Source organism: Pyrus communis, chromosome 16 (assembly GCF_041283825.1).
Source record: "Pyrus communis isolate YQ-2024b chromosome 16, ASM4128382v1, whole genome shotgun sequence".
NCBI lineage: Eukaryota > Viridiplantae > Streptophyta > Magnoliopsida > Rosales > Rosaceae > Pyrus > Pyrus communis.
This window is the reverse complement of record NC_142580.1, coordinates 17,476,277-17,548,365: the sequence shown is the minus strand read 5'-3', so window position 1 is coordinate 17,548,365 and position 72,089 is coordinate 17,476,277. Positions and strand designations below refer to the sequence as shown.

General features: G+C 41.5%; 1 protein-coding gene, 1 non-coding gene and 1 pseudogene across 2 annotated transcripts; 2 read left to right on the top strand and 1 right to left on the bottom strand.

The window, feature by feature from the left end:
* The first annotated feature begins 6,864 nt into the window (after window positions 1-6,864).
* Window positions 6,865-7,650, top strand: LOC148690077 (uncharacterized). The gene has a single exon (XM_088687175.1). It carries the CDS (start codon window positions 6,865-6,867, stop codon window positions 7,648-7,650), a length of 786 nt encoding a protein of 261 aa, XP_088543301.1.
* Window positions 7,651-37,203: 29,553 nt separating this feature from the next.
* Window positions 37,204-67,201, top strand: LOC148690076 (cation transporter HKT1;3-like; annotated as a pseudogene).
* Window positions 67,202-70,176: 2,975 nt separating this feature from the next.
* Window positions 70,177-70,279, bottom strand: LOC148690075 (U6 spliceosomal RNA). Its single transcript, XR_015958096.1, has one exon. It is a non-coding gene; the product is annotated as a U6 spliceosomal RNA (small nuclear RNA).
* Between the last annotated feature and the right edge of the window lie 1,810 nt (window positions 70,280-72,089).

Here is a 72,089-nt window from a genome sequence, read left to right as displayed (position 1 = left end):
TCACCTCCTAGCTCCCTAGATCTTCCTTGTGATTTTCTTCCCTTTTGATACTCCTTTGCTCCTTGAGGATGTGAGGAAAGGAACTCCAAAAGTACCAAAGGTTTGGTACCTCTAAGTCTCCACACCAAGGATGATGATGTGAAGATGAAATGGATTACCTAGAGGAAGTTAGATTCTAGTAAACTCCCCTAGGAAGGCCCGCCTCTATAGAGAAAAAGGAGAAAAAGTCTCTCTTCTTTGCCTCAAGAAAACCCTAGTGAGATAATGGCTATAAAAATGCCTTTATACAACCTCACATGTGAGTGGCAAACTTGCAATTAACCTAAATTTGATACCACTCACCCTATGGCCAGTTTTGACTTTGTATTTGGGTTAATTTCCATTTAGTTTTAGTTGTCACACAACCTAAACTCATTGGGCCTTGTAGATCAAAACGCTTTTTGGGCCCCAAGACCTAAAACTAACTTGAAAGCCCAATACGAACCTTTTGTATAATTAATTAATCTTGGCCATTCTCAATTAAACCATTTAATTGCTTATCCATCTCATTTATATTTCTTCACTTTCATCCTTACTCGGTGTACGATCCATTAGGTTCCAATTAGCGAGGCAGTGGGCGATTGTTACTCTTATCGATCGATTGTGAATTGAATCTACATTTCAATTCTCCCTTTGATGAAGATTAGTGTTTGCTAATCTTCAGGGCTTCCACAAACCATGAGTGACACCTAGCAGTATGTCATGGCTACCCAAGCTAAATAGAAGTGGTTGGAGATCCTATCTAGTTACAATTACAATGCAATACGGTCGTTCTTTAATACAATACTCTTAATCACACTGTTTGAGTGATAGTTTATTTCATGTCTACTATCCAATGTGATACTTCTCTATATGATTCAATTGAAAATGATTTGGAACAAACTTCCTAAATCATATTCGTATGCTTTGGCCAAAGACTCTCGAATCATATCTCAGAGTATTCTCCCTCCACCATGGAAGGTTAGAAATCTCTTGTTGTGCATTCATATGCCTACATGACTAGATAGCTTGACCCCAACAATGTTGTGGACACTCTCGATGGAATGCCTTTGACACGATCAAAGATCAAGGACCTAACCATTAGACATTTATGATGCCTCAGGTCAAAGGACTACTTTGCATATTGCAACTTATGAGTTCTTACATGACATGTATGTTCGAACTCTCTTTTGATCGTTGTTTAGAGTACTCGATTACCCTTCAAGCACCTATGTGTTTGTCTTAATGTCCAACACTAAATGACTTGAGACTAGTCATACTCATGCTTGAGTTAACATAACACATACTATCCTTAATGGATTGTCAATGCCCAATTGGCAGTCTTATGGCTAGGAACGTATTAGGAATGAACATAAGAGAAAGGTCTTGTTAATCTAACTTACTTAGATCACTTCTCTCTTAGATTAAATACATCCCTTGGATTCCCTTATTGCTTAAACACATAATACAATAAATAGTAACTAACAATAAGTTTTGCCCTTCATTAGACCTATAATCGTTTATCACAATAAGTATTCCAAAAGATATTACATCAAATGAGTGGCTTTGTGGGCATACTTCCAACACAAGCATATTGTGTCTACATCAACATGAGCATCAGAAAATTGAAGTCAAGGTATGTGATCCCAGACAACTTTGTCGACCTCTACATGAAGTCACTACTGAAGTCTACCTTTCAGAAGCTTGTTTGAGGATTTGTATGCGTAACTTTCTCATTTACGATGCCTGTAGTTTCATTTGGAAGTTTTGTCAAACTCAAGAGGCAAGTATCCTGAAGTATACTTACTTGACCTTCATGTATTCCTTTTCCCTACGATAGGAGCTTTTTCCCCACTGGGTTTTTGCTACCTAACTAGTTTTAACAAGGCACCCATCATGGGTTGGTTATGCCCTAGTGAGCATTCTGCTTGCTCCCCGAAGGCGTTTAGTTTTGACTTGATGCCACTTCTCAGGTTTCTTCTTAGACTACGTGTTTTTATCCCATCTTGATTTTACCATAGCGAGGTTTTGTTAATTTTACCACCTATGCGTTCTTCCTTTTGTTTTGAGACTCACATTTGCTACTTGTGCCAACTTGATAAGACGAATTTATCAACTGCTTTTACATTTGCCTTAAGATTTGATACGCCATCTACTTGAGTATTTACACACTCAAGGGGGAGTGTTGTGATATACATTCTAATACATGTGTATTATGTAATCCTAATTAGAGATAAATTAGGAATCCTTTGGGACCTAGAAGATCTTTCTTATTAAACTTTGTATTATTTGAAGAACAAGTTACTCTCATCCTTATTATTATAAATAAAGGCACAAGGCATGGGAAAAAATTCCAAATACTCAATTGTGGACACGGCTTGAACGCGGAAGAATATTGGGATGACTTATATGTTCAAATTAATCTGAATTATTTGAGAAGATAGGTTATTCTTTTAGAATAAACAGCTAATTATATGAGGATTGCAATCATTTAATTGTCGCTACATGGACCTGACAGACAACAGACCAGTAATTAACAAGACTTCACTATATTTCCAAGATCTCTTATACATATAAACTTCTTTAATCACTAATGTCATGTCAGCAATTATTGTTATTCTCCATTTTTCTATATAAACTTGGATGTATCATGTCATGTGGTTTTACAATTATGCGCATTACTTAATACTCCATTGATGCACAAAGTTTGATTATATATTGGTATTGCCCCAACAATAATCGACATTTGTTTACATATACGTCATATGACAACCATGCATGAGCCCATGACTATATGCCATACTTATTGAGTTTTCCTAGTTACACCTCAACACACATCTAAGTTCACCTCGATGTGTGTATAAAACCAATTAAATTTTTGTTTTGGATTCGATTTCTGACTGGTAAATCACATGATTATAGTCAGAGAAAAATTGAACTACTTCTGTGAATGACCTATGAAATAATGGGCAACCCATGCACTGGTTTGTTTTTTAAGGTTCAAAATAAATAAATAAAACAAAACAAAACCTCTTCCCTTATCACCACGCTGATATCCCCCACCAATTGATGTTTATCAAATTATGTGGCTCCTTTACCCCATATCATCCCATCTACCCATGTATAAATTTTGTTGGCGGATTGTTCATTTTTGAGTTATGCATGTGTATGGATGTGCATTTCATAATTTAATGAGGATTTTTTGCTCCTATTCACAAATGTTTCTCACATCTTATGCTAATTTCGAAGTTTACCAATTTCAAGTTTTGAAATTGAAGGGGGGAGGAAGAAGGGCAGAGTGAGGGGTTCTTCAATTTGGCTTTTAAGTTGAAGGGTGGGAGGTCGTTGGGAACGGAGAGAGGTGCTAGGGTTTATGGCCCTGCGCGATTTGTTTTATATTTTTCACGGGTTTTGCTTTTTAATATTTTTATTAACGGTAAAATTGAGTATAAAGATTAAAATAAAATAATAGGGTGAACTTAGACAAGAGAAGCTATTTAAATAGAAAAGGTCTAGTTATTAACAATATTTGACAAAAAAAATTAATAAAAAGACTATAATGCCATAGTTATTGGTAACCTCAATCTGATCGTTCGTGAATATTAATTAAATATTGAAATGTGAAATGTTGAACAAGAAATACATGTAAAAGTCGCTACCCCATAAAACTTATGATGTCGTGCTCTGATAGCGATGTTATAGTTTAATAGGATAATGAAAAATGAAAATTAAAAATAAAAATTTAATGAAGAAAATATAGTGGATAATGTGATCGTTGGAGATGGAAATGATACCAAAAAGGAAAAGGATATGATACTTGATCAATATCGTTTTGCCATCCTGATCTGTTCTAGAATGACTCCTTGCGAATAGAAATATTTTCAGGCAAACATATGTATTAACATTTGCTGACTGACTAGGTAGTTTAAGATTCAAGTTGAAACGAACTAATTACGGACGTTGACTTGTATTTTTTTATGCCACGTACCATTCAATTAATCTTAATCAAAGGGCATAATCATTGATTGTTTCAATGATCTCTCCAACCAACGATGTCTTAACTAAACTAAAGCGGAGAAGATTCGCACAAATAACTGAAGAAATCACACAGCCCAAAAGAACCAAAACCCAAAATCGTAACTATCACTACGAATCGAATATGTGCCACCACAGAAACCACCACATCTAGCCAGAAGAATTTGTAGAACAAAAGGAGGCTTTAAGAATGGATCAATCTCCACTAATCCAGCTGCGCATAATAGCATAATAAAGTCGCATAATAGCGACTAGGAATTGTCATCAGACAAAGTTGGCAAAAAAATAAATGGGCAAATCACAACGAACTCCTTCAAAACGGGGCTAGAATTAAAGTCAGAGAAAACAGAAAAATTTCGAGAAAGTTTCCGTGTAGAAGGTTTGGAGACTGGAGTGAGGGATGAGCAAATAAGAGGTGATTGGGTACTAAACATTCAGCATAGCTATGACTACATCAATAGACATTATTTGCTACAATGAAAATAAGAAACTGTGACCTCCTCTCTCTTAAGGCTGTAGTTTTTTCTCCAGGGTTTTCTCTACAAGGGGAAGACTTTCAGGAATGACAATTCAATTTTTTTCCCTTTTAGGAATTTTACTTATTTATTTAGAAGATGTGATTAGTGTTGACAGATGAAACAAGACATATTTAAGATGATATCTCTTGGTGTATACTTTTCGTAGATGACACAGTGCAGAGGAAAGTAAATACGAAGCTTAACCTTTGGCAGGAAGAGTTGGAATTAGCGGTATTCGCCTAGCAACAAGTGTTGGAATTTAAAGGTATTCGCCTAAGTAGGTTAAAGACAGAGTATAAGGAGTGCAAGTTTAGTGAAATGGTAGTTCAAATGAGATAGGGGTAATGATTGGAGATCAGGAAGTACCAAAAGGAGAACATTTTTGTTCTCTTGAATTTCTCTTGCAAAATAACGGAGAATTAGATAGAGATCTCAACCATATAATACAAGCTAAATGAATGAAGTGGAAGAGTGCATCAGATGTGTTGTGCGATCGTCATATGCTTTAAGCTCAATAGAATATTTTATAGGATGGCAATATGACATGCCCGACCCTGATATCCTTCAAACACTAGGGTAGGCACGTGCTGGCTGACACCCGAGGGTGATGAAGCCATACTAACATGCATAAGAGCTATGAAGAAAGACCGAACGTAAATAAAACACGTATAGTGAAGATTATCCAGACCGCATAGTGAAGACTGGCACCACTTTGTCCCCACCCATTCGGTTGGCATTGATCTCTTTTTTGCAAGAGAACACTGAAGTCTTTGCCTGGTTATACGAAGACATGCCAGGCATTTCTCTTGATATCATCTGTCATCGCTTGAGTATTGATCCCAAGACCAAGCTGGTGATACAGAAGCGAAGATCTTATGATGCTAAACGATACGAGGGAATGAAGGCAGAAGTTGAAAAACTCAAAAGCATAGGCTTCGTTCGTGAAGTCAATTATCTAACGTGGGTAGCAAATATGGTCCTTGTTAAGAAAAATCCGACCAAGGAAAGTCTTTTGCTTCAAAATATCTTGTGGAGAATGTGTGTCGACTACACCGACTTAAAAAAAGGGTGCCTGAAGGATAGCTTTCCTCTTCCTCTCATTGATAGACTTATAGACTCTACAATAGGGTGTGAACTCTTGAACTTCATGGATACTTACTCAGGGTACAACCAAATCCTTATGAACCCTTTGGACAAAGGACACACGACCTTCACTACTGACAGAGGACTATATTGCTATAAAGTCATGGCATCCGGCCTAAAGAATGCAAGGGCGACTTATCAAAGATTATTCAATTTAATGTTTGCTGAATAGATTGGGAAAAGCATGGAAGTTTATATTGATGATATGTTAGTCAAAAGTAAACATGCTGACCAACACATCGCCAACCTGTCTGAAACCTTCTCTATCCTAAAGAAGTATTGAATGAGGTTGAACCCTAACAAATGCGCTGTCAGCGTGGGCTTTGGAAAATTCTTGGGCTTCATGAATAGCCAACGAGGCATTAAAGCTAACCCTGAGAAGATCAAAGCAATCATGGACATGAAAGAACCAGTAACCTCGAAAGACATCCAGAGCCTTACTGGCAAGATGGCAGCCTTGACCAAGTTCATCTCTAAGGCCACAGACAAATGCGCTCCTTTTTTCAAAGCACTTAAAGGAAGTAAGAAGTACATTACGTGGGCTGATGAATATGCCGAAGTATTTAAGAACCTCAAGGAGTACATGAGTAAAGCCCCTCTGCTTTCCAAACCTGAAGTTGGCAACACCCTAATTGTTTATCTGTTTATCTCGGCTTCAGCAGTTAATTCCGTTCTCATTCGTAGGGATGGTAATATCGAACGACTTGTGTATTACGCTAGCAAGGCTCTACAAGATGCAGAGACATGATACTCAAACATTGAGAAATTAGCTCTAGCATTAGTCATGTCTGCTCGGAAACTTCGCCCCTATTTCCAAGCACACTCCATCATCGTGCTTACCAATCACCCCCTTCGACAAATACTTAAGAGTCCTGACACTTCGAGGTGAATAATCAAATCGACGATAACACTGGGAGAGTTTGACATCTCCTACCACCCAAAACCAGCTGAGAAGGGCCAAGTAGTTGTAAATTTCATCGCCGAATTCACTTATCCTGTTGACATTTCTCCTACACTTGAGGTAGTGGCTTTATCACCCCCGAAAACCCGGAAGGTAGAACCAACACTCCCAGTATGGACTCTATATGTTGATGGCTTATCCAACCAACAAGGTTGTGGAGTAGGACTAGTCCTGACTAGCCCCGATAAAATGGCAATGAAGTATGCTCTTCGCTTCAAATTCAAGGCGTCAAATAATGAGGCCGAGTATGAGGCCTTTTTAGCAGGCTTACGTTTGGCCAAACACCTTAGAGTTAAACAAATTAATATCTTCAGTGACTCCCAATTGGTGGTTAACCAGGTCACGAACAACTTTGACGCTAAGGATAACTCCATGGTAGCGTATCTTGCGCAAACACAGCTTTTGCTCAAGCACTTCCACTACCAGATCACCCAAGTCCCTCAAACAGCAAACAGTCATGTAGACATTTTGGCTCACCTCACCTCAGCAGTGGAAGACAAGATTGGGAGAAAAATTCACGTCGAATTGTTGGCAGTACCAAGTACCATGGTCGCAGAAGTGTGCAACTTGCAACAAGAGGATAACTTGATCACCCTAAATTACAAATTCCTTACTCATGGCACCCTCTCAAACGATAAAGTCCAAGCTAAGCAGATTCGATACAAGTGTACCCACTACCTGATCATTAATGACCAACTTTACAAGCGAGGTTTTAACCTACCATACTTACGGTGCCTCACACCTGCGGAAGCGGAAATTGTCATTCGAGAAATACATGAAGGAGTCTGCGGAGATCATGCTGGATCTCGATCCCTAGTACACAAGGCTTTTCGCCAAGGATATTACTGGCCAACAATCTACCAAGATGTCATCAGAATATCCCGCTCATGTGATAAGTGTCAACGCTATGCAACTATTCTTCACTCCCCTCCTGAGCCCTTCACTTCTATGATCAGCCCTTGGCCCTTGGCCTAGTGGGGACTTGATTTAATCAGCCTAATGCCTGCAGGGAAGGGCAAGGTCCATTATGTAATCATTGCAGTTGACTTCTACACAAAGTGAGCCGAAGTAGAACCCTTGGCAACCATTACCGATGCAAAAATAGAAGACTTCGTATGGAAGAACATCTTTTGCAGATTTGGCATTCCCAATGCGATTGTCACGGATAATGGGCAATAGTTCGACAACAAGAAGTTCTGGATGTTCTGTTCTAAGTTCAACATCAACTTATATTTTGCCTCCCCAACTCATCCCCAGTCTAGCGGACAATTTGAGACCATCAACAAAATAATCAAGCGCACTCTGAAAACCAACTTCGACAAGGCTAAAGGTTGTTGGCCAGAATTCGTACCCTAATTTCTTTGGTCATACGGCACTTCATATCGGACTTCAACAGGAGAAACTTCATTCTCACTTGTCTTTGGTGCAGAGGTAGTTGTCCCAGTTAAGCTTGAGCAAGCAACGTTCCGAGTCCACAACTACATGCAAAGTGAAAATGTCAAACAACTCACCCTCAACTTGGATCTAGTCGAGGAACACAGAAACCAGGCTCACTTGAGGAATGTCACCTACAAGCAGCGTATCTCTAACTACTATACCTCAAGATTCAAACCTCGTTCTTTCAAATTGGGGGACTGGGTATTGAAGAAAAGACTACTCTGCGACGAGTCTCAGGCGAAGGCACGCTTAGCCCAAATTGGGATGGACCGTTTGAAGTTATTGACATCAGTCGCATTGGTTCCCACAAGCTTAGGAGCTCCGATTGCAAGACCCTTGGCCATCCATGAAATGCTGATCACTTGAACTACTAATACAAGTAGACTCACACAGTACAAGTGGTGAACTACGACCATTCGACATCCTATGTAATAAAGGCCATTTGGCATCAATTCAATAAAGAGGTGATTTAGACAACTTGGTTCTAACTCTTTTACATCCCTATCACTGAAACGCTCAGGTTTGAAGCTTCAACACGAATGCTTACAACATAAAATAAAGTCTAAGTATATGTCAACATAACTTATATCCAAATAAGGGATCTATTCAAACATAGCCAAACATTCATCAATGATAGTACAAATACTTGGCAATTAACATCAAACCGCATAATACAAGGTCACAAACATACATAAACAAAAAACCCTCAGGCTTACAACATGACACATGCCACACAAACAATAAACTAGTAAATTCAGAGTACACGCAGAAAAATAGGGCACTATGAATCATCCTCATCTGATGCCGAACCCCTGATAATATCACTATACGTTTCAAACCCATCGCCATCATCACCATCCTCGGCATCTCCAGAACCATCATCACTCTCCCAAGATTGCTCACCGACACTAGCCTTATTATCAGAGTTATCCTCACTACTAGGATCAACTGCGAGGACGAAGGCTTCACCTCTCTTTCAGCACTCATCCATCTAATCACAGTACTTTCGGATAATGCTTCCATTATCTTAACGCTCAAGGACGGCCATCTATTTCCTTTTCTCAAAATTAGCCACCCAGATGCAGTGAGGTCTAAAGGCATTGTGAAAGGCCTGGGAACCTAAGAACTCTTGCACGGCAGCGTCCCTCTCAGTTGGGATACAACTGTTTAGCTCAGAAACTTCAACCAAGGAATTATCCAACTCCCCTTTAACCTTGGAAACTTCGAGGATAGTTGTCTCCAACTGTTTCCCAGTCCCTTCCAGTTGTTTCTTGAGCCTCACTTTCTCACCATTTTGCCTCTTCAAACTCTCAAAGTGTTGATCTTTGAGGCGGATGGCCTCAGCCAAAGCTATGCTCATTTTTCTGGCATCATTCATAAGCTGGTTATTCTCTTTCAACTTTGCCTTATACCGCTCGACTTTTCGTAATTTGTCGTCGTACTTAGTCATGACCTACATGACAAGATGTCGTCACTACCAAGAAAAAAAAGGAATAAAATAAAGAAATGACATAATAACACTTACATAAGAAGATAGCCTCATCATCAGGTCATGATTTGATTCGTTCTCATCTAGCAGCTCGCCAAGCTCGTTAATAGTGGATCGACGTCCTGCCAGGCAATTATTTACATACCTAAAACTACTTGGCTGGATGGCAACCTTCAAATCCTTTCAATGGATGCTGCCAACCTCTTCCTTATACTTCCTCTTACGGCTGGAGCTAGGGTCACCTTTTTGGTCAGTGGACTCCATGGTTGGAGGAAAGATGAGATCGATGGTAGGAAAAGCAGGCAATAGTCGTCTGTCTTCCCCTGCAACTATGGCAGCAGCACACCCAATAGCCTCAGCTTTAGCTTTCTTTGAGGCAGTAATCTTGAGAACCTCCTCTTGCGACTTAGGTCTAGGGGCTGGCATCACCCGGTGTTTACGAGCTCCCTTGTGAAACAAAATGTCGTCTATAGGAACTAACATGGGTGTTTTCCCTTTCTTGGTGTTAGTCCCCCCTTTCTTGCTCACTATCTCCACTGAACAAGAAAAATCAAGGTAAAGAATGCAACTTTGTAAAAGAAAGAGGGCTGGAAATCGTACTTTCGAAACAAAGGTCGTAGTTTGCCCAAATGTCTATCCTCTTTAGGCACCCTTAACACCTTCTCTACATCAGCTAGTTCTCGTCCGGACAATTTGATGTTGCCTCGCATCACTGCATGAAGAAAATGTTAGACACAAGAAGAAATCACAACAAATAGCAAACAATACAAACAATGGATACATTACAACCTACAGTCTGGAAGTGAGTAAGAACACGTCGCTCGGGCGTGATACCCCCAACATGCTCCCAATCATTATAAAGAAAGCACCAACGATTTTTCCAAGTGCAGTACGACTTTTTCTTACCAAAGACAATACGCCATCTCACATTCCGACATGCACACTCGGCATACCTAGGGCACGCTTTCACCGGGCGCATCTTATAGCATTAGCACCACTGATGGAAGGAAGGCTCACCTAACCCACATTCCATCCAAATAATATAAAACCCGATCAAGGTATCCCAAAAACCAGGATTAAGCTGCCCAGGCGCATGTCCAATGAAAGATAGCATCCGTTGCAACCACGGGTGCAAAGGCAGCTTCACCCCTAAGGTTAATAATATTTGGGTATAGAACATAACATGACTCGTGGGAGGCTCAAAGGGCAATTCTTCATGATATACCAAACGCATTCCTGCACTGCAGGGGATACTACATGACTGCCTTAGGGCCTCAAGCCATTTTTTGCTATTTAACAAGTTTTTCTCTAAATGGTCCACTGTAAACTCAGAGCGAAATATGGGTATGGCGTCAAAAATAACCCCCTCACCCACTGACATGAAAGAGGAAGAACCAATATTGACTAAGTTTGACAATTACGAAGATCATCCAATGCTTCTTTTGTACAAGACTCCAACAAAGGCCCTGAAGACTCCAACATTGCAAGCTTAAACCTAGAGCTAGAGCTAAGAGAGCTCTCATTACTAAGACTTCCAGACTCTGACATCTACAACAAACAGAAACAAACTCTATCACCACATGAAAGATCGCAACATAAGGAAGTTCCTATGGCATGAAGAAAAGCTCAACCAGTTCATTATGTTCTCAACCAAATACATGAACACTAAAACAATTCAACAGGAATGAAAGCATACGATCTAGTGGAGAAGACTACCGACCTGAAGATGGTGCAAAGCAATGTCAGAATACCTCTCAACTACAGAACACTCTGTCTTCCAAAATTACTACAAAATGAGCAAATGAAGGCAAGGTAAAGAGTGGAAACTTATCCTTCTTATATAAGTTCAACAGGACTAAAGAAATTCAAAATTCAAATTCAAACCATGAGAAAGGACAACATGGAAAGTCTTCAAACTTCCATACAAGCTAGGGAGTTTCAAACTTCAAATTTTCAATTCCCCCACTTCGAAAAAAAAAATCGAAAAAAAAAAAAAAAAAAAAAAGGAGGGGGAACACAGCAACTAAGCAAAACCAATTTATGGTGCCAACAAAAGCTTCAACAAATGAAGGGCAACAACAATTCTCAAAAGCTTCACACACTCTTAATCAAGATAGTGTGAAGCAAAATCAATTTATGGTGACCAACACAAAGCTTCACCTACAAAACTTCATCAATGGAAAGTAACTACAATTCTCAAAAGCTTCACATACTCTTGATCAAGATAGTGTGAAGCAAAATCAATTTACGGTGATCAAAACAAAGCTTCACCTACAAAGCTTCAACCACAAAGCTTCACCTACAAAGCTAACCTTCAACCACAAAGCCTTAACTACAAAGTTTTACCTACAAAGCTTCAACCACAAAGCTTCAACTTTCAACCACAAAGCCTCAACTGCAAAGCTTCAACTTTCAACCACAAAGCCTCAACTGCAAAGCTTCAACCACAAACCTTCACCTACAAAACTTCACCAAATGGAGAGCAACTACAAATGTCGAAAGCTTCACACACTCTTGATCAAGATAGTGTGAAGCAAAATCAAATTCTTATGTCCCAAAAATAGCTTCAACTATTCAAGCTATATACCCAAACACAAAACCTTGCTACAAAAACTGTAAACCCACACCCAGCAAATCCAAGAACAGTTTTTTGCAACAACCCACTTCTTTGAACCTTCATTCAAATCTGCGGGTCCTAGAAGTAGAAGCTGCAGCCTATAAGCTTCACTTACCTTGAAGCCAAAACTACAAATACTGACCAATTGTAGCAGTTCTTCACTCGACCTCTACAACTCGTACTCACGGCGGAAATCACAAAGTTTCTTGAAGTCACAAAATTCATGGTCTCCAAACTCAGGTCAATACCTTAATAACCCCTTATCCTCCAAATTTCTTGAAACTTATATCTTGGATTGAAATAAAAAAGCAACCAAGTTCAAGATTTTGATTTTTGGGGAAGAGACTCGATTTGATGCAAGCAATGGGAACACCAAAATGTTCATGTATGGTCGAGAGATCACAAAGATTGAGATGACTGCAAAACAAAAGTTAGTAAAGCAAAGAAGGTGGGAAATGATGGAGAAACATGGTCTTGTCTGTCAGCAGCATGCGGCATCAAGTTTCGGTAGACACGGGTCAATCAAACACGTGGTGAACTACAATGCCAACGGGGAAGCTCCCCTACTTGGGCTCAAAACAAAATAAATAAATAAATAAATAACTTCAAAACAGCAGCCCAAAAAGGGCACTGATCATGGGCTCCATGACAAAGGAAGTTTGGGTCCTCGGGCCAATTATCAAATGGGGGCTGACCTTGCCTATTCTCAAACTAGGCCTCGGGCCAAAAAAAAAATATATATATATATATATTAATTTGGAAACTTGACTACTAGCAAGACACCTCCTTCGTCAACTCCTTCGACCAGAGACTTGGGGGACTCCTACCATATGCTACTACACCTCGGTACTCGGAAGTTTCGCGACTACTCAGTTACTTGGATTTTACAAGTCCCCAACCGAGAAGTTTTGCTCATTCGGGAAATTAAGGGAGCACTACTTCAACCTACAGGGTCCACCCATGAAGCTTCAACATGCAAACTTCAACAAAATAAAAAATTCAAAGAACTCAGTAAAGGATGCCTTAGTGTATTTAACACAACACGTTGAACAAAGTAAAGCTTATTTATTGATATCTTCGATAAATTACAAATACGGGCATACACATGAATCAAAACAAACAAACAGGAGGGCGCATTCACAAAGGTTGCTTAGGAGAAGTCTCAGCACTCTGCAAAGCCCCAAAAATAGGAGGCATCAAAGGGTAATTATCTTGAGCCTCAATACTGGATAGAACCCTAGAAATAGGAGGCACCAAAAGTTGATCATTTAGAGCTTCAATTAGTGGTACAGCCCCAGAGGATGAAGGCAATAAATGTCTTTCGAATAAACTCACAAACCTCTGATGATCATTTAAAATCTGACCCTCGGATTCCTGTAACTGGTCAAGCTTTCTCTTCATGGTTGTAGCATAGCTATGTGCGAGCCTGTGCAACTGTTTATTCTTGTGCTTAAGCCTTTTGATCTCCTGTTTGAGAATTATCACTTCAGCAGCCAACGATTCAACTTGGCGAGTTCAAGCAAATAGGCGGTGGGCCATATTAGACACAGAACCCGCACATTGAACACTGAGAGCCAGAAAATCCTTGACAGCCAATTCATCAGACCGTTTGGAAAGTAGTCTGTTATCTTTAGAAGTGAGAAGATTCTTGGCCACCACCGCAGCAGTCATATCATTCTTCATCATAGAGTCCCCAATAATAAGGGGACCAGTAGGAGATAAGAAGGATGGGCGCCATATGTTATCCTAAGGAGACATGGCTACCTTTTCCACAACATTCAAGTCCAAATGACAGTCGGACGAGCCAGACATTCTCAGAAAAAATGAGTTACAGTAAGTCTTAGAAGTACGAAAATAAGGGAATAATTCCTACAAGCAGTGACTCTCTGAACGTACTTCTTGAACACAATTGGTGCCGCTATAAAAGAAGGGACAACAGGGCCGTTTTTTCAAAAATCGAAAGGGCACCACTCTCCGAATTTCGAGAAGCAGATTTCCTTGAGTAAGATTTATTAGCAATCTTCACACGCGACATCAGTTCCTCAGATACCATGGATAACTTTGCCAAAGAACTCAGACAAAGTTAAGACGCGTAAATTTTCAAAGTCCAGCTACCCTACTATTACCCACAAGGGTAAAAGAACAGCACCACTACTTGATAATTGGAAAATCCTTATGTGTGTCAACCTCCGTGCTCCATGGCAAAGCAAACTTGCAAAAATGCCCAACCTTTCTTCACATCCGAGAAAGCATTCCTAACAAGATTTCTTGCTCAGAAATCGAAGAGGCACCGCTCTCCGAATCTTGAAAACCAGATCCCCAACAAGATTGCCTGCTCAGATATCAAAGAGGCACCTCTCCCCGAATTTCGAGAGCCAGATTTCCTTGGATAAAATTTGTTCATAATCCTCACACACAACATCAGCTTTTTGGATACCACAGACCACTTTTTCAAAGTGCTCTGACAAAGTTAAAACATGTGAATCTTGCAACAGCCACTACGTTTCTCCGACCAAGAAGGGTAAAGGAACAGATGACCACTCGTTGTTGGGACAATTCCTATATATGTTGACCTCTATCCTCCACAGCCAAGTAGACCTACCAAAAAATGCTCAACCCTTCCTCACATCCGAAAAGGCACTCCTAATCTAGCCTCTCAAAATACTTCGTTTTCTTCTCCCTCAATAATACCCCTTCCAACCAGCCACATCAGAGCAAGAATATCTCATATCATCAGGGTTGAAAGCAAGAGTATCCTATATCATGCTTTTTCCCTGTCTTTTCCCTTGCCTTTGCTCTCACCTACAAGACAAGGAGAAAGAATGCAATCAGTCGGAACCTGAAATCAAACTTCCGATCTATAACTGATTGCCCGAAACCTTTGCCTGGTTGCTTGCCTAGCATTGCTCTCGAGTACTCACCCTCAACTGTTGTCAAGGTCACGAATTCCTTCGGCAAATACCTCAAAACAGTTGGTACGATATTGGCTCTTTACACTGAAGCTGTCAAGCATGGATGAGTCGCTGAGAAGTAGTGCTCTGAAGTACTATTTAAATGCAAAGGTTGCGCACCATTTCTGCTATACAAAATATTGAAGCAAAAGGTTCAACAACGAGCTAGAACAGATCACTACAGCACGATGCCCTTCCGGTAGAACCGCACAATCTAGACGATGGAGTCTAAGTCAAATCGAAGCTCAGCATCATTGCTCTAATTGAAGAGATTGAGAAGCCTCAACAACATTTTGCTAGCATCATCGTCGAAGAACAAAGCCTCGCCATACCACATCCACTACTTTGTCAAACAGTAAAAGTATCCCATATCATCAGGATCGAACATACACAGATTTGACGGACTTGTTTTGACCCTCAAATTCTAGAGTCGGCTCGCTTCTTTGGAGGAAACCAGAAAACCCTCCAGCCCAGTTCAAGAATACACTTGTGGAAAGTCAACAAGTACAAAAAAGTACGTGCCGATTCATTCGTTACTTCTCCAAAAATAAGAGTATCTCATATCATCTCTTCTCCCTGTCCTTATCTTTGTCCTTAATGCTGAATGAGAGACAAGAAGAAGGAGAACAATTAGCCAGAACTCGAGATTAAGCTTCTGATCTAAGGTTGATTGCTTGGAACTCTTATTACTTACCTTGTTTGTCACCTTTTTCGGCAAATCTCCTCGCTCAGAGACTTGGGGTACTCCTACTATAGGGTTTGTATCGCACTTGACCAAGCCTGAAACTACAAGTAAGCTTCAAATGAAAATGATACATTACCTTGTGCATCAACATTAGCTAAATATACCATTCCTGGATAGAGGAAAAGTATTTCCAGAGAAGAGGCCACATCTACATATAGGGCAGATGTTATCACGCTTCAGTACTTAGAAGTTTCGCGATAACTTAATGGCTTGGATCTTGAAAGTCCCCAACCGAGGAGCTTCCCTCACTCGGGAACTTAGGGGAGCACTGTTTGTACCATACTTGGCCAATCTCGAAACTACTGAGCACTGATCAACAGTATACCATTAAGGATCCACAAGAGTTTCCCTCCAACCAGTAGACCAATCACAACATGACAAGTGTCGATATTAGAGACCAATCACAACGCAACACGTGTCGATATCAGAGGCCAATCACAGCACGACACGTGTCAATGTCAGAAAAAATCTAGAAACTCTCTTCTATAAAAGGGATCATTCTCCCATAATAATCCCTAATGTCATTTGTATTAAACTATTCACTAGAACTCACTAAAGAAGAGCTTGAACCTATGTGTTTGTGTAAACCCTTCACAACTAATGAGAACTCCTCTACTCCGTGGACGTAGCCAATCTGGGTGAACCACGTACATCTCGTGTTGTTTACTTCCCTATCTTTATCCATTTACATACTTATCCACACTAATGACTAGAGCAATCTAGCAAAGGTCACAAACTTGACACTTTCTGTTGGACCAAAGTCCACGCTGATTTTGTGCATCAACAGTCTCAAATTCTAACTTTGGCATCAAAGATTCTCTAGGCAAAGCACCCCCCCCCCCCAAAAAAATTGATCGTGGGCACATGAGGCTTTTGGTCTTATTCTTAGGTGTTATTATTTTGTTGGTGCATTTTCATCAAATGAGAAGACAGGAGAAATTTGCATTCACAAAGACATTTTGGTCCATTATGCTAGCTTGGATGTACTTTGGAATAGGAATGAGATGATCATTGGCAATGCCATTGCATATGTAATAGCTATGGATATTATGATAAGTGATGACATCAAATCTCATTTCGTTGATGAACGTCAATGTAGAACTGATTGGTCAATTGATTCCTTAGCAAAACCCAAAATGTTGGGGCATTGTAATTTCATCACCTCCAATGTGAAGCCCATTCGCTGCAAGTACGTTTTCGTCAGGAAACTTATGAGAAAAATGAAATAAAGGGATACAAGGCACGCCTCGTGGTGCATGTGTTTCATTAACACCATTGGATTGATTACGAGGAAACTTATATCCCCTGTAATGGATGTCATAACGTTATGGTGCCATATCATTTTCTATTTTCTGAAAAAAAAAAAAAAAATTGAATATGCAACTTATGGACTTGATAATTGCTTATCTCTATGGGGTTCTTAATACAAAATCTACATGAAAGTTCCTAAATGACATACATTATTTGGTTCAACTGGTTCTAGACCACAAAACACTCTATCTATTAGATTAAACAATTCACTCTGCAGATTGAAATATTCTGTGTAGCTATGGTATGATTGTTTGAGTACAATTTGATCGGGTAAGAATATGTTAATAATGAAATATGCCACCATATATTTATCAAGAAATCTCATTCTGGATTTGCAATTGTTGTAGTTTATGTCCATGACATGACTCTCACTTGGACTCCTGAAGAGCTTGAGAAAACTGCTGTTCACATGAATCAAATTTTTGATGAACGACCTTGGGAAAACTCGATATTGTCTCAAGCCTAGAGCTCAAGCAAGGTTCTAGCGGTATTCTGGTCCACCAATCGAACTACATTAGAAGGTGTTGCATTACTTTAATGAGGATAGAGCGAAACCTTCAAATACACCTATGGTCATTCGAAAGCTAGATGTAAAATGACCATTTCCATTCTAAAGATGTTGAGAAAAAGGTTTTGGGGCATGATGTTCCGTATATGAGTGCAATTGGTGCTTTATTGTACTTATGTCAATGCACTAGACCAGACATCTCTTTCATTGTTAATCTTTTGGCAACGCGCCAACACGCTTAGTGGAAAGACATTGAAGACATCATTCGTTACCTGAAGGGTACTAGGGACTTGGGCTTATTCAATCTCTATGCATCTTCTAATAGATCACACGCCCTTGGTCTTTGAAATGATACTTGTCTTGTTGGTTATGCTGGTGCAAGTTATTTATCTGACTCGTACAAGGCACATTCTCAAACAAGTTATGTCTTTACCATTAGGAATAACACAGTATCTTGGAGGTTCACCAAACAAACCCTAGCTATGACTTTTGCGAACTATGCTAAAGTTCTTAACGAGGCCACATGTGAATGTTTCTGGATGAGACTTATTGATGAGTATATTAGAAGAACTTATAGAATTTCTTTTGTCGTTGATATCACGACAATGATCTATAAGGACAACGTTATGTGTATCGAATAGATCAAGAAATTATACATCAAAAGAGACACCACCAAGCGTATTGCACTGAAGTTCTTGCATAACAACAAGAGCTTCAGAAGATTGAAGTCAACTAAGTACATTTCCAAGACAACTTTGCCAACCTCTTCACCAAATCTCAAAGTCAACTTTCCAAAAGCTTGTTCAAGGTATTGGTATGCATGAATTGTCTAATTTGCACCACTTGTAGTTCTTAGTGGAAGTTTTGTCAAACTCAGGAAGAATCTTCTGAAGTTTAGTTATTTGAACTTAATGTACTTTTTTCCCTTAGTACATGAACATTTTTTCATTTGGGGTTCTTTTTGCCTGACAAGGTTTTAACGAGGCACTTACCCTGGCACGGTCATACCCTTATGCGCGTTTTATTCAAGTTTTGTGAGACTTACTCCTGTATGCAATTCCCTAAGTGAGACTCGCGTGTTCTCTATCAGTGCCTACAAGACAACTTCATCAACTGCTTCTACTTCAGCCTTAAGATTTGATTCAAATATTACTTGAGTATTTACACACTTAAGTGATATAATTAAGTTAGGAATCCTTCGTGATTTACAATACCTTTCCTATTAATCTTTGTATTCCTTATTTTTTTTAATACATACGATATTATCTACACTAATGGGTGTGGAAGTAAGTTAAGCCTCAAAATGGGATAACCATAATAATTTGGTTCGAATTCGTCATTGATGAGAATCAAATTTGAGACTTCTTACTTACAAATGAAGAGGAATACCACTAGAACATAGTATTAAGTGGCATTAGACTTTGTATTCTTGGGGAGAAAGTTTCTCTCACCCTATTGTTTACTCAAGATAAAGGCATTGATTGGGGAGACATACACAAGTCTCCCTAACCTTCTCTCTCTCCCTCCCTCTCTCTCTCTCTCTTTCTCTCTCTCTCTCTCTCTCTCTTTTTGTCACACCCTCTCTGTCAATTCAATATAGGCCACAACACAATTATATTTGTTGGTTTCATTTTCACAAAACAGTTTTTTTTTTTTTTTTAATTGTTTACAGTTTTGTTCAAAATTTAAAATGGGTAAAGAATTCATAAATGAAGGAGTTTAGATATATTTTCATCTTATAACTTAAATAGCAAATTGGGCATAAAAGGTGTTTATTGGATCTAACTGATAAGAAAAAGAATAATAATGAGACTCAATTCAGTAGCCTAGCTTCTTGACCTAGTCTAAAAGATGATGAAAGAAGATTTCATGTATGTTTGTTTAATGACATACTCCACGTGAATCTCTATTATTTAATCATTCAAATTTTATACCCAGAGTTAAAATTGACTCCCTCAACTATTTTTTATACTCCTTGAACTAAAACCCTAGTTGAAATTTGACCCCTTTAAGTATTTGTTTTGGTAAATTGACCCCCTAAACTTTTTAAATTTAGTAATTTAACCCTTTGCAGTTAGATTTTGTCCAATTTGTCATTAACATGCTGAACAACATGCACCAATAAAATCACGCCATGTGGTAATAAAATAAAATCAACTTGTAAAATAAAAAAACAAATAAAAGTATAATTATTTATGAAAATAAAAGGAAAATGAAAGAAAAAACAAACCACCGTCCAGCAACCTCACTTCTCCACACGGCTACAACCCAATCCCACCATCAACAACCCATATCCTCAAACCTCCATCCCGAATGCCCATGCCCAATTTTGACCCAATACCATTCCTTCCCCTCCCACAGTCGCAGCCACAAACAATCCACACAAGCCCCAACCCGACCCAACTTTTCGATTGTTTCAAACTTCCCTCACACAGAGTCATAAATCCCCGTTCTTGCATGGATGATTCACATGAACTCCTTGATCTTGGGCGCGTGAGAGAGAGAGAGATGGAGAAAGAGAAGAGGGGGGTGGTGGTTATGGAGATCGTGGCTGCTGCTTTTTTTTTTTGGGGGGGGCAGCGCATGGTGGGCTTTCTTTTGTTTAGTTTAATTTGGTTTTTTGGTTTTATAATTTTTTTTTTTTTTTTTTTTTTTTTTTATACTTTTCTTAATACAAACTTGCTGATGTATTAGAACAGATATTAAAAGATTAATGTGCCCTTCAATTTAACAGAATATGGATGGAATTAGACCGCATGGACTAATTTAAGAAAATTTAAGGGATCAATTTACCAAAAAAATAGTTGATGGCGTCAATTTCAACTAGGATGGTAGTTCAAAGGGTCAAATGCCAGTTTATCCTTATACCCCTTTCTCACGTGCATATATTTAGGAGTGGGATCAGTACGGTTACTGTACCAAAACTCTCGTACCAATTACCGTACCAAACTTTCGGTTTGACAAAATCTATTACTCTTACCATACCAAACTTTTGGTATATCGAAGTTAGGTATTGCTAAATAGTTTGGTTGACATGGTATGGTAATGGTAATTGCCACTTTGTTTTGGAGCAATATGACACACCCCGACCGAGATCGGAGCGTGCTGGCCGTCACACGAAGGTGACGTAGCCATGTGCACGTGCGGAAGCTAATAAAGTAGTAATATAAAAGTACGAATAATTCAAAACTAGCATACAAGGTGCTAATATAAGTGCTAGTAAGTGCGATACAAATTCAGAGCAGGTCTATAGCAGTCCAAATAAAACGACAAACTGTAGTACGCCCGAAGGCGACCCTACAATATGGAGTGTCTGTCAGAACGCCGAAGAGCCCTCAAAGGAAACCACCGCAACGGCTAAGCAACTAGAACCTGGAGGGGCGCAAAACAAAAGCGTGAGTGGGCAAAAACAAAGCTCTTTGAAAACCATTTAGCAAAAATACAATCTAACCCCTCGCCGTAAAACCTGTATACCTCCCAGAAAATAAACATATGTACGTATGTATAAACATGCACAACATGCTCAAAGGTATGCCAATCATGCTCAAGATATGCCATGCCAAAGCCACAATAGGAATGTAAGTGCCCAGGTATAAATCATATCAACGTCATAACATCTGGCAGCCGGAGTCACCTAACGTGACCTGTACGGCTGCATCTAGAGCTCAAATCTCAATCTCAATATCTAAACCTGCCCACGAGTCGGAACCACCCTAAGTGGTCTGTACGACAGGCCTGGGTGTAACATATCCATACGCTCTAGTGCTACGATCACGTGAAGACTGTGCGAATAATCGCGGGTCACCTACGAGTCGGAACCACCTAATGTGGTCTGTACGACAGGCCTATGCACCTAACTTGGATCCAAGCTGAGCGTGTGGTGCGGGAGGTGAACATCACGTGAAGGACTGTGCCCTACTCTGGGCGGGAGCACTAACACCGGGGGTGCAGGTTATGAGCTCTCTAAGCATCTCTAACCACTATTTAATGCAATCGTTAAATAACGCTTACCTGACACTTACCTATGCCTCCACAGCACCAACATATAAATATATATAACATATGCAATATTTGAATATGTAATTAAACGTATATGTCACTACTCATGCATAACCACCAATTATATAAAAGAAATGGCATATACGAAGCATTTATACTAATTTCTGGGAATTAATATGTATATAGGTATATACGGAAAACAAAAGCCCACTCACAGGTATGTAGAAGGGTCGTAGCCCCCCTGTCTCGCGTGTGCACGCTCGTCCTCTGGGTACGTGTCACCTAAATGCGAAACAACTATAAAAACGTTAACTTTAAAGCACATAACCCGTTTCTCGTAATAACTTCTCATACATTGCTCAAAATGGACAAATGAATATACCCACGTGCTCTACACAACCTCAGGATCACAACCATATTTTTAGAAAAAATTTTGGACCCCACACGCGCCCCCACGCGCCAGCACAGGCACGGACCTACGCGCCCCCACGCACGGCCACGTGCCAGGCACACTGACGGTGTCAATAGACGCCGTCAGGAATATTCCGTCAAACTGACGGAATATTCCGTTAAATCTAACCGGATCCGTTAACGGCGTTAGGAATATTCCGTCAGAATTGACGGAATATTCCGTCGCCTTCTTCATTCGATCGCCGGCGACGTCGCCGGCGCCGGAAACTGGGAAAACCTGCAACTTAGGTTTTCTCGCTCATTTTTCAACCGTTTTTCGTGATTCTTGGACCAAATGAAAGCCCTAGACTAGAAGAACATAACCCAACAAGTTTTAAGGGCTAAAACTAAGAGATTATACCTGTCCAAAAACTCCAAGTTCGGCCAACTTCGAACCAGGCCTTCCCGACGTCCAAATTTGTCCAACGAGCTACTCCGACGCTCCTTAGAACTTCACGAACACATCTACAAGCTTTAAAAGTCCAAAAACTCAATGTATAAACTTTGCATGAACAGTACTCAATTCGGCCATTGATGAAACGACGTGAAAACGAAGTGTTTCTCACCTGAAAATGGTATGACTGAACTCGTCTCGACCTCACGAGTCGAATGGTGTAGTTGGTTCCTTTGATCTGTGGTGGTTTGAGTGTTTTTTATGTTTGTCCGTACGTCGAAGGGAGGAGAAGAAGAAGAAAGGGAGAGAGAGAGAGACACGGGACAGAGACAGAGGGAGAGGGAGAGTGACAGAGAGAGACAGTGTGTGTGTGTGGCTCTAAGCTTGCCAACACCACACAAGGTAACCAAAAACAATAATACGAAAACCAACTAGGGGTAAAAGGATCATTTCCTAAGCACGTTTCCGATATTTTCGGGACGGGATGTCACAAATATCTGTTTTTTTTTTTTTTTAAACCCAATTCAAGGGAAAACCTTTTTTTTGTACCTTTGTCTCATACATTGTAGCCTAAATTCATCCATTATTCATCATTCACAATTCACACAAACAATAATTCGAATGATGCATCAAGATTCATGATGAAAATTAAGCTTACAATCCAAATAGAAGTTATGAACCAAAACAAATAGGAGTTAACAATCCAAATAAAAGTTAAAGTTTCAAACCAAATGAAAATTGGAACTAAACTTCAAAAGTTAAAATTCATTGATCAATTCTTCAAGCTTGAGATGTCGAAGTTTTTGGATGAGGCATTGAACTTGTAGAAGATTGAGCTTGTGTCAAGCCTACATTACAAACAAATAAGATATATTAATAGCAAAAAGAATTAAAGTTGAAAACCATTTAATAACAAATTTACTAAAAAATTTAAAACATATCTTACTTGTTTCCACTTTTTCCATTTCCTTGTAATATTGAAGCATATCTTCTATTGGTTCCTTGTAGAAGTTTACTTCATCCGCCCTAAACCAATCACTAGTACACACTAGTGCCTCTAACATTTTAGGAGTCAATGACACCCTAAAAGGGTCCACAACCCTCATCCCTAAGCTAAATGCGTTCTGACTAGCAACGGTAGAAGTGGGGATTACAAAGACATTCTTGCCTATCTGTGAAAGAATTGGGAACTCTTTTGTATTTGATTTCCACCAATCAAGAAATCAAAGTCACCAACAACAACGATAATATAAGTAGGGTTTTATTTTCAAATTATTGGAATATTATAAATATGTGTTATATGGTTATATATTATATAATTTATAAAGGGAAGTGTTATTGGCACTCCAAAAATCTCATTGTACACTCCTCACAAGTGTAATTTTCTTTCCAAATATAGAAAGTTTGGAGTGTAGAATGAGATTTTTGAAGTGCCAATAACAAGTCCCTTTATAAATTATAAATTATATTATATTTTTGGTGTGGTACGGTAATACCGTGGTCATACCTTTCTTCGTACTTTTTGCAAGGATTTTGAGATGTCTTTCTCCAATTGCAAAAGTGATGAATACCCTCCACCTTTGTACCATCAAGGTGGTTCGTCCAGCAAGGTGGGCTACTTCAAGGCTGCATATGTCAAGATCAATTCCGATGAGCTATTTCGGGATTTTCTTGAGACGTACAAGCATGCGATTCCATAAAGGGTTCACGTCAAACAAGTGAAGGATGATAACGGCCATGAATTGTGCGGTGAAAGTGCCACTAATAGGAAAAGGGCTATCAAATTCCATCCGTATTACTTCGTGTTGGGATTTACTTTTCCCATTCTGTTTTTTTTTAGGAGGTGATCTGCTCCATGAAATGCGTTCCTATTCAGTGCTCCCCGAACGCAGTTCGTGCTATGGTGGGGTTTTCGAACTTAAGCAGGTTCTTTGATCTTAGATTGACCATAAATGAGTTCTGGTACTTCTTTGAAATAGGCTGCTTGATGCTTGATGCAAAGTTGATCATAAGTGGGTGAGAGATACCTCAGAGGTGAGCAGAAAGTGTTAGTATGACTCATCTCCTAAGTTGCATGTTTCGATTGGCTTTATCAGTGGTAAGTGAACTGCTTCATTCCTGGCCTGCTTGAATTTTTGTTAAGCTGCTCCATGACTTTAGTTTATTGATCGTTGTTCTTACAATGTGTAGATTCAGAATTTGGCTCAACTTCACAAACTTCAGCGGATGTGAAGAAAGTGCACATTGTCTTGGGCATTTCTACTGAGTACCGTGAGTGGTGCTGGCTACTCAGTCCTGTTCGTAAGGAGAAAGGCAGGCTGTCTTCGAAGGAAGAGATAAATTAGATAAAGGACGAGGTGCTTGCTAGCCCGATCACTGCTGTATAAGCTACTACCATTACGAGTGGAAAGAAGAGATATTTCTTATCTACTTATGAACGAGAATGAGCCAATAACTTATTTTGCTGCTTGCGGGGGCTCGTCTGCTACTGAGAAGCTTGTCATCGATCTGACTTTTCCTAAGAGGACGAAAAAGACCGTTGAGTCTGAGACTATGAAACCTACTGCTCTGAAGGTAACCATAACCATTGTTGAGAGGATTGCCTAGCGAAAAGGTTCGGTAGTGGCCCCAATGTTTGGGTCTGTGTCTAAGCATGCATCAGGAGCTAAGTTCGGTTCGGCTTCTAAGAGGCTCATCGTTATGAAGAGTAGGAAGGTAGATTTTGTTGCTAAGATGGCGTCTGCCTATTCCCTTTCTGCTGCGACTGATTCATCTGTTGAGAAAGGGATGTCTGCTCGCATAGGCAGTTGTGAGAGATCCATTGAGTTTATGCAGTACTGAAGGTTGACCTACTTGAGGATATCAATGCATGCGCTAAGTTTGTTGATAGTGTTAGGAAAGTTGTCGTCCGCTCAAACTATTTTGCAAAGCGTCCTGCCTATTGAATAAGGTTTTCCCTAATTACTACAATGTATAAGACTTTGATCTTGGCAGCTGAGTCTATTCGCGTTAATCAGGATGCTGTCAAGTGTGCTAAGGAGGCCGAAGTAGCATTGACAACTCAGCTTTGCTTTGTTGTTGAAAATATCGAGAAGCTTGAATATGAACTCACTGTTTTGAAGAGGTCTGATGTCTCTAGGATACATGTTGGAAGCTGTAAAGAAGGAAATCAGTGTGTTGCATGGGTGGTCAAGGACCTTGAGCGTGTTAGTTCGGAGCTACGATCTGCTTGTTTCACCAAGGACGAGAAGCTTGTCTTTATGCATGCTGAAGTGTCTCGTCTCAAGAATGTTGCCAGTAATCTTAAGTCCAAGGAAGTAGATCTGCAAGGTGCACTATCTGCTAGTGAGAACATGAAAAAGGAATTGGGTAAGCTACAAGATGCTCACACTAGGCTTGTTGAGGAGAATGTGCAGCTAAAGAATGAGAGGGTCAGTCATGAAGTTATGCTTCCTTCTTGTCAGGCTAATTTGTACAAGCTTGGCTATGTAGACCATCTTCAAGGTAGGCCATCGAATTATGAATTTTTCGAGATAGATTTCGAGACTTTCTCCATTTCTCCAGTTGATCTACTTAACTTCTCGTTTGAGGATGCCGTTGGTGGAGCAGTTGAGGGTCAAGGGGTCTAGGTAAGGGCGGTTGAGGATGAGCTAATAGAAGTTGGTGCTACTGAGAGGGGTGTGGCTGCTGAAGACGTGGTAGTTGAAGGACCAGTGGTTACGCAGGCTGCCAATGAGTAGCCTTTTTGCTTAGACTTATGAATTTTCTTCTTTTCCTTTTCGTTATACTTTATTTGAACTTTGTTGGCCTTCAAGCCGGTTTATCAATTTGTTAGAAATTTAATAAACAATTTTCCTTGCTTTGCTTCATCCTTTTGTTTCACCATGTTTTTTGTAAAACTTTACTATAGAACAGGCGGCTAGGTAAGCTGCTTTAATGTAGCAGTTGATCCCACGTCGTCACTTAAGTTTTAGTTTCGGCTTTGATGCTCGGGAGCTTTACTTGTGCAAGGAAAAAATGCAAGATTTCTAAATTATAGAGCTAGCAACTAAACCCGTAGCTTCTATAGGAAGCAGACGAGTCCGCGTAGCTGTTATAGTCATGAATCTCGACTTTAGCGGCTACACGAGCCTTGGCCTTCCCGGGGCATATTGCGAAATTTTTAACTTATAAAGCCAACGATCGGACACGTGTTTTTCGTAAAAAGCAGAGGATTCCGTGTAGCTGTTATAGTCGTGAATCTCAGCTTTAGTGGCTGCACAAGCCTTGGCCCTCCCAGAGCATGTTGTAAAATTTTTAACTTGTAAAGCCGACGGTCGGACATGTGCTTCTCGTAAAAAGTAGAAAAGTCGGCGTAGCTGCTATAGTCATGAATCTCGACTTTAGCAGTTGCATAAGCCTTGGCCCTTCTATGGCATATTGGGAAATTTTTAACTTATAAAGTCGGCGGCCGGACATGCGTAGCTACTATAGTCATGCATTTCAGCTTTAGCTCATGCAAGACTTAAACCGTAGACCGTCGGTCGGAGGCACTACTTTTAGATAAGCAGACGGGTTCGCGTAGTCATAACAAGTATAAGTCTCAGCTTACAGATTGCCTAAGGCTGATAGCCATTGGGTCATCGGCTGGGCGTCTTACTTAGAGAAGCAAATGACCTGTCTGACGATTTTAGGTGTCGTCCCTGGCTCTTAGAGGCGTTTTAGGCTTAAGGTGTACGCGAAATCACACTTCATAGGCCATATCTTTTCGAGCTACTGGTCCTTTATTCTGCTAAATTGCATGCAACTCGATACAAATCTCTTGGGCATCAATTGTAACTGATTCTGTAGGTCGCTTAACTAATATTGCAACACTTTAGAGTCGAGTTATGTTCACAAAGACTTACATGTCAAGGATGGACCATCTAGTCATGCGAATTCTTTCATGGCCAAGGATACTGCACTTAGCGTCTCTTCTAGTTAAAGACCAGGGCTCCCGAAAAATTGAATCTTTCAGTCGGTTAAGTCCTTTTAGGAGAAAGTCTATTGTGGCCAATTCTGGGAGTAGTCCGGCACAAGTAGAAGATGCATTCAGGGGAAACTGAGCAATTGTAAAACCTTTCCACGTCTGGATATCCCATATCAGTTTACCCTCTCCTGGTGAGAAATCACACGTCATGTCTGCAAGGGCATGGGAGTCTTATGCTTTGGCATAGGTGGTTAGTTTGTTTATGCATTTGGCCCAGGCTTGTGAATAATTCCTTCAATCTTCATTGAAAGTAGAGAAATGTATTAACTTTGCTTGTAGGTAGCAATAGCATAACAGCTGATGGTCATCGACATACGAGGTCATGTTCGTCGAGCTGCTTGAGTATTCAAACTTTATTTGTCTTGAACAGGGTCCAAGGAATGGTGGGAGGTCACACATAGTACTTTCTAGGTTATAGGCATTCCGCTACTTTTCAATTTCTTTGTCACTTATAATGGTGAGAGTGTAGCTGCCCTTTTTGCCTACTCGGTTGATTTTGTAAGCACCTTCCCAGATGGAAGCCATCTTTTTGGAACCTCCCCAACAAATGGTTATGAAGGCATTTCTGAGGACTAATTCTCCTGGCTAGAACTACTGAATCTTCACCCTCTTGTTGTAGCTGGAAAGGAGCAACTGCTGATAGGCTACAATATGGGTGATAACTTTCTCGCACTCTTCCTCTACCAAGTCCAAGTTTGTTGCCATCTTTTTCTCATTCTGCAAAGTGCTGATGCTTGGCACCATGACGTTAGGAGGGATGATCACCTCAGAACCAAACGTTAGGGAGAATTAAGTTTTGCCGGTTGCTAGTGAAAACAAAAAGGAACTCATCTGGCCACTTACCTTTGTTGTCTGAGAGAAACTTCTCGTGGACATGTGCTGCTTGATACCATATTTTTCGAAGAACTTTGCTAAGTCTTTGCCCACAAACTACAGACCATTGTCTGTGACGATAGAGTGAGGGATGCCAAAATGGTAGATGATGTTCTTCTATATAAAACGCTCTATGTTCATCTGGGTACTTGCTTCAACCTATTTTATGAAGTAGTCGGTTATTACGATCATCATGCCTTTATCCCCAGTAGCAGGCGACATTGGTCTTACCATGTCAATCGCCCACTACATGAATGGCCAAGGGATCGTTTGCAAGTAGAGTTTGCTGGTAGGTAGTGTGGGCACGGGCTTGAAGCACTGGTAACTGCCGTACCTTTGTACATACTCATTGGCATCTTAATGTATGGTTGGCCTATATTAGCCTGCATTAAAAGCTTTTTGTGCCAGAGAGCGGCCTATAGAGTGGTTTTCATAGACAACTTCGTGGATTAAGTTAAGAATCTTTAGGTTGTTAGGAGGCGATAGGCAACGAAGATATGATCTTGAGAAACGAGCATATTGTTCTATATGTAATAGCATGCTGCCTTCATCTCGAGCTTCTTAGACTCTAGTCTATCTGAATGGAGCGTTTCGTTGACTATGTAGCTAATGACAGGATCTTGCCAACTCAGAGCTGTGTTGATCTACGCCACCTCGATTGTTTATTACTCATTTATGCTCGGCCTTTCCAGGTGCTTGATTGGGATGGAGCCTTGAGTTGATGGTCTAAGGCAAAGCCTAGGCCTGCTAGTGCGTCTACGTAGGCATTTTCTGCTTGTGGAACCTAGTAAATGTGTACGCCTAGAACGTCGGGCCATCCTTAGATGTTTTGCTGCGTACTCCCCTAAGGTTTGGTTGGTGATCAACTAGGAATCAGAATAGATCACTAGCTTCTTCACTGCTAGGTCTTTCACCAATCGGAGACCTGCTAGTAGGGTTTCACACTTTACTTCATTGTTTGATGTCTTGATGCTTAGAATGATCGCTTGCTCAAGCATCGAACCTTCTAGGGTAATGAGAACAAGGCCTGCTCCTGATCTCTAGTAGTTGGATGATCCGCCAACGTGCAAGTGCCAGAAATATGTTGCAGGTGGGGCTGTTGCGACTACGGCGTGTTTGGCTGCCTCTAGGGCCTTTTTAGGCTGAGATGTTGCATCATTTAGGCTCAGGGTGAATTCTACTACAAAGTTCACTAATACTTGGGCCTTTATCACCGTGCAAGGTTTGTATGCTAAACTGTATTAGCTAAGTTCCAACGTTCAGTTCATAACTCGTTGAGAAGCATATGGACATGCAAAATTGATTGCCAGTAGGTAATGGGTCATGACGATGACTAGATGCCCTTGAAAGTAAGGTCTGAGCTTCCCAACTGCAACAACAGGCGCCAAAATAAGCTTTTCAATCTTTGGGCTATTGATACCGCCAGATAGATGTACTGGTTCTCAGCTGCTTTTGGCTTGGATAGTATTAGAGGTGAGGTCAGGTACTACTTCAGGTCCTGAAATGTTTTCTCGCCCTCATCGTCCCACTTATCTCTCTACGCCCTCTTGATTGCCTTGAAAAAGGGCTTGCATCGGTTGGTGGATCGCGATAGGAGATGATTGAGTATAACTGCTCATCTTGTTAGACTTTAGATCTCCTTCAGAGTTATGGGAGACTTTATGTCTAGGATTGCTCTAATATTCCTTGGATGACCTTCGATTCTTTGCTCGACTACAAGGTACCCTAAGAATTGGCCTGAGGAGATGCCGAAAGTGCACTTGGCTAGGTTAAGCTTCATTTTGTACTGTCGGAGGATGTTAAAAATCTCTGCCAAGTTACTAAGGTGGTATGACCGCTTCTTGCCTTTGACCATGATATCGTCAACTTAGACCTCCATGGTTACTCCAATTTTCTTCTTAAACATCATCTTTACAAGTCATTAGTAGGTTGCTACTGTGTTCTTGAGGCCAAAGGGCATGACCTTGTTGCAGTATGTGCCTCGCTTGATCATAAATGTGGTTTTCTCCTTGTTAGGCTCGTGCTTGTCAATTTAATTGTAGCCTGAGTATGCGTCCAAGAAACTAAGCAGCTGGTTCCCAGATGTTGAGTCAACGAACAGGTTAATTCGGAGAACCGGGTAGTTATCTGTAGGGCACGCCTTATTAAGGTCGGTGTAATCCATGCATACCCTCCATTTGCCTTTTTCTTTTTTTCTTCACCAGCATGATGTTGGCCAGCCATGCTGAGTGTACCACTTCCTCAATGAATCCAGCCTCGAGTAAATTGTCAGCCTCGGGTACAAAATGTCACCTTTTCTGGATCACAGGTTTGGCTGTAGGGTCGACATCCAGTTTATGACAAACTATCATTGGATCAATGCCGGGCATGTCAAAGGGTGACCATGAAAAAACATCATAATTTTCCTTAAGGAAAACCTTGAGTTCATCCTTCTCCGTCAGGCTCAGATGTAAGCCAATCTTAGCCATCTTTTCTGGCTGGCGAGGGTCAAGAATGATGTGTTCGACATCCTCTTTGGGTTTCCATCCTGATTCATTTGCCAAGGCATTGTCGATCTTAACATCATCTTCATGACCTGATTGCTATTTAGTAGAGGTAGAATCGTCTTTCTGCACTTCAGTTGCTACTGCTAGGGTGGAAGACTTATTCGACTCTTTAAGAACTTGTACAGTGTTTTGCTGAGACATGTCCTTGTTGCCTTTGATCTCTCCAACTGCTCTTCTTGGGATGCAAAATCGGATCTTTTGAAACTCAATCGAGGTCACAGCTCCAATCTTTACTCGCCAAGGTTAGCCCAATATCCCCTTATGGAGAGATGGGTCGTTGACGATCATGAAGGTTTATGATGAGATAATTAGAGGGCTAGTTAAGTCGAGCGCGATTGTGCCAATGTTAGTTGAGGTAAGTCCGTTGAATCCAGTCAAGACCTCTGCTTTGCATTTGATCGTGCTTTCTAAGCCCATCTTCTGGATGATTGACAATTATAGGATATTGATTGAGCTGCAATTGTCCACCATAATTCTGTTAACAATGATGTAGGCCAGTTGAGCAGAAATCACCAAGGTGTTGTTGTGGGGAAAGTCTACTCCCTCAGTGTCTTACTTAGTGAAGCTGACAATTTGTCTAGGTACATCATCTATGGCTTAAACCTGAAAGGCCGATCTCGCCTACTGGATCTTTTTCTTATTGGAACTGTTGATGGCCCTCAGATGCTCGAATTCGACAAAAATAAAGTTGATTTGGATCATCTTGGCTGGGGGTTCGGTATCAGCATATGCTTCTCACCTCAGCCGGGCAGCTGGCCTGTCGACATATTAGTCACACTTGTTTTCCCTCATGAGCTTCTCAAGGTACTTCATCCATGTGATGTAGTCGTTGGTTGCATATCCCAAACCTCTGTGGAATGCGTAGTACTTTGTCTGGTCTAGCTTGGAGGTGTCTCCCTTCATGGGTTGCGGCATCTTAAACCACGACTTGTCCTTAAGGTTGTGACGGATCTGGTTGATTGGTACTATAAACTTGGTGTGCGTCTTGCGCGTTATGCTTCCCTTCGTCGGGGATCGATCCCTACATTTGCTTCCTGGCTTATTTTTGTCATTAAGTGGTTTATCACCCACCTTCTTCTGAGTTGGCTCTGCACAGTTGCTTAGACTGCTTCTTAGAGCACTTGGCCTTATGCCAAAAGAAGTTTTTTTTCTACCAAAGTATAAGAATCAGCCAGGGTCAAGTTCACGCCCATGATTAACTCTCCGAAAAGTGGGTGATCTGCTTTGAGCCTCTTCTGGAAAGCTAAGCTTGCAATGGTGTCATTACATCCAACGATCTTCGCCTTTTCTGCCTAGACCTCTTGACGTATGTGCATAGTGACTTCTTCGGGTCCTTCTTCATGTTGAAGAGGTGGTCAGACCTTTTCTTGATTGAGCGGTATGATGAATATTGGTAAAAACCAAGGAAAATTCACTGAAGTTTCGGATTGAATATGGTCGTAGGGTGTGGAAGCAGTCTTGCACCTCGCCTTGGAGCATAGTGGTAAAGATTTTGCACATGAGAGCGTCATTGTTGTAGTAAAGGGTTATGGAGCTTTAGTAGTGCATCAAGTGTCTGTCCGGATCTTCATCTCTTTTGAACAAGGTGAAATGTGGTAAGCTAAACTTTCGCAATGGCTCTATCTGCTTGATCTCATCTGTAAACTGTGACCTGCTCATGTTGGCCAAGTTTCTACTAAGGACATCGTCGGTAGTTTCAATGTGCTGGAATCCACGCAGTTGCTCTGTTACAAGCCTTTGTACTTCCTCTTGGATTTACACCTGGTGGGACAGCGGAGCCTCCGGCTGCCTTCGGTGTTGACCTGCTGGTCTACGTTGCCTTTTGGAATGTCATGCTCATTTGTGCCTCGGTCATGGTACATATGGTTTATTTTATGCTGCTCGTCGTTACGCTTGGCAGAGGCTACCAATGAAACTTGAGTTGGACTGCTCTCGTGCTCTCATCAGTCTTTTATGTGGTTGCCTACTCTAGTGCCTCACAGGATGATCTCTTTGTGGGCCTAGCCTCATGTGAACGCTTCGCCTAGAATGCCCTGAATGCTCATTGAAGTGTGTGCCCAACCTCAAATGCACACTAATTTGAGAGTCGAGTCGGGAATGAATGCTTCACAGTGTACTAAAATGAAACAAGATGTTTTCCTGTGAGCCCAAACGATAGTGCATATTACTCGAACGCATTGTTCGTGGCAAGTTAAGCGGCTCTTTGCCAAAACGTCGCTTGAATAAGTCACATTATTCCGTCCTTATTCTGCTTTAGGACACCTCGTCTAGGGAGCGTTGCGTCTCGATGCGCTTAAGGAGCTAGTACACCAAGGTGGTCTGTTGCGGGAGGTCACTTGTCAAATTAGTGACCTCCTAGGGCAGATGGTGCTCGCCATTTAGATTGGAATAGTCTGGATAATGGGCATCTCCACGTGTGGTGGAAGTGTAGTGGATTACAAGTACAAAGTTTGAGCCCAGAGTGGGCATTCTTACAAAAAAATGGGGAGAAAATAACCCTGGGTCACTAGCAGGACCAATGGTCGAAATCTGGATCTCTGGAGGTGTCCTCGGACTGGATTGGGCAATTGGCTAGGTCGTTAGAATAAGTCGCGGGGTGGGCCAACCTGGCTGGGTGGTCAGAGCGTGCGCAGAGAAGCAACGGGCTCGCACATATGGCGGATAGCCTTGGACTTACGCTACATACTGGCCCGACATTGACTCCTCGCTAGCTTGGGTTCACCTGACAGTAGACTGGGCTCGGCTGGTACTGAGTTGGGCTTAAGACGCCTACACGTGGGCTACTCTTCCTGGTTAGGCCAGCTCTGCTAGGTTCCCCCGGGCCTGGGCTCGCTAGATGGCAGCTAGGGTTGTTGCAATGGGCTAGGCCTCCTAACCTGGGCCTGTTATAGCAGCTGGCACGTCGTGGGCCTTCTATCCTTGGGTCATGGGCTCCTATGCAGAGCGGCAGTGGGGCTATGTCCTCATCTCCGCTCTCCGGTCCAAATTTTTGTATGTAAGGGGGTTCCGTTTGTCGTGGTTTCTGAATTTCCTACCATTGTATCCTTTCTCCAATGATTGATCAATAAACTTTTTTAGGAAAAATTAATTGATGTTACATGTAAGAAATTCAACGTAACAGAAAATTCAAGAAACTAAATACGAGAAACTTATTCAAGTATTTGAATTAGCTCTCAATGAAAGCATCAATTTGTCGATGCAAATTTTTGCCATCTCTAGCTTTGATTAAAATGCACCCGCAAAACAATCAACACCTTTGATCAAGGACCTAAGCCTCATGCGCCCACAAGGTGGGGTGTTAAGCCAATGGATCTTTGATGCCTAAGTTAGTTTCTCTGAGAAGAGTAAAGTGTTTAGTGATTTTTAGGGGTAGCAAAATCGTACCGAAATTTGGTAGAATAGGGGGTACATATAGGAGAGTGGATGGCCAAGGTGTTAAGGTTTTAACCTACACATGGCGGCATCTTATTGGCCAAGGTTTTGTGGAGAAATATTCCTAATTGATTTAAATAGGGATTACTTATTTCAATAGAGTCAATCTTCAATTGAGAATGTACTAAAGATAGGATTTGGGTAATCAATCATTATCTTTAATGCTTTGACTTTTCCTTGCCAAGGGCAGGTGAGCTGTGGGCAGTCGTATTCGACTGCTGGGACCTTTAGGGGTGTGAGAAGCGCGTGAAAGTATTTGAGAAGCCTGCCCATTTAATGAGGGCAATCTTATCTTTCTTGAGCAAAGGTCCACGTGTTGCCTCTAGAATTTTTGGGATTATTTTAGGCTCCACATATATCGAAAACTATATAATAATATTTACTACCATAATAGTAAAATCTCATCAATTACTACAATAAAAAACATTTAATTCAAGTTCAAAAATCATACCTAAACTCAATCAATCAACCTCACATCCACTAACATAAGTATAGCAAGCAGGAAATACTAGCATCCAAAAAAGCCTAGGGTAGGTCTAAGGTCTGTCACGCACTACCGCATGTGCTGCCGCGGTGATGCCATATGTCGTCATGCACTAGAAACACATGCAGCCGTGGGCTGCCGTCCTCAACAAACGTGTCGTCGTACTCGTTGTTGCGGTTCGACGAGTAGACGTCACACTCGCCGATGCAGTGAGTGTTTGAATAGGTTAACAAAATATACCTGCTCCGTTGGTAGATTCCTTTAAAGTTAACAGAATCTCAGTCCTTGCCGTCAAAATTAACGGTGACCATAGTTGGCCACCGTTGCCGGTAGCCGGAAGCTGCAGGAAAAATCCCAAAACACAATCAAGGCTTTCCTGAGCTCAATTTCATTGATTTGTCACTCCAAAACCAACTTAAAACATGAATTAAGGCTTGTGGAATTACCAAAACCCAAATTTGGACCAATAGAGCTTGAATCCGTCTCGAATTCGAAAGAAGTTGGCCGAAGTTCCTTGTCGGATTCTGAAAATGGGAAAAACAGGATGCATGCATGTCAATCTCGGTGATTCTCAACTAAGATCCACATGCAACAAGGTATTTAATTACATGAGTTCTATTCCAAAGGGGTCCGTGCCTCAACAACCACGAACTCGCTGGAGTTCGTCCGTTCACACTCGTCGAGAACTGGAAAAGAGAGATTGAGGTGCATGCAAGGGTTACGACTTAAATAAGTAGTTCAAAACATCATCCCAATTATCACAAAGACAAAGGGGAAAAGATTTGATGTACTAGAACACCCATCAACTTCAAACTCGACAACATTTCGTAAGAGTTTGTCGTCGGTGTTGGGTTCGAAACATAGAGAAAAGCAAAGGTCAAAACCCTTAAGTTTCAACATAAAACCAACTTCACATAGTGTAGAACAACATGATTAACTCAAAAATTCAAAGAAGAAACACAAGTCTTACCTGAGTTTGAATTTGAGAGCTCGAAGTTCTTAGCTTCAACGGTGCCAAGGTCCACATTGCACTCATCTCACATGCAAGACCACCATTGTGATCCTTGCATCCAACAAACTTCGAATATGTAGAAATAAGTTTTGATTTGTGAAGGTAAGTGGGAGAGTGAGAGCTTTCCTCTCTCGGTGCTGGAGGGAGAGTGAGTTCAAGAAAGAGAGAAAGAGAGAGGGAAGTTCATAAAATAAAAGAGAGAGAGAGAGAGAGAGAGAGAGACCAGAGTGGGTTAATCCCACTTAACCCGAGTTAGGTGAAATTACAAAGTTACCCCCTCCACGTTCATTTAATTACAAATATACCATCGGGGTCTTGATTCGTAATTCAATTTTGACGTTAAACTAATGTAGGAAAAATAAAATTATGAAACTTAAGAAAGTACGAGGTTTAAACTTTCCAATCGAGGTTCAATAGATTATTTAAGAGACCCACTCAAGGGCAAAATAGTCATTTCACACATCTCGGGCATAAAATATAGTATTTCAAGGTATGCGTTGTAACAATTCTCGCCAAAGGCGAACTTGAACTACATTATTGCTAGCCCATTATGAGGCAAAACCCACCTCCTCTGCTTTAGTGTAGATAAATATAATATCGTTCGTTAAAAAAGAATGTGAAACTTAACTAGTTTAGTTGAAAGGACATATGACAAATAATTAGGTGTATGGTGAGCATACACCATAGTTATGGTGGTAAGCAAAAATATTCCCATACCCGTATATATTTGTGTAACAAATTTGGATGACCTATCTCATTGTTTATGGTAGTCTTAAAACTCCATAAAGAATTAAATGCCCATTTGGTCTAGCAATGTTCACATATTTTAAGAAGTCATTTATTTTTATTTTTATACAAGTGATAGTGAGAGAATGAAGATTCAAACTCAGGACCTTAAGTGTAATGTAAATGTTCATAACCAAGAAGTGATTACAGTACAAGGACTTCAGTGTTTTAATGAAATTTGGCATGTGAGTTATTATGATCACATTATTTACTTAAAAGAGGCCATGTGGTCAAATTTCATGGATTATAATTGTTGATTAATAAATAAGGAATTATTATGGGCACTTCAAATATCTATTGTGCACTCCTAATGAGAATATTTTTTTTTTAAATATAGAAAATTTAGAGTACACAATTAGATTTTTAGAGTGTCAATAAATAAATAAATAGCAACCACGGGTTGGAGCACTCCACATATATAAATATCCCCACCCTAAACGCAAAACCATGCCATACAAACTTTTTCCTCATAAAAAAAGGGCAAAGATGAATAACTTTGCTTATTTTGGCAAGAAAGTGCAACAGCTCTGTAATTGTTCATTTCTCAAACTAGCACATCTTAGTAAATCCATAGGCTTTCTACTTCTATATTACTACCGTTGCTTCCTCCAAAGGGCAAAGCCATTTTTGGATGGAACTAGTCTATTTTGTCACCCTTTCTTTTCTTGGTTTTGAGGTTCTCAAGGCTTTGAAGTCAAGAACCAATCATTCTTTTAGGCCTAGGAACTTAGATTTGTTATTAACCTCGGTTTCTGCAACAACGGTTTCCAGCATGTCTACTGTTGAAATGGAGGTCTTTTCCAATGGCCAACTCATTATTTTAACCATTTTACTGTTCATAGGTGGGGAGGTCTTCACGCCCATGGCTGGACTTCAATTGAAGAAGTTCAAACTCATGCTATTAGCCAAACGCAAAGTTGTTTCTATTAGTAGTGATGTTAGTTCTTCATCAAGTACTACAAATCTTGTAATCGATCCAATGGAAATGGGCTTGGCAACCAAGCGTCAAGATTTGGATTTAGGGATGGACATTGATCATGGCGAAATTGATAAACCATTAGATGGTGAATCTTTGAAGTTTCATGCGGTCGGGTTTTTGGGTTATGTGGTCTTGGGGTGACAAAGGTTTCACTTTATCTTGCAGTTATTTCAAATGCAAGAAATGTACTAAAAACTAAGGGGTTAAACCTTCATACATTCTGGCTTTTCACCACAGTTTCAACTTTCTTAAGTTGTGGTTTTGTTCCAACCAATGAAAACATGATGGCTTTCAGCAAAAACTCAGGTCTCCTCCTCATACTTATTCCTCAAGTCCTTCTTGGCAACACACTGCTGCCCTCATGCTTGAGATTTTTTATTTGGGTTTTGAGAAAACTTTCAAAAGAAAAAACACTTGTGCAATTACTTGTTGAAGAACATAGGGGAGATTGGGTTCCTACATTTGTTGATGTCGCGTTGAGCGCGTTGTTGACTTCTGTCTTGCGATTGCGACCGAGGAAGGAACACTCTCGGTCTCTGGGTTCTACAGCCTGAAGACAAGGCTACTAATTCTGCGGAGTTCACAATTCGTCGGAGCCCGATTCGGTCACTATGATTATATTCGTAAGAGTATAAGCACGTCGAATCGAGACCAAACTATATGGGCACAGGTACTCAAACGTGATGTATGTCTTGATGGTAAACGTAGTTCGGCCGTCGGAATGCCGAACCCTGAAACTTACTTGCGAGTATCCAATCATAAAACCACTCGGCGTCCAGTACACCGAGTAATGCAATTCGTAACACCTGACTATGCCGAGAAGGCTAGTAAGGTGACCTCTGCCAAAAAAGGTTCGAAAACCCTTCTCGGCCGAGACTCAGATAGATAACCGGTCGACCTCGACGCAGTGCTGTTTATCCAAACTGAAGATGCTTCTTGGTCGGCTGATTCTGCGGCAGCTGTTTATCCAAACTGAAGATGCTCACCGGGCACTTCCACAGTGTTGTTTATCCAAACTGAAGGTGTGTCGGCAGGACAAGAAAAGGAAAAATCTCAAGGTGTTTGAGAAGTTTTGCGCAGGGCAATTCTATTTTGATTTGAAGGGGGTTTTCTGTTGCATGATTTCTTGTATTTATAGCACCCATTCCTTGAAACCAATTCTGATTTGGATTGGGAGTCCTTGCCCCATTTCGACTCTAACTCGAACAAACCTACTCCCACTGGGATTCTGAATTTTCCTTCTTTTCGAGACGCCATTCCTTGCCGGTCGAGAATCCTGGTCGCATAAGGACTTCCTCGACCTTTTTTATTCATCCGGACTACTTAGGATAGGATTTGACCGACCCTGCCAGCTGGCCTGAGATTTATTATTCGGCCCATAGTATTTGTCATTACCTTGGGCCGAGCACATCCTGCTGCTCGGCCCAACAATAGTATTTTGGGCCCAAACATTGCCCCCTCGCTTCTGAGGTCGCCGACTGTTAACTCTTGGTCGGGTCTCGGCCTTGAAGAAGCGAAAACGCCTATTGCTTTTTTGGACTTTACTTCCTTAATGACCATTACTCTTGTACATTTATGAGACATGATTGCACTCTCCTCGTTGCCCCCAACGTAAAGCCACGTGTCGATTCTCCGCCGCTCTTAAAAGCTTTCAATCATGGCCCTCGAAACCATGCACTAACTGAAACGTCTTATCCTCATTAATGCATTAAAACTGACGCCGCAAGTAATCGTGCGTCCTGGATTTTCGACTCCTCGATCCCATCTTCGTAGGTTCCCAAAATATCCGAAATGATTGGAACCTTTCCCGGTTAAATTTCCCCCCAATTTGAACCAGTGCTGTTCGAATTCCAGACGTTTGATCTTCATTTGAAAAGCCTATAAATACCCACACTTCTGTCATTCGCATCTTACGCTTTCAGAAATTCCAAAATCCTAATTTTACCATTCTTGTTCGTTCAAGCAAAAAACTTCCAGTTTTTCCTTTTGCAACACCTTCTTCTTCCAAACCATCTCCTCTCCTCTCTACTAATGGCCTCATTTATCTCGAAACTCTCTGATGAAGTCAACAAGTGTAAAGATTTCATTGATCGAAGCGTCGTTAAGACGCTGCGATTTGAAAATGACATGGCCACCACCCACCAGATTCTGGGCCCCCTTTTTAGAGACGCAGTGTCGTCGTCTGTCACTAACTTGCTCAAGGAGCAGTGTTTAATACCCCTGCTGCAGGGGTTCGACTGGTCGAAGTGAACTCTGGCGCGGCCTCAAGGAGCCTGGCCCTCGACCACCACGGCCTGGGCCGCCTGGGTTGACCGAATGAGCACATTCTTTGGCAAAGAATGGAAGGCTCTAAGCATCTATGATGCCATTATTCTGTCGACCATGGAGATTGCCATGAATAAGGAGCTACTCATGGCGGCCCTGAGTTTATGGTGCTCGGCCACCAACACCATGGTCCTGCCCTTCGGCCCTCTCGGCCCCACAGTCCTGGACATCTCGGCCATCCTTGGGACTTCTCTAACCGGCCTTCCTATTGATGCCGCCCTTTCCGGATACCCTTCTCCTCTCGACCTGAAGGCACTATTCGACGAAAGGGCCGTCGAAACGCTAAGCCGGGGTGATCGGGAGCCCTCAAGGGAAGAAGTTCAGAAGCTCCACAAGAACTTCTTCAACTACAACACCCTCATCCTTCATTTCGCCGGTCAAGGCGAGGAAGGCCTTAGGAAGGGAGAGCACGAGGCCTTCCTCTTCTACTAGTATAACAAATTCATCTGTTGTACCAGGTCAAACAAATGCCTGGTCGAGAACATGCCGGTGGTCCAGGCACTGGCTAATGGTCGCTCACTGGCGCTCAGTCTATCCATGCTCGCCAACCTCTACCGTTGCCTGGCCGAAGCGACCATTAGCAAAATTGACCCGCAGCAGAACGGACCCCTCTGGGTGTTCCAACTCTGGTTGTAGGTTTACTTCTCCACCCTTCGACTGAAGGTTTCTGCCTTCCAACGAACGCCCGCCCTCGGCCTTCAACTGGCCTCTCGACCGGCGCCACCTCACCGAGCCGACGAGGTTTTCAAACACTTTCTCAGCCTCGAGTCCTCTCGGATGACGAGTTCCTGGTATGCCGGCGTTAGGAGTACCCTTCCTCACTTAGGCTCCCTACGGCAGCATGAGCTGAGTCCGAGGATGCGAACATCCGTCAGTGCTGGGGGTCGTTTGTTCTGGCTCGCGACCTTCCTCTTGGTTGCGATGCCCGCCGAGCCAGCTGGGAGGTCTACCACCCCCATTTTTTCGCCCGGCAGCTCGGCTATCTTCAAGGCTGCCCCGTCCCTCTGCTCGCCTCTCGGTGTCTCCTAAGTCGGGGGCGTCTTACCGGTTCCTCTAAAAGGGAATGCAAGACGTCGGAGCAGGAGTTCCAAGTGAAGTGCAGGAAATTCCAGCTCCGGCCGATGGTTCCTGAATCTTTGGGAACCGACACCTTCGGGGACTGGTGGGAGGAGTATACCGACGACTTCTTCGGCGTCCTGGCCGAAGATCTGGTGAGGAAGATCTTCGGCGACCGTCCCAGGTCAACGTCCTCGGCTCAACCTAAGGAGTCGGCCCAAGGTAGTCTTTCCGCTCTTCTTACCTCTTTTTGTTTTTTATTTATTTATTTATTATTTTTTTTTAATTACTTTGCTCTTTAGGGGGTCGCGGTTCGAGAAAGGTCGAAGTGGTCGCCGCGGTGGCAAGGCTGAAGAAGTTGGTGCCCACGAAAAGGACCCTTGTCACCGAGCGGACGGTCCCTGCCAAACGCCCCCACCGAGAGGCCGAGCTGGAGGATAATGCCCCTCGCCCTTCTAAACGCGTCAAGAAATTGGCAAAGAAGGGCGACCCGGAGATTCATGTCGTCCTCAATGACACTACTGGGACACCTGCTCCTGCCGGCTCTCCTTCTGTGCCGGCTGTCCCAGCATCTCCAAACCTGATCCCTCCAACCGTCTCCCTTCCTGAGACCACGGCCGATCCAATCGTCACACCAACTCCAGCTTCGAAGCCGGTCGTGGCGCCTGCAGTGGGGAAGTCGGTTGCACCTGTCGAAGCACCCTCGACTCCAACGGTCATTCTGGAGGTATAATTCTACTTCCACTCATCTCTTTGGGTTTCTAGTCGTAATGCAAAATGTTGTTCTTTTTGTTCAGGATATTGAGAGCGAGAGCGACGAAGTCCCGCTGGAACGCCGTCGTTGACCAGTCAACTCTCCTCCCGTCCATCCTCCTCCGGTCGTCGAGGCGACCGCTCGACCGTGTCCTCCTGCAGCGGATCGCGGCAAGAGACCTATGGCCGAACCTAAGGCCACGGCCGAAACGCCGATCCATCCGCAGGATGAAGATCTCCAAATTCCTCCGCAGGAAGTCTCTTCGGCCTTTGTAAGTCTTGTTTCTTTTGCGTTGATTTTTTCATGACACATGTTTTTTTTTTCTTTTTAAAAAAAAACGATTAAATGTCAGGTGCCCAAACGTTCATTTCACCGGCAATTTTATGCGCCGATGGGAGTTGTCTATATTTCCTGGCCATCAAATGTAGATAACCTTCATCGGGCGCGTGAATTGCGTAGCGGTCTAAGGCACTGGGCTCGGCCATTAAGTTCCCTGGGTTCGAGCAATGACCAAGAGGGCATGGCCGAAGTCTCCTCTCGGCAGGTCTAAAACAATCCTTTTTTGTTTTTTATGCACTATATCACGACGTCTTACTTTCCTTCACAAAGTTTTCCTTTTATGTGCAGCCATCGTGGGAAGTGGAGCTTGAAGCTCTTCTTCAGAGCACGACCGGTGAGGCCGGCTCCTCTGCTGCTCCTGCCGAACCAGCGGGAGCCATGCCCGAGGCCGAAGTCTTCGTGAAGCTGCACGAAGTTCTGTCTCTTACTGCCTCCCAAGCTCTTAGATGCAAGGGCCTTGACTCCGTTGGAAAGTGTCTTAATGACCTCGCCAGCAGTGGTCACCTGAGCACGGAGAGTATCTCTTTCCTCACCGACCTCCTGGAACGGACTCGGCAACACTTTCTCATCTTCGAGCGAGCCTTGCAAGCTGAGGACGACTTGAAGGTGGCCAAGGTCGTGCATGAGGCTGCCCGAGTAGAGATGAAGGTAATCAAAGCAAAGAAAACGAAGCTGATCGAGTTTGATCGCCAGGTCTCTAACCTCCAGCGTCAAATTTCTGACCTTCAACGGCATAGGTCGGCTGCTACTTCCGAGCTTGAAAATGACTTTGAGGCCAACAAGGCTCGGTTGACGGCCTTCACTGCCGACGCACGGCATATCCAGCAGCTGCAGTGCAACAAAAAGACGCGACAGGCTGAGATAATTTTGAGCGAAGCTGAGTGGCTGGAGCTAAAAGCTGCCCTTAAGACTTTCCTCCCCTCTACACCCTAGGAATTTATCATTGTAATTGTTCTTTATATTTGTTTTTTGCTATAAATACAATGGTTCTTTTACTATCAATACAATGGTCTTAATGGTTCTTACTCACACAATAGTCTTTTACTCTTGCATTTCTCATGTAATTGGATAATACTTCTTTAAAAACTTTCCATTAATCAGCAATTTGTGAACTGAACCCGCCCGATCTCTGAGATGAAATGCCCCTTTACTGAAGACTTTGTGATCGATGAATGGCCCTTCCCAATTCGGCGACCATTTACCGAATCGGGGGTCTTTAATCCCGACAGGCAACACAGTTTGCCAAACTAATTCTCCTTCACCGAACGTTTTTTGTCTTACACGCTGGTTATACGCTCGCTCGGCGATTTTCTTTTGTGCTATCAATAAACTACCCGCGTCGATTCGACTTTCTTCTAAGTCTTCTAATTTTTGTCGCATCGCTTGACTATATTCAACACTGAACAAATTACTCTGCTCGATCACTCGTAATGTGCTTATACTCAACTCGACCAGTAACAGAGCGTCGTGTCCATAAGTTAACGCGTAAGGAGTGGTTCCAGTGGCCGACCAGGGTGAAGTTCGGTATGCCTATAGTGCTTCATTTAACTTTAAATGCCACAACCCAGGTCTTTCTCTTACCATTTTTTCGAGGATGCCGATCAACGCTTTATTGCTTGCCTCGGCCTGTCCGTTCACCTGAGGGTAATACGGTGTAGATTGTTCAAGTCGGATATTCAAACTTGCCGTGTATTCCTTAAATCTATCGGCCGTGAATATGGTGCCATTGTCAGTTATGATCGTTTCTGGCACGCCGAATCTGGTCACAATGGTCTCCTCTACGAACTTGCATACCTCTTTGGCCGTTAATTCGGCGTATGATCTTGCCTCGACCCATTTAGTGAAATAGTCAGTTGCTACAATTATCCACGCGTGTTTCACCGCACCCGATGATGGCGTGATTTTGCCAATTACGTCCACTGCCCAACCCCTGAACGGCCATGGTTTAATCACCAAATGGAGTAATTCGGCCGGGGCTCTCTGCACGGGTCCATGAATTTGGCATGGTACGCATCTTCGTGCATATTCGATGCAGTCTTTCAATATATTGGGCCAAAAATGACCGTGTCGTCGAAACAACCAGCGCATCTTTCGTCCAGATTGGTGTGCCCCACAAATTCCTTCATGTACCTCGGCCATTACTTGGGCAGCCTCGTGTGGGCCGAAGCACAATAGTAGTAACCCGTCCTCGCCTTTGCGGTATAATTCATTTTGGTAGGACACGTAATTCGTGGCGAGGACCTTCGTTCTTCGGTCGTGTTTCCCATTGGGGTTATCGAGATACCGTAACATCGTCTTTCTCCAATCATCTGGTTCTACCTCGATGACACATACTTCTACGAGGTCTCCGTGTTCCAATAGGGATGGGAGCGACATTACCCTTGTGCGTATTACGTGTGCGCGTTGGAGAGTTTGCCGATTGATCAAGGCTGGGTACGAGCGCAGACTTGTCGCTGCAATTCGGCCTAGCTTGCCCCCCGTGAGTTGTGCTCCGGAGGCGATCTGGGCTAGTTCGTCGGCGTCTGTGTTGTGGATACGTGAAATGTGTTCAAACGTGATTCGTTCGAATGACTCGGCCAGGTAGGTGGCGACCATGTGATAGGGCGCTAAAATACAACTCATGCAACAAAACAGGCCATTTAGTTGGTTAATCACAAGTTCGGAATCACCGAGGACGAGAACGCGGGAGGCCCGTAGATCGTGTAAAACGTGGAGGCCGATAATGAGGGCTTCATATTCGGCCTGATTATTGGCAGTGGTCAGGCGATTGAATTGCAATACCGACACCCGCCGAGGTCGAAGTACTGGAACCATCAAAATGCATAGTCCAATGGCTATCGCGTGTGGTGACTAAACCGATGTCGACGTCGCCTCCCTCAGAACCATAAGGGGAAGGGTGTTGGGCCAAGAAATCAGCGAGAGCTTGCCCCTTGACGGCCTTTTGGGGTACATACTGAAGGCTGAACTCGGATAAAGCGAGCGCCCATTTCCCGATTCACCCTTTGACAATGGGTCGAGTGAGCATGTATCGAATTACGTCTGTTTGGGCAATGACCTGCGTGACTGATGGGAGCATGTAATGCCGAAGCTTGGATGCAGCAAAAAACAAAGCTAAACAAAGTTTTTCGACATGTGAGTAATTGACCTCTGGTGAATTCAGATTTCGGCTAAGATAAAAGATCGCTTGTTCACGCCCTACATTGTTATCTTGCGCGAGGAGACAACCAATGGATTCAGCGGCTGCCGAAACGTATAATTTAAGGGGTTTGTTACGACAAGGTGGAACTAGCACGGGTGGGGTGGAAAGGGCCACCTTGATTTGCGTAAATGCAGTTTGATGCTCTTCGCGCCATTCAAATTTGTCGGTATCCTTAAGTTTCAATAGCGTAGAGAATGCCTTCATCTTACCGGCCGAATTGGCGATGAAACGATAGAGGAAATTTATTTGCCCGAGTAACGACTGGAGCTGTTTCTTTGTCGTCGGAGGTGGGGTGCTAATGATGGCGCGGGCTTTATTTTCGTCGACCTCGTTGGTATGTGGCGTCGGAATTCTTGAGGCCGAATCGCATGACTACCCATTCGTAAGTACCAAGTGCCCCAAGGCAACCGAAAGCCGTCTTGTGGACGTCGGCTTCGGCGATGAAAATCTGGTTGTAACCCGCATAGCCGTCCATAAAAGATAGCAGTTCATGATTAGCTGTGGCATCAATTAATAAATCTGAGATAGGCATTGTATATCCGTCCTTGGGAGTAGCCAGATTTAGATTACGGAAATCGATGCAAATGCGAAGTGCACCGTTTTTCTTCAATATTGGGACGATATTGGCCAACCATTCGACGTACCAGGCGGTCCTAATAAACCCAACCTTTAGAAGCCGAACTAATTCGTCTTTAATGCCGAGTTGTACTTCAGTCGAAAATCGACGAGGGGGTTGTCGAAAAGGCTTACATCCTTCCTTGATGCGTAGCTCATGCCCCACAAGGTTTCGGTCGAGGCCTGGCATTTCATGATAGCTCCACGCGAAGCAATCTTTAAATTCGTGGAGCAACTTACGGAGTTCGACCCTCATGGACGATGGGAGTAACGCGCTAATAAACAATGTTCGAGGATCATCGGCCGTGCCTACGTTAACTTCTTCTAACGGGTCCTTGACTTGAGGCCGATGGTCTTCGAGTTCGGCCGGCACAGCCTGAACTTTATCGAAAGATAGAACGGGGCCGTTATCTGCTTCGGCCAGAAATTCGATTAAATTGATGCCAGAATGTGGTTGCTTGGTAATGGCGTACCAATGGGCCAGCAGACGTTCCATTGTAGATGAAACCGCGGCCTGACGCCGTTCTTGCGTGGTGTGCTCAATCATCGGCATTGATGACTAAATCTGCCAAGCCAAGTCTCGCTGAATCCTGTTAGACAGTCTCGGCGCCGACCTCAATCACTTTCTGTACCGAAATTCTCGTCGGCCGCCCATCTTCGTTAAGGCCTTGGAGGGTGATGTAGCCGACGTGATCATCGTAATAGCGAGCCTGAATCATGTTGATTTCAAATGGTTGGTTATCGGCTGGGTGGACTACGACCGATTTGCCATCCCAAAAGATCAGGACTTGGTATAGTGATGAAGGAATGTAACTGGTTTGGTGGATCCAGTTGCGGCCAAGTAATGTGTTATAGTCGGTCTTGGAATCAATTATAAAGAATGCCGTCATGTGTTGACGCCCGGCAATGCTCACTTCCAACGGGAGCACTCCTTTGGTCTGAGATTTGTCACCAACGAAGCTGCTCATAGTGATCCCTGACGGAATGAGTTCATTATCAGAACGGCGTAAAGCCTTCATGACGGATATTGGCATAATGTTGACTATGGCTCCACAGTCGACAAACACCTTAGAAATGGGAAATCCTTCGATGTGAGCCGTGACGTACAACGGCTTCAGGTGTTAGAGATTAACTGAGGGGGAGCGGGGAAATAGTTCGGCCAAAGCCGCCTTAAGGTTGTCCCTGCTTTGGGTGTCTTTGTCGTCGTCGTTTGAGACGAAATCTACTTGTGTTGCTTCCTCGGCAACCACGTCCCCGTCCAAAAAATTCGACTGGTGGGTACTTGGCTGGAATTCAGCTGGTAGGACGTGGACCATACTGATCTCCATATATTTGAGGACCGAGGGACCCATTGGATCGTGGTCGTCGTCTTCTGCAGAACTAACCACAGTAGCAGTCGACGGAACATCCTCGATTAAACTTTTGAATGCCTCGGTAAGAATCGGTATCTGAGACGTGTGAACTAGGTCGAGTGTGGGTGGGCTATTTTCCTCGACTATGTTGACTGCCGAAGACTTATGTTGGTCCTTCGTTACACGGGCTCGTTCTTCATAGGCAATACGGGCGTTCCTTGTGTCTAGATATGTATCCAACCGTGCTATCCGTTTTTCCTCATCGGCCGTGAGGCCGAATAGCGATACAGCCGAGAAAACTTCGAAATGATAGCGCAAATACTGAAGGTCTTTGAGCGAAAAGGGTAATTCGGCGGCGTCGATATCCGTGTAAGGATCGACCTCAAAACCAAGGACCTGAGCCTCCCGTATATGTTGGAACCTTGCTTTAATTGCTGGGTCGGAAGTTTTCTGGATAATTTGCTCAGCATCAGGGCAAGTTAGAGCTAAATCGAGGGCTTCCTGACACGCCTTGGGTAGTCTGTACAAGTCATTGGCGGAGTATTTCTTATGAAACTCTCGCATGTATTCCAAGGATTCACCGAGGAATTGAGGATGTAAGTTGCGCCGTATTTTGATAAACGGCTCGCGCGGTGGTAACGGAGAAAGATTCATTTCGGCCTCTTGTCTAAAGTACTCTAGACGAGCTCTCGTTTCCCCAGGCCGGAGAAGGATCTTGATACGTTTCTTAGCCTCCTCAATGGTGGTTTCGAAACCGGCAGCTGCTACTTTCTTCCCTTTGGCCAACTCGGTCATGATAGTCGGGGTTGGCCGTTAGCTGATGTTGTCCACGGCCTTTTTTGGTTGCCACTGGTTGGAAGGACTGGCCTGCGCTTGTCGCCGCGCCATGCAATCTATCCGTTGGCGGCGACGTTTTTGAGATTTAGACAGCGCCGTAGACAAGCCAGTTGGAGAATTGTAACTGTACCAGCGTTGATCCGATGTCCTGGGTGGCTTGAAAGTTTTGCGATCGGCTGGCGAGCCCAAACTGTTGGTATTGCGCGAGTAATAATCCTCATTATAGAAAGGTGCGTCGAAGTCAAGACGCCGCCTGACCGAAGCCTGGTCTTTCGGCCGCACTTGTGGGCCGAGTCAATCAAACACTTGACGTCGTGGACCGTTACCAAGTCCCTTTGATGATGTTGTAGGGGCCGTGGGAGGTGTTGAAGATGTCCCCTTCTCAGGTTCAACTAGTGTTTTACAATGGACACATAAAACCTTTGATTCATGAGTTCCGTTGGAACTTGACCTCGTCATAGGCTCATCGGCGGGTGGCATCGATTGTTCCGTAGGTGGTGCATTTGAAAATAAATCAAGCTTTAGTCTTGTTCGACCATTCCGTTGATGGATATGCTGCACCGGGACGTATTCGGCCTTCCTTTTGTGTTTAGGAAGATGAGCATCCACCATACCAATTGTTGTTGAAGGGAAGGGATTGACGTCGACCGCCATCTGCTTTTCCGGAAATTTCAACTTTCCTTTCTCGATCCAATTTTGAATTGTGTCCCGGAATACAACACAATTATTGGTTGCATGCTTATTAGAATTATGATACTTACAGTATATCTTTCCTTTTAATTCATCGGCCTTGGGGATAATATGTCCCGGCCGAAGCTTGATGATTTTTGCTGCCAATAATTGATCGAAAATTGCATCAGCTTTGGTGATATCGAAAGTGTATACTTTCGATGACTTACTCATTTCCTCGGCGGCCGAACGGGTTTTGGTGTCTTTGGAATTTACTTGAGCCAAAGCCTTGCAGACATAGGGTTTGTCTATTATTATCTCGGCCGCATCCACACTAGCATACTGAGGGTCTTCATTTTCGGCCGATGCATAGCTAACCGTGGGATTCTTATACAACGTTCCCCGGGATGGTGACTTTGATATCTTTTCTTCTCGGAGCAGATAATCATATTGTTCAACGTGTTGAGCAAGTTCGTACATATCTCGGATATTTGCCCCCAGGAACTTCTTTTTGTACTCCACGTCTAATCCGTTGAGGGCGATCCTGACGAATTCCACTTCGGGGAGTAGTACTCGGCACCAATTCCTGGCCGACTTAAACCTTGTTAGGTATTCCATTGGAGATTCGTCGGATGTTTGAGCCATCCTGGCCAACGATGATACGGACATCTCCATCCCTGGCCGATAGAATTGTTCATGGAACTTTTCGACTAACTCTTCCCAACTCTGCACGGAGTTAAGTGGAAAATTAATGTACCAGGCGAAAGTTGAGCCTGTCAGTGAAAAGTTAAACAGCCGTAATGTAGAAGTCGCTATTGACGTCTCCACATTGCGCTGTGAATCGAGCCACATGTTCTAATGAGGATAAAGACGATTCCCCGGCGAAGAGGCTGAAATCAGGGATCTTAAATCCTCGTGGGTATTCAAACCTTTCTACATAAGCCGGGTATGGATGGATGAATTTTGGAAACTTCGGCCCTTTCTTCAGGGCCGAATCAATCATTCTCTAGACTTCAGTCATGTTCACTGAAGCGGCTTCTTCTCCCTGGCTTGGTCCCTCGGATCTATTTCCTGGTCCACCTCTTCTTTCTAGGGAGATTGGTTGCGACCGGGCGGACCCTCTCTCGGCTGGTATTGGCACATTCGTCGAAAGCGGCCGAGGTGGGCCGACCTGGCCATCTTCGAAGGCTTTACTAACCAATAGTTCAAGCATTCTGGTCTGTGTATCGTTGTTACTTCGTATTGCTTCTAGCAAATCATTCATCTTTTGACCAATCGACTGCTCGACCTGACGATATTGTTCATCCAATCGTCTCCGAAGGAATGTCCTAGTTGGTGGATCGGAGCCTTCCCCACCATCGTCGTCACAATCTTCCACTATCCCTTCCACAAACATGCCCGCCGTTTGATTCGGGACTGCTGAATTGTGAGGTTGTCCGCCGAGGCAGATTTCATTTTCTCGGCGTGTTACACTTGTGGCCTCGGGCGGCGCAACAATGATCGGATTTTTTGTAGGGTGCAAATCCTGCCCAAGGCCTTGCACTGGTAAGTCAGTTGTTAACTTTCCCATGGTTGTTTTCTTCTTTGTAGACCGTGTTTCAACGGTCATGAACTCCGAACGTTTAGCACAATGTGTCTTACTGGGCGTGCCAAAATGTTGACTCAAAAAATTACAAAACCTACGTGGCGCGCAGGCCGAGTAACTAGTAAGCTAACTACGTCCTTCGGTCGAATGCAGGGCGTGCCAACTCGTCGGCCGAGCTTGGCCGAGGAGTAAAATTTGTTGATGTCGCGTTAAGCGCGTTGTTGACTTCTGTCTTGCGATTACGACCGAGGAAGGAACACTCTCGGTCTCTGGGTTCTACAGCCTAAAGACAAGGCTACTAATTCTGTGGAGTTCACAAATCGTCGGAGCCCGATTCAGTCACTGTGATTATATTCGTAAGAGTATAAGCACGTCAAATCGAGACCAAACTATATGGGCACAGGTACTCAAACGTGATGTATGTCTTGATGGTAAACGTAGTTCGGCCGTCGGAATGTCGAACCCTGAAACTTACTTGCGAGTATCCAATCATAAAACCACTCGGCGTCCAGTACGCCGAGTAATGCAATTCGTAACACCTGACTATGCCAAGAAGGCTAGTAAGGTGACCTCTGCCAACAAAGGTTCAAAAACCTTTCTCGGCCGAGACTCAGATAGATAACCGGTCGACCTCGACGCAGTGCTGTTTATCCAAACTGAAGATGCTTCTCGGTCGGCTGATTCTGCGGCAGCAGTGCTGTTTATCCAAACTGAAGATACTCGCCGGGCGCTTCCACAGTGCTGTTTATCCAAACTGAAGGTGTGTCGGCAGGAAAAGAAAAGGAAAAATCTCAAGGTGTTTGAGAAGTTGTGCGCAGGGCAATTGTATGCTGATTTGAAGGGGGTTTTCTGTTGCATGATTTCTTGTATTTATAGCACCCATTCCTTGAAACCAATTCTGATTTGGATTGGGAGTCCTTGCCCCATTTCGACTCTAACTCGAACAAACTTACTCCCACTGGGATTCTGAATTTTCCTTCTTTTCGAGACTCCATTCCTTGCCGTTCGAGAATCCTGGTCACACTAGGACTTCCTTGACCTTTTCTTTTCATCCGGACTACTTAGGATAGGATTTGGCCGACCCTGCCAGCTGGCCCGGGATTTATTATTCAGCCCATAGTATTTGTCATTACCTTGGGCCGAGCACATCCTGCTGCTCGGCCCAACAATAGTATTTTGGGCCCAAACAATATGACACATCAATTAATAATTTTTCTAATTAATTGTTGATTATTGCATAATTTGCCACATATTATAATATATTGATGTGTAAATACGTGATCTCTCTAGCATTACTCTGTATGTAGTCATATCTAAGTAGACAAATGTTTGTTCGTCAAGCAAGCATGTTAATCAAAACCATATGCTTACATTAAGAAGTAAGGAGAATAATCAAAACCACTAGTTAAATAGATTAATCGTGTCAACATACAGAGATCATTATTTTAATTAACAATTATAGAGCAACATAATACTCTCTGATAAAATAATGCTTATATTATTTTATAACATATTTATTGATTATACACTTCGAAATATAGAACTTAATCAATAGAAATACTAGATTAGTAACCAAGACAACATATCTTCGATCTAGTTAGCCAATTAGCAGGGGAAGAAAACAATGCATGAATAAAATTAAGGCTTTTTAGTCAAAATGGTCCTTGAGATTTGCATAACACATCACTTTGGTCTCTGAGATTGAAAATCAATAGAAATGGTTCCTAAGATTGTCCACCATCCATTATATTGGTCCTTCCGTTAAAAACTCCGTTAAGTGTCCCGAATCTATTGGCCGAACATTTGGGCAATTTTCAAAGCTTCGAGCTAGCCACTTTCGAGCTATTTTCAGCCAAATCACGGTGAATTAGCCATCAAGAAAGGTATCATTCTCTTCATCTCGTTGATAAGTATGATTTTCGTTTTTTGAATCACTTGATTTTGTTGAGTATTGAAGAAGTTATGAACGTTGAAAGTTAAACCAATTTCCCGCGAGTTTTTCCACGGACCAATCACCTTTTAGCCTATTTTCCGGCCATCTTCGGCTACCATTGGGCTTCCAAATGGTTTAATCTTATTCTACACTTTCCTATTTTTATTTTGATATATTATGGGTCTAATTTGGTTAAGAAACGATTGAGTTACGAAACTTTGAAAATTGCCCAAACTCCCGGCCAAGAGCTCCGGGACACTTAACGGAGTTTTTAACGGAATGACCAAAATAACGGATGGTGGACAAACTTAGGGGCCATTTCTATTGATTTTCAATCTCAGTGACCAAAGTGATATGTTATGCAAATCTCAAGGACCATTTTGGCTATAAAATAAACCTAGCACGCATGGCCAGCCAAAAATGAAAAAGGCAAGCAAACTAAAACTAATTATAAGTGTAGAAACTGAATTTCCTTGATTATTACACAATCAATATACAGTATACACACACACACACACACACACACACACACAAGTGAGTAGCTATTACTCTACGGTTACATCTTAAAGACCATAAATATACACATAAATATGGAGTTACAACATAACAGACAATTGGCCAATATTCTATAATTAGTGTCATTAACTATTGTAACTCCCTAACATCCCCCCCCCCGGGGGAAACTTGACATTGGCAAAGAGACAAGTTTGGAAATAAGACGCCCAAAACGATCAGCAGACAATCCCTTGGTAAAAACATCTGCTAGTTGATGAGTAGAAGGGATAAAGCAAACTCGATGACTATCCGAAATGACACGTTCTTGGACAAAATGATAATCAATAGCAATGTGTTTAGTGCGAGCATGAAAAATGGGGTTGGCAGCGAGATACGTGGTAGCTAAATTGTCACAATTAAGAATAATTGGATGTGTGAGATAATGCCGAAGTTCATGGAGAAGACCTTAAATCCATATAGTATCTGCACATGCATATGCTAAGGCTTGGTACTCAGCTTCGACACTCGAATGTGAAACAGTATGTTGCTTTTTTGCACTCTAGGAAATTAAATTAGGTCCGAAAAAGACACAATACCCAGTAGTGGACCGAAGGGTATCAGGACAACCTGCCCAATTCGCATCCGAATAGGCAACAACAAAGGAGGAATTCGTAGAACAGCGAATAGGGAGGCCATGTCCAAGTGTACCTTTGAGATAACATAAGGCGTTTGACTACTTCATAGTGAACATTAGTAGGAGATCCAATGAACTAAGATACATGTTGTACAACATACGAAATGTCGGGACGAGTCATGGTGAGATATTGGAGAACACCGACAATCTGTTGATATGGGGTGGGGTCTGACAGGGAAGTACCATAAGTGCAAAAGAGGCTGCCCTTAGACGACATGGGTGTAGAAACCGATTTACATGCAAACATGTTACTGCGTTGAAGGACATCAAGAGCATATTTAGCCTGATTAAAATGAACACAACCTTTCTCATATGTAACCTCAATACCAAGAAAGTAATGAAGTCGGCCAAGGTCCTTAATGTCAAATTCAGTGCCCAAGGTATTGCTAAAAGTTTGTAAATATGACTGACTGCAACCTATGAGCACAATGTCGTCAACGTAGAGAAGCAAAATCATCTTATGAAATTGATCCTAATATACAAACATGGAATCATCAGAGCGGCTTTGAGTAAAACCAACACGAATCAAGAATGAACTAAAACATTGAAACCAAGCACAAGGTGCTTGTTTAAGACCATATATAGCCTTGTGAAGTTTGCAGACATGATTTGGTCGGCTGGAATCAACAAACCTAAGAGGTTGTTTCATATAAACTTCCTCAGATACGGTGCCATGGAGAAAAGCATTCTTGACATTGAGTTGTCGAATGGACCATCCGGAACTAACTGCAAGACTTAGCACGATTCGAATGATATTTGGTTTAATAACCGGCCTGAATGTATCAAAATAATTGACCCCATATTGTTGGTGAAATCCCTTAGCCACAAGACGTGCTTTGTGACGCTCAACAGTGCCATCGAATCGTCGTTTGACTTTAAAAACCCATTTACAGCCAACTAGGTTTTGTGTGGAGAATGGAGGAACCAAGGACCAGGTACCTTGTTTGAGAAGAGCATTGAATTCATCATGCATGACTTGCTTCCACACTAGAGATCGAGCAGCTTGAGTGTAACATGTGGGTTCAACATTAGAGGTGAGTTGTCACGCCCAGATCCCGACATACGTCAAGGATGGACACATGACGTCACCCAAAAACTCATATAACTCACATACCCCATCTCAGGAATATGGCAATCACTATTCGAGAATCAGATTGCAAAGAAATCTTTCGTTTACTTTAAGGTTGCATCTAACCTCCTCGTTAGACTGCCTACGTACCCTCAATAGGGATCAAGCCATTCGTAGTTCACTATTCACAAAATCAGACGTTTATCCCACTAAGTCCAAGCAGAAAAGCATAGCCTTCGTCAATCATTCGATATAACCTAACAACATGTAATTCCTGGACTCAGCTACATAACCAATCCCCATGAAAACATGATATCTCTACCATCCAACATATAAATCATTATGTCTCATCATAACATCGCAATAAGAGCCGACTAACACAAAACCATCCTCTAGCCGCATTAATTAATTAATTTGATCATCATTCTCATATCTTCTAAATTCATTCCTTATGAAATCATAATCGAATCATCAAAATCCCAAAAGAGTCACTCAGACGTACAACATCTTTTCTAACTCAATTACAAGACTCTCGAAACCATTGACACAAATATATATATATATATATATAAACTAAGGCTAAAGTTCCATAATTAGGCCAAGCCTACGTCTCCAAACAATGGAATTTTAGGCCACCCCACGAAATTCAACAACCTCGGGTTCCGAACCACTCAACGGAACCAAACCAAATAGGATCGCCTAAAAATGTACCATGTACAACCAATCGTCATCACCTTTAGAATGCATATGGTCCCCCATCACGGATAAACCAAGCAAGACCATAGGCATAAACTCGTCGTGCAGGCAGTGATCACCTATAGCGGATATACCAAGCACGATCACCCCTAAATACATATGGTCCCCCATCACGGATATACCCAGCAGGACCATCCATGTACCATAACTACGTGGTGCAATCTCATCATCACACATTAAACATAATTATACGTATACCTACTATTGATTCCACATATCAACCAGCATCTAGTCATATGGAGCACAACCCAAGGAATTCCCTCAATTACTATTTCTACTAAATTACCTAACTCATCTCCTAACTTTCATCTCCATCTCATGCTAGGTACTGGTGCCAAGTCCAAATAGGTATTCAGTTGGCAATCATATCCAAATAATTATCAAACAATATTTAGATCCCATAATTGTCATAACATTCATCATAATTATCATTCACATCATTAAAAAGTTAATTAAACATATATATATATATCACAAACATCATCACTACACAAGCCAAATCATATTTAATTAGCATAGGTCTACGATTAAATATATTAATTTCACATTTCAATAGAAATCATATTTATAAGACCAATTCATATTCACAAATGATACTAATATAAAAAATTAAGATAATAATCATATTTCATATATTCAAGTCGCTATCTTACCAATATAGACCCACTAGCTTTCAATTAGTCCCGTAGTACTAATTTTAATATTTAGAACGCTCCGAGACGGGTTAACCACAAGTCAACTCTCGGTTAACAATAGGGTCCACAACTCCGCGTAATTTGATCCTGAAGGTCTGTACATCGGATTTTGAATCAATAACTTCCCATAGTCCACATTATGTTCCTAGAACAACATACTAAAATTTCATCACGATCCAATGGTCGAATCTTCGCCAATCACCAATTCTAGTGGCGTTCGACATTTTATTTTACAAACTTACAAATCCAATTAGGGAAGATCCGTATGTTGGATTCCCAATCCGTAAGTTTATATGATCCACAAATATTATTTTCTATAACGCATTAAGGTTTGGTGACAATCCAACGGTCGGATTGTCGATTCACACTTTTACCAACTGACGTATCGTCGAGAATTTAGGTTCCAACCATCAACTTACATCATACAATTACCAAAACTGAGCTCAAGGCATCTAATTTACCCTAAGAATGACATCGACGGCCCCCTTGCCACGCACCACCGCACGCGCCACCATGGGTGGCGGTCGGCCGCCCCGACTCGCCGGAAAAATCCAACTATTTCCAAAAATTACCAAATTTTACAGAAATGAAGATCTCAATGAGTAGAGTAAACTTTATACATGCGGCCAAGGCCAATTTGACTTGAAAAGACCCCAAACTGGCAACGAACCACTGGAACCCTAAGGTGGGTGTGCTTCGAATTCAGCTTCCAATCGAACTCTGATGCCTCCAACACCTCTTAGGCTTTGTTCCTGGGGTTGAGGGAAGTCTTTTGATGGTGGTCATGGACAGTGAAACTTGCCGAAGCCACCGGAAAAAGGGATAAAGCCACCAGAACACCCGTGGGTTTATGGCTTCGAACTGGAAAAATGGGAAAGAAATTGGGAAATCTATCACTACAAAGGTGTAGGGCTCATCAAGATCTTTCCATGGACACCAAGATCACCCAAAACAGAAATTGGATGGAGGAGATATGGCCGGGTCAAAAATGGTGGTTTGCGGGTCAAAAATGACCCATTTCGGGTCTCTCCTTTCCCCTCCTTTCTCCTTCCCCCCATTGGTCACTCCTCCCCTCCTTAAAAATCTGATCGGTGCCCTTTTTATTAAACTAACTTAACCTTTAACCCATATGTGGGAATTAAATATTTCCCACAATCTATAGTTCACAATTTCAAACGTCTGTAACTATACCGTTATAATTCGGACTTGAAAACGTATTTCGCCTATGCATTCGTGGGTTCGAGATCTATTCAAAAATATTACTTCTGACTTGAAAAGGTCAACAAGTAAATAATAATTTTCCAAACTTCACTTCTCGTTACCAGTTTAATTGAAATCTAATTTCAAATAAATTAATGTAAAATCTCAATAATACAAATACGTAGATTATAATAATGAAATCCGGAAACAATATTCACCAATGCCACATATTTAATAGATAAGAATGCCAGAATGACATTCACACTTTCATGATACTTGAATTTGACTATCATCAAGTTCGACAACATCGAACCACAACTCACCATTTCAATTATCTTCGTTTCAAGACGTTCTCAACACCAAATCTTGGTACAAGCACAAAGAATGCCACATTTAATAAGAACTCATCAATATTCTCATGATTCTGGCAACCAAACCAACCAAATTTATAATTACAACCTTCCTTATCATTCCAGTTATAGTGAATAAAGTCATAACCTCAGCCTATGAGTTTATTCAAGCTCAAAATAACTAAAACAACGAAAAAGAAAGAAGAAAAAAAAAATCATCGTGATCCTCACTCATATACTTAGATTCCCAGCAACATTTATTGGCAGAATAATTATCAGGAATTCTAGCCATACACATTGGCAAAATAATTATCAAACATCAAGCCGCAATCCACATTGGCTAGATAAATATTAGAATTTCAAGCCAAACCATCAGAATTGGCAAATTGCATATATAAAAAAAAAATTCCAACCACATTCATTGGAATTCCAAATCACAATTATTAAAATTTTCAGCCATAATTATAATGGCCATAAGATTTGGAAATGTCTAACCATAATCATCATTGGAGAAGCAATGATTTCATCATCTTTTTTCTTTTATCCCCATAAATATTGGGTCTTGGTGCCCACTCATCCATTTCTAACATTCCATGGCCTTGATTGCCCAATTCAACATTTCTCAATTGCATAGATATAATACGACCTTTCTATCTACTTAACACAATTGCACAATCATCTTAACGTTCAAAATTTTAATATCGCATAACATAATATCAACCAAGAGCAATGTCACATAAGCAACACAAGCCTTCAAACCATCAAGGTCAAACGGTTAGGTAGCGTCTCGTCAGAGTTACACATTACCTTACCCCAAAAACCGTTGCAAGCCGATCAATGAATCTCACGTGTAGTCCAACCCTGTAACTCAATTAAATTCTTTCGTCATACCAGTACAAAAATACATCAACTTTAAATTTTGTTAGTCAATCTATTATCATGTCATCAATCACCAGAACTCAAAACAATTGGCTATCAACAAGAAACACATAGTTGCAAAAATACATCATGGAATTCAATAAACGTGAATCATTAGATTTCAGGGCCACCTAACAAACCACACAACATTCAACATTTCCATTTCATCAATCAGATAAATCACTATATTTCAACATAATACCAAAATTCATAGCATGTAACATATCAAAGAACCAACGAAGCATAGTTTTATTCTCAAGCCATATTGATCCACTAATCTATTCATGATAATAACAATCACATCCAACATCATTCCACAATCACTCCAATTACTCATCTCCATGAATCAAAGATGCACAACATTAACGCCTAACTACATCAATCTATCAATGAAATAACATATCATTTCACGAATTTAATTAAAGAACTCTACATAAATCCCCACTTGGATTATAAATAATAACATGGTGAATTTCATTTATTTTCACAAGTTCTACTATGATTACTCCCCATTTACTCAAATCTAGGGTCAGACTAACCTTATGAGAATAAGCAAGAGCAAGAATTTCGAACAACTCAACGAAATCCAAAATATCTAGTGGTTTCTCGTAATCTACCCAAATCTATCACATGTATAATCCATGCCTACATCATGAGAATGGTGCACTAGCCAACCAAAACTCAGATAACTGCAAAGCTCGAGTGAAGGACAATAATCCAAGTATGTAATACAATTAATAAAACCAGCCATCAATCACAATTTATAAACCTTGTATATAAATCATTCATAAGAAATCAATATCAAACCTTTGAAAACTCTGAAGGAATCACCTAGACATCTAACGGTTCGTCTGAAACAAATCACAATATCTCACAACCATAATCTCATACAACACAATGAAAAGTAGGGCTAGAGGGATGCAATTCGGCCGAAGCCTACATAAGTAACAAAACAAGAAGTGGCCCCCCAAAGCAGATTTACCAAGTAGAGCCACCCTTAAGAAAGTAACCAAGCAGGCAGTGACCCCCCCAATGCAGATTAACCAAGCAGAGTCACTCCTACAGCTATTAGGAAGTGATCACCCAATACGGATTAACCAAGCATGATCACTCCTAAGCATACATGGCCATAAGGATCGCCCAACGCGGATTAACCAAGCGCGATCCATGCATATAGTATGGTCCCCCAATGGGGAGTAACCAAGCAGGACCACTAGTGACCCCCCAATATAGATTAACCAAGCAGGGTCCTAGGCCACTACTAGCCGTCAATTTACAAAACATTTCAATATGTAATTCGAATCACTTTTCCCCAAATATTCCCAATCCATGAATCAAATCACATTTAATAAAATAGATCGATGGCCAATTATAAAAGAATAACATTTTAACAGAAAACCTATTTATAAAACCAAGTCATATCCAGGATAACAATTATGAAAACAGAGTAATCACCAATATCACATAAATTAAAGTCACTCACAGAGACAAGGCCGCAAAGCTTCATTAAGTCTCTATTAACACTAATTTTAGAAATTCAAAGGGTTTAAGACCCGTTGACCAAAGTAATACCAATGTAAATCTTAATTCCCATATATATAAACATACATCATATGAATGCATCTTTATGCATAAAAATTGTGAAATCATGTAACCATATGCATATCGTAATTCATGCCAGCAAGACTCGATAAGATTGCATGTCATAGAGTAGGATTATTTGCTCTGATACCATTAAAATTGTCACGCCCCGATCCCGACATATGTCTAAGATCGACACGTGACGTCACCCAAAAACTCATATAACTCATATACCCCATCTCAGGAATATGGCAATCATAATTCGAGAATCAAATTGCAAAGAAATATTTCGTTTACTTTAAGGCTGCATCTAACCTCCTCGTTAGACTGCCTACGTACCCTCAATAGGGATCAAGCCATTCGTAGTTCATTATTCACAAAATCAGACGTTTATCCCACTAAGTTCAAGCAGAAAAGCATAGCATTCCTCAATCATTCAATATAACCTGACAACATGTAATTCCTAGACTCAGCTACATAACCAATCCCCATGAAAACACAATATCTCTCCCATCCAACATATAAATCATTATATCTCATCATGGCATCGCAATTCACAATGCACATCATATTTAAGAGCCGACTAACACAAAACCATCCTCTAGCTGCATTAATTAATTAATTTGATCAAAGTAAAACAATCATTCTCATATCTTCTAAATTCATACCTTATGAAATCATAGTTGAATCATCAAAATCCCGAAGGAGTCACTTAGACATCCAACATTCTTTCTAACTCAATTACAAGACTCTCGAAACCATTGACACAAATATAAATATATATATATATATATATATATATATATATATATATATATATATATATATAACTAAGGCTAAAGTTACATAATTAGGCCAAGCCTGCTTCTCCAAACAATGGAATTTTAGGCCACCCCACGAAATTTAACAACCTCGGGTTCCGGACCACTCAACGGAACCAAACCACATATGATCACCTAAAAATGTACCATGTACAACTAATTGTCATCAACCTCTAGAATGCGTATGGTTACCGATCATAGATAAACCAAGCAAGACCATAGGCATAAACTCGTCGTGCAGGCAGTGATCACCTATAGCGGATATACCAAGCATGATCACCCCTGAATACATATGGTCCCCCATCATAGATATACCCAGCAGGACCATCCATATACCACAACTACGTGGTGCAATCTCATCATCACACATTAAACATAATTATACGTATACCTGCTATTGATTCCACATATCAACCAGCATCTAGTCATATGGAGCACAACACAAGGAATTCCCTCAACTACTATTTCTACTAAAGTACCTAATTCATCTCCTAACTTTCATCTCTATCTCATGCTAGGTAATGGTGCCAAGTTCAAATAGGTATTCAGTTGGCAATCATATCCAAATAATTATCAAACAATATTTAGATCCCATAATTGTCGTAACATTCATCATAATTATCATTCACATTATTAAAAAGTTAATTAAACACATATATATCACAAACATCATCACTACACAAGCCAAATCATATTTAATTAGCATAGGTCTATGGTTAAATATATAAATTTCACATTTCAATAGAAATCATATTTATAAGACCAATTCATATTCACAAATGATACTAATATAAGAAATTAAGATAATAATCATATTTCATATATTCAAGTCGCTATCTTACCAATATAGACCCACTAGCTTTCAATTAGTCCCGTAGTACTAATTTTAATATTTAGAACGCTCCGAGACGGGTTGACCACAAGTCAACTCTCGGTCAACAATAGGGTCCACAACTCTGCGTAATTTGATCCTAAAGGTCCGTACATCGGATTTTGGATCGATAACTTCCCACAGTCCACATTATGTTCCTAGAACAACATACTAAATTTCATCGTGATCCAACGGTCGGATCTTCGCCAATCATCAATTCTAGTAGCGGAATTAGGGAAGATCCATATTTCGGATTCCCGATCCGTAAGTTTCTATGATCCACAAATATTATGTTCTATCACGCATTAAGGTTTGGTGAAGATCCAACGGTCGAATCGTCGATTCACACTTTTACCAATTAACGTATCGTCGAGAATTTAGGTTCCAACCATCAACTTATATCATACAATTACCAAAATTAAGCTCAAGGCATCTAATTTAGCCTAAGAATGACATCGACGGCCCCTTTGCCACGCATCGCCGTGGGTGGCTGTCGGCCGCCCCGACTCGCCGGAAAAATCCAACTATTTCCAAAAATTACCAAATTTTACAGGAATGAAGATCCCAATGAGTAGAGTAAACTTTATACCTGCGGCCAAGGCCAATTTGGCCGGAAAACACCCCAAACTGGCCATGAACCGCCGGAACCCTAAGGTGGGTGTGCTTCGAATTTGGCTTCCAATTGAACTCCGACTTTTCCAACACCTCTTGGGATTTGTTCCTGGAGTTAAGGGAAGTCTTTTGGTGGTGGTCATGGATGGTGAAACTTGCCGGAGCTACCGGAAAAAGGGATAAAGCCGCCGGAACACCCCTGGGTTTGTGGCTTCAAATTGGAAAAATGGGAAAGAAATTGGGAAATCTAACACTATAAAGGTGTAGGGCTCATCAAGAGCTTTCCATGGACACCAAGATCACCCAAAACGGAAGTCGGATGTAGGAGATATGGCCGGGTCAACAATGGTGGTTCGTGGGTCAAAAATGACCCATTTCAGGTCTCTCATTTCCCCTCCTTTTTCCTTCCCCCCATTGGTCACTCCTCCCCTCCTTAAACATTTGATTGGTTCCCTTTTTATTAAACTAACTTAACCTTTAACCCACATGTGGGAATTAAATATTTCCCACAATCTATAGTTCACAATTTCAAACGTCTGTAACTATACCATTATAATTCAGACTTGAAAACGGCTTTTGCCTATGCGTTCGTGGGTTCGAGATCTATTCGAAAACGTTACTTGTGACTTCAAAAGGTCAACGAGTAAATAATAATTTTCCAAACTTCACTTCTTGTTACTAGTTTAATTGAAATCTAATTTCAAATAAATTAATATAAAATCTCAATAATACAAATACGTAGATTATAACAGTGAAATCCGAGAATGGTATTTCACACGAGTAGTGTGGTCAGGGCATGAGAGAGAGGGTAATGGGTGGACAAATTGGCATATTTAGGATTTGGTTTAAAGATTTTTTATTTAGAACAAGTTTGAATAAAAGATGGACGACTGGAGATTGGTGGGACGGGTGATGTATCAGGAATAGGGGTGCTGGAAGGCGGTAGATGCAAGATGGGTTCTGAAGAAGTTGTAAATGGGAGAGATTGGTTGCTAGGCACGGGTTGAGGAGTCTGGTTAATAGGGTTAGGAGTTTGGTCTATTTGATGAATTGGAGTCGAGACAAAAATAAGACTTGAGTCTTGTGTTGTAGTGTTGGGCCTTGGAAAAGAATTTTGGTCCAAGCAAAAGTCAACAGGTAAAAGGACAAAGTCGGTGCTCATGACAGGTACGGAACGGTCAGTAGCACCAAAATAAAATTTGGCTTCATGAAAATTCACATGACAAGAAGTGTAAAGTCGACCCGTAGGAGGATGTAGACAACAGTAGCCTTTATGATGATCACTGTAACCTACAAAGACACACTCAAGACAGCGGGGTTGTAATTTGTTAGAAACATAAACACCAAGAAATGGGTAACATACACACCCAAATGTCCGAATGAATGAGTAATCTGGATTGTGAGAGAACAATTTTTTATATGGAAAAGCCCATTCAAGTACCGGAGTCGGAAGTCGATTGATCAAGTAAACGGTTGTACAAAGGGTTTCAACCCACAAATGATGAGGCATTTGAGCAGTAAGAAGAAGAGTACGACTCATGTCAGCGATATGATGATGCTTTCGTTCAGCTAAACCATTTTGTTGAGGTGTGTGTGGACAAGAAAAATGATGCACAATTCCAGTAGTGGCATAAAATTGCTTAAATTGGAAGTTATCATATTCCTTACCCCCATCACTTTGGATTTGTTTAATGGACAAAGAGAATTGATTTTTTGCATACATGAGAAAGTTGGAAAATGACCTAAGACTTCAGATTTGAGACGCATTGGAAAAATCCAAGAGAAGTGAGTATAATCATCCGTAAATAAAACATAATAACGAAACCCAGAAGTAGAAATAACAGGAGACATCCAAACATCCGAATGTATTAATTCAAAAGGAGCAATAGAACTATGTTCATTAGAAGAAAAAAGAAGCCTAATAGATTTGGCCAAGGCACAATGGCTACAAAATTGACTTGCCAAACATTTAGAATCTAAAAAGGACTGAGAAACAAGTGTGCGAAGCACTTTATTGGACGGATGGCCGAGACGATGATGCCAAACAGAAGATGACACGGCTATAGAAACAAGTGCAACCGGTGAGGTAGACAAGAGTGTTGGAAGAACAGGAAAAAAACCATCCTTACGTTGGTACTGAAAAAGAAGAACTCCAGTGGTTAAATCATGAATTGTATAGCCCCATGGAAAGAATGTAATGCTAACATGAGAATCCTTAGTATATTGAACAACGGATAACAGATTTTTATGTAAGGAATGAACACGAAGAATATCAGAAAGACAGAAGACATAAGTACCAGAAGTGAAAGAGACATTACCAGAATGAGTGATGGGGAGGGAAGTGACGTTACCAATAACAACTAGGTCAGAGGAAGACTCTAGAATTGAGGTAGAAGCCGAGCATGCATCATGAGTCATATGATTGGTAGCTCCAGAATCAAAGTACAAATTAAGGTCGGTTAAAGAGGCAATATGCATACCAGCAAAAGCACGAGAATGAGGACACCGAGCAGCAAGATGACCATACTGTTGGCAATTTCAGCATTGTCGAAGAGGAGGCGGAGGGCCTAAGAGGCCTTAAGAAGGAGCCGGGTTGTGTGGCAGGCGAACATGACCATATCCTTGTGCAAAGGCAACAGTAGGAAAGCGAGTAGGTTGAACACGGGTACGAGGGGTGTGGGGTCCGCGTGGATTACGAGTAGAGAGAAAAGCATTTGGTTGAGCGTTGGGAGTCATCCACCCCACACGGCCAACTCTTGTTGAGCCTCAAAGGATAAAAGACGAGTACGAAGATCAGAAAAACTAGGCAGTGGTGGAAAATGAAGAATAGTCGTAACAAGCATGCCATATTCGGGACCTAAACCACGAAGAACAAAAGTGACCAAATCAGATTTGGATACAGGGTCATTGATGGCAGTCAGTTGATCCGCAAGATTCTTAGCATGAGCAAGGTAGTCGAAGATCAACTTGGTACCTTTTGTGATGGAGAAAAGATGAAACTTCAGTTGAGCCCCATTAGCAAGAGATTGCTGCGAAAAGTTCTATTGAAGACAATCCCAAATATCCTTGGAGGTAGAGAGACCTACCACTTAAGGAAGAATAGTTTCAGACAAGAAAAGTAATCAAGATTAGGTTGGGAATCTTGTGAGGCAACTGGAGGGTCAGAGGACTTGTCAGAAGAGGAAGTGGGAGCAAGAGTGACAGGTGGACATGGGAAAGAACCATCAACAAAACGCCAAAGATTTTGACCAAGAAGGAAAGGTTTGACTTGGCTTTCCCATATTAGATAATTGGTGTCAGTGAGTTTCACATTCGCAACTCAATGACATATACATATTCATATTCGCAACTTAATGACATAACTAAAACATATACATATTCGCAACTCAATTGTCATCGGAACTAGATGAATTCATTCCTCTGTTGAATTAAGGCTCCCTACGTCCATGAAACATTGTAACCGGACGGCCCATCAATAATAATGCTTCTTAAAAAAGCTTTTCTTCTCAATCACAATGATAAGAATTAAATAATACCATTATTTTGCAGTGGTTGCAATTTTCTTAATTATGTCTTAAAATATTATTACTATGTTCCTAGGCTTGAAGGCCAGCTATGCACACATATATTCTTAATTAGGTATCGATATAGTGCCTGGTACATCATTATCCAATATCAAAGTCAGAATACACATAATTAAATATACCACTGATCAAACACCGCGTTATGCGTTGAAACATAATCAGCAATATTTTTTAATATGGAGTAATTTAATCATAAGCATGCAGAGCATGACTGATCCATTATATTATGCTGGCAATTTTTGTTAAATGCTGTGATTGGATAGTTTTTCATTTCTACACAAGGCTATATAGTCAGTATTAATTCGCGAGCTTATTTATTTTTCTTTTAAGTGTGGAAAATGACATACAATACAACAATGTTTTTGACAGTGTGGCTTTTGTAATATTTTGTTAAAGGTATCTTCTTCCTTACACTTCCTTCCTCCCCATAGAAGATGACGATCATCCTCTACAACGTCACGAAAGGAAGAAAACGAGAAGGGGAAAGGTTGTGGAGACTCTCATATTCTCGCAGCTGTCGTATCTGGCCATCTTTATCATCTTAGTATGCATAACTGAGCAGAAAAAGAAAAAAGAAGATCCCCTCAATTTCAATGTTTTGAATATCGTAATTGAAGTCATCAAGTGAGATAAAGAGTAAGACAATGTTTCGAACCTTAAACAACTTTTTAATCGAATTTTATTTGTCATCCATGATAATTCGGGGATCCTGTCTTATGGGACCCACTTCATGCCAGCGAGTTGATAAAATGTTGAGAACAACTTTGAGTTATGTAGCAATGTTAATTACGGAGTAAACTTGCCTGTTAACTATATTTTGTTAATTATGGACTCTTGAGTCTCGACTTCATCCTATTATATGTTATAATAAAAATCAATAGATTAGTTCACTATTATATAGGGATCACATGAAGTTATTTTTATAGCTGTCTTTTACTTTAATGTTTTACAATTAAAACACTTTTGCTAATTTAACATGATCTTTTTCTCCCGCCGTGCTTATGGAAATGTAGGGTTCACAACTGGTTACAGTTGCAAACGACAGCTAAACCCTAATGTCAATTGCTAGGACAAATGGTATCGGTTTTCAGGAAGATGAAGCGATGAGGGCAAAATGGTTCTAATGGCAGTTATGTTTTTTGGAAGACTTGAGATACTTAATATGGAGGGAGGGAGAGCATGGAAGCTCCTGTAATTGAAATTTAGAAGCAGTGAATGATGGAAGAAAAAGAAAAGTAAGCGTAAAATATACACGGCACTTTTTTTAAGAACCTCAATTGTACGAGAAACTTATACGCATTGGTATATTTTTTTTTTTTATTTGCTGGCTCATTGGGTAAAGGTTTGATTGTCAAATAGTAAATGATAATTTATTTTAATTTCAATTAACTTAATTTGTGAAGGAGTTCTAAATTCAAAACTCAGACAAGGTTAATCACATTCAATAAGCTAAAAATGATTTGGGCCTTAGAGCAAGCGTAATAGATGCATTATTGCCAACTAGATTGCAATCTAGCCTAAAATGAGGTTTTTGACATTGAGGCATTCCAACCCAGGTAAGAAGGAGCAATTTGAATCTCCTTATCGACATTGAGCTTAACACTTGGTATATCTGGAATTGTTTGGGCCTAAAACATTGGGCCTAGGCCGAATGAAGTTATAAACTTGAAATGGTTTGGGGGGTTCTCGGCCAGCTCTTAATCCTTTAAATTAGGCCGAGTCCATCACATAGTGTGACGGCCGTCCTAAGAGAAGAAAGGCTCTTGAGGGATCAGGATGAAGAGTGATTCGCCCGATTCCTTCCATAAGTAAAATTGTTTAGTATCAAGAAGAGTTTTGAGAACATTCGTACCATTCCAAGAATCAAGGCTCATGTTTGATCAGACTGGGAGTGAATCAAATGCAGAAAGAGGATTGGGTTCAGAGTCCTAGTTCTAATATGAGTGGGCAAAGGTTGTGCATGGATTAGGCCCATCTAATAAGGGATTGGATCAGGAGATGCCGAGGAGTTACAGTCCTGGTAGAATTCTACTTCGGTGTGAGTGATCAACATGAATCCACCCCAATAAATAGAAGTGGCTTTGCAACACTTAAAGGACCTTCAATTCAACACATAAACGCCCTGCGCAAATTCTCGCTCGATGTGGAACCCTCTCAAACCTTTGAGAAAACACTAACTTCCTTGACTTCGTCAACATACCTTCAATTTAGATTAACAGCATGGTAATAACAACCTGCGACATCTTCGTTTAGATTAACAAAACTGGTGCCGTAGAATCATGCGATCGAGGAGCATTTTCAGTTTGGGGTAACAACACTGCTTCAAATTCAGCTGGTTATCTATCCAAGCTTCTATCAATAGCGAGTCTTCGGTTTTCTTATTGAAATAGGTCATTTCATTATCTTTCTCGACGAAGTGAAGTGTTACTAGGTTACTCAGTGTTTGGCACATTGAAAGTTAACCCTATTTGAACTTCATAGTGACTAGCAGCCTTGTCTTCAGGCTCTAAAACCTAGAGGCCGCAATGTGTTTCTTCCTTGCCTGGTGATCGCTCGGATACAGAAGTCAGAAGCGCATTCGACACCACCACCACATTCATCCTACTTGCCAACTAAGCTTGATGGCGAGTTGGCACACCTGTATTCATCATAACAACATAGTTAGCTTATTAGCTATTAGACTGCATGCCACATGAGCTAAGTAGTTTTTAAAATCAACAATAATCCAACATCATTATCAGTTACTACGGGTCATCTAATGAAGTCTCCTCATGTATTGATTTGCCAACAACAACAAAGCCTTTTCCCACTAAGTGGGGTTGGCTATATGAATCTTAGAACGCCATTGCGCTTGGTTCTGTGTCATGTCCTTCGTTAGATCCAAGTACTCTAAGTCTTTTCTTAGAATCTCTTCCAAAGTTTTCCTAGGTCTTCCTCTACCCCTTCGGCCGTAGACCTCTGTCCCGTAGTCGCATCTTCTAACTGGAGCGTCAGTAGGCTTTCTTTGCACATGTCCAAACCACAGTAACCAATTTTCTCTCATCTTTCCTTCAATTTCGGCTACTCCTACTTTACCTCGGATATCTTCATTCCTAATCTTATCATTTCTCGTGTGCCCACACATCCAACGAAGCATCCTCATCTCCACTACACCCATTTTATGTACGTGTTGATGCTTCATCACCCAACATTATGTGCCATACAGCATCGCCGACCTTATTTCCATTCTATAAAATTTTCCCTTGAGCTTCAATGGTATACGGTGGTCGCACAACACGCCGGATGTACTCTTCCACTTCATCCATCCAGCTTGTATTCTATGGTTGAGGTCTCTATCTCCATTCTTTTGCAAGATAAATCCTAGGTAGCGAAAGCGGTCGCTTTTTGGTACTTCCTAATCTCTGATCCTCACCCCTAACTCATTTTGGCCTCCATTTGCACTGAACTTGCACTCCATATATTCTGTCTTTGATCGACTTAGGCGAAGACCTTTAGATTCCAACACTTCTCTCCAAAGGTTAAGCTTCGCATTTACCCCTTCCTGAGTTTCATCTATCAACACTATATCGTCTGTGAAAAGTATACATCAAGGAATATCATCTTGAATACGTCCCGTTAACTCATTCATTACCAATGTAAAAAGGTAAGGACTTAAGGATGAGCTTTGATGTAACCCTACAGTTATGGGCAAACTTTCGGTTTGTCCTTCATGAGTTCTTACAGTAGTCTTTGCCCCATCATATCTTTTATAGCTTGGATATATGTTACTCGTACTCCTTTCTTCTCTAAAATCCTCCAAAGAATGTCTCTTGGGACCCTATCATACGCTTTTTCCAAATCTATAAAGACCATGTGTAAATCCTTTTTCCTAGCTCTATATCTTTCCATCAATCTTCGTAAGAGATAGATTGCCTCCATGGTTAAGCGCCTTAGCATGAACCCGAATTGGTTGTCCGAAATACGTGTCTCTTGCCTCAATCTATGCTCAATGACTCTCTCCCAGAGTTTCATTGTATGACTCATTAGCTTAATACCCCTATAGTTCATGCAATTTTGCACGTCGCCCTTATTCTTGTAGATAGGCACCAAAGTGCTATTTCGCCACTCATTTGGCATCTTCTTCGTTTTCAAAATCCTATTGAAAAGGTATGTGAGCCATGCTATACCCGTCTAAATTTGGACCATTTCTCGATGTATGCTTGTCATCCTTGTGCAGGGGCCATGCTAATCTTCTCTGTATCGTTCCAATTATATCAGATGTCCCCGAAGGGACCAGGTATTGATTTGCCAATTCCTTAAAATATCTCTAAAGATTTTGGAACATGATTTAATTTTAGACTTACAATTGTAGCCTTCACAGTTTCATTGGTTCAATTCTAATTCTTCCCAGTATATGTTATCTCGGATGAATGAATTTCTAAAAATTTGACAACCCGGCTGCAATTGGAAAATTAGCTTTAAAGATTGTCGTGGTGAGTTTCTTTTACTAATTACTTTAATTCTATAAGATGAAATCATAAATGAAAGAAATTAAACAAATGCATAAATAATGTCCTCAAAAACATGACAAGGTTGCTCTAAAACAAAGTCAATGTCAGAAAATAATGACGGTCAAATGCATAAAGGCAACTAGAAATTCATATTAGCATATGCACGTTAAACTACACAGAAGAAATATACAAGATAACAAAATGAAGCAATACTATAAAAAAAAAAAATTAAAATCATAATAATAATAATAATAAACCATAAAATGAAGATTTTTGCCCCTCCATTTGGGCACATTATTATATTTTTCTTTTGATTTCATAGGATTGCAAACAAAGAGATGCAAATATTGTAATAACTTCATATTAAAACAGATAGTAATAATTAGGGGTGGAATTTTTTGCTAAATTACCATACCAACCGAATTATCAACCGCACCATACCAAAGTTATGCCAAAAAATTTGTACTATTGCTAAGTGTACGGTATTTGTACCGTACCATACATTTTTGGTATAGTAATAGTATTCAAAATCCTTACCGGTGGTATACCATACCGTACCACTACTATTAATATTATATAATTTATCAATGTATAATTAGGTATTATTATCATTATATATGCATTTTATATTTTTTTCCTAGTCATTTATCCAATCATCTCACCCTCTAACCTCTACTTTCCGAATAAAAAAACATAAGTCTTCTTGCACTGCGACTCTTCATCTTTTCACTCATCTAGCCATTGACTTCATCTATGTTGCTCCTGTGACAGCCCGTCCCAAAAACATTTTAATGCACGTGTGAAAGGACGATTTTGCCCCTAGTTCGTTTCTCTTACGTCTATTGGTTGTTTTTGTGTTGTGTTGGCATGTGTTGGGCCACACACTCACACTCTCACTCTCCCTACCCCTCTATCCCTTTCCCTGTGATTGTCCCGAGCCCCCTTTCCTCCCATTTCCCTTGAAAATGTACGGACACACACCCAAAACCTATCAAACCTTTACAGATCGAGGGAATCAAGACCATATTCGAGCTCGTGAGGCTGGGAGGAGTGCATCTATACCATTTTCAGGTAAGAACATCAACGTTTTCACGTCGATTCCACGAAGTCCGATTTGGGTACTATTCATGCACACGTGATTTCTCACGTTTTAGGAAATTTGAAGCTCGTAGGTAGCTTGGTGAGGTCCCAAGGAGGCTCGGAGTGGTTCGTTTGAAGGATTTGGACGTCGGGATCACTGGTTTCGAAGTTGGCCGGAGTTGGGTTGTTTTGACAGGTGAGATTTCGTGATTTTTAACCCTTAAAAGTAGTGTAATTGTGTTCCTCTAGTTCCAAGCTTCAATTTGGTACCAATTTTGTCAAATTTGGGTGAAAAACGAAGGAGATATTGAAGTTTGAAAATTTTCCAGTTTTCCGGCCCCGGAGGCTCGTCGGAGAAGGAGACGGAATATTCAGTCAAGTCTGACGGAATATTCCTGACACCGTTGACGGAATATTCCCTACGGCGTCAGTTGACGCCGTCAGCGTGCCAGGCACGTGCCTGCGCGTGGCCGGCGCGTGTGGCCTTGCCTTGGCCAGCGCGTGGGGGCGCGT

Coding starts and splice junctions, on each gene's coding strand:
- LOC148690077 (XM_088687175.1), top strand. CDS start 6,865: ATGGCAATGAAGTATGCTCTTCGCTTCAAATTCAAGGCGTCAAATAAT.